This window comes from Cnephaeus nilssonii (assembly GCF_951640355.1).
Source record: "Cnephaeus nilssonii genome assembly, chromosome: X".
Taxonomy (NCBI): Eukaryota; Metazoa; Chordata; class Mammalia; order Chiroptera; family Vespertilionidae; genus Cnephaeus; species Cnephaeus nilssonii.
This window is the reverse complement of record NC_137071.1, coordinates 62,865,277-62,937,365: the sequence shown is the minus strand read 5'-3', so window position 1 is coordinate 62,937,365 and position 72,089 is coordinate 62,865,277. Positions and strand designations below refer to the sequence as shown.

The 72,089-nt window shown below is 38.4% G+C and overlaps 1 pseudogene across 1 annotated transcript; it reads left to right on the top strand.

Annotated features, from left to right (window-relative positions):
* Positions 1 to 44,925: 44,925 nt before the first annotated feature.
* Positions 44,926 to 45,270, top strand: LOC307095860 (large ribosomal subunit protein P1-like; annotated as a pseudogene). Its single transcript has one exon. The product of its transcript is annotated as a large ribosomal subunit protein P1-like (transcript).
* The last annotated feature ends 26,819 nt before the right edge of the window (positions 45,271 to 72,089 follow it).

Genomic DNA, 72,089 nt, shown 5'->3' with positions numbered 1-72,089 from the left:
AGAAACATCGATCAGTTGCCTCTTGCACACCCCCTACTGGGGATGTCCCCGCAACCAAGGTACATGCCCTTGACCTGAATAGAACCTGGGACCTTTCAGTCCGCAGGCCAACGCTCTATCCACTGAGTCAAACCGGTTTCAGCCCAACACCCTTTCTTGATAAAAACTCTCAACAAGGTGGGAATAGAAGGATCATACCTCAACATAATAAAAGCTATATATGATAAACCCACAGCAAACATCATACTCAATGGGCAAAAACTAAAACCATTTCCCCTAAGAACAGGAAAAAGACAGGGATGCCCACTCTCACCACTCCTGTTTGACATAGTACTGGAAGTATTAGCTATCGCAATTAGGCAAGAAGAAGAAATAAGAGGCTTCCAAATTGGAAAAGAAGAAGTGAAGCTGTCATTATTTGCAGATGACATGATATTGTACATAAAAAACCCAAAAGATTCCATCAAAAAACTAATAGACTTAATAAATGAATTCGGCAATGTAGTGGGATACAAAATTAATACCAAGAAATCTATGGCATTTCTATACACCAATAGTGAACTTACAGAAAGAGAGACTAAAAAAGCAATCCCATTTACCATCGCACCAAAAACATTAATATACCTAGGAATAAACTTAACTAAGGAGGTAAAAGACCTATACACGGAAAACTACAGGACACTGAAAAAAGAGATAGAGGAAGACGTAAACAGATGGAAGAACATACCATGTTCATGGATTGGTAGAATCAACATCATTAAAATGTCCATACTACCCAAAGCAATCTACAGATTCAATGCACTCCCCATTAAAATACCAACGGCATATTTCACAGACCTTGAAAGAACTCTCCAAAAATTCATCTGGAATAAAAAAAGACCCCGAATAGCCACAGCAATCCTGAGAAAGAAGAATAAAGTAGGAGGGATCTCAATACCAGATTTCAAGCTGTATTACAAAGCCACTGTTCTCAAAACAGCCTGGTACTGGCACAAGAACAGACATATAGATCAATGGAACAGAATAGAGAATCCAGATATCGACCCAAACCACTATGCTCAATTAATATTTGACAAAGGAGGCATGAACATACAATGGAGTCAAGACATTGTCTTCAATAAATGGTGTTGGGAAAATGTGACAGATACATGCAAAAAAATGAAACTAGATCACCAACTTACACCATACACAAAAATAAACTCAAAATGGATACAGGACATAAATAAACATAAGACGGGAAACCATAAAAATACTAGAGGAATCCACAGGCAACAAAATCTCAGACATATGCCAAAAGAACTTCTTCACTGACACTGCCCCTAGGGCAATGGAAGCTAAAGAGAAAATTAACAAATGGGACTACATCATAATAAAAAGCTTTTTTACAGCAAAAGAAACCATCAACAAAACAAAAAGAAAGCCCACTGCATGGGAGAACATATTTGCAAATGCTATCACTGATAAAGGTTTAATATACAACATCTACAGGCAGCTTATGCAACTCAATAAAAGGAAGATAAATGATCCAATAAAAAAATGGGCAAGGGACCTAAACAGAATGTTTTCAAAAGAAGACAGAAGGAAGGCCAAGAGACACATGAAAACATGCTCAAAGTCACTTATTATCTGAGAGATGCAAATCAAAACAACAATGAGGTACCATCTCACACCTGTCAGAATGGCTATCATCAACAAATCAACAAACGACAAGTGTTGGCGAGGATGCGGAGAAAATGAACCCTCGTGCACTGCTGGTGGGAATGTAGACTGGTGCAGCCACTGTGGAGAACAGTATGGAGTTTCCTCAAAAAGCTGAAAATGGAACTCCCATTTGACCCAGTAATCCCACTCCTGGGAATATATCCAAAGAAACTAGAAACACCAATCAGAAAGGATATATGCACCACTATGTTCATAGCAGCACAGTTTACAATAGCTAAGATTTGGAAACAGCCTAGGTGCCCGTCAGCAGATGACTGGATCAGAAAACTGTGGTACATCTACACAATGGAATACTATGCTGCCATAAAAAAGAAGGAATTCTCATCATTTGCAGCAACCTGGATGGAATTGGAGAACATTATGCTAAGTGAAATAAGCCAGTCAATGAAAGAAAAATACCACATGATCTCACTCACTTATGGATAATAAAGAACATTATAAACTGATGAACAAAATTATAGATACAGAGACAGTAAAGCAACAAACAGACTTTCAAATTACAGGGGGAAAGTTAGGGAGAGGTGGGGGAGATAAGAAATCAAACGAAGGACTTGTATGCATGCATATAAGCATAAACAATGGGCGCAAAACTCTGGGGGGTGAGGGCATGTATGGTTGTGGGTTGGGTAATGGTAAGATATGTACACATATAATACCTCAATAAAAAAAAAAGTGAGCCAAAATATACCCAAAAGGATATTTATTGCAGCATTATCTGCAGTAATAAAAAACTGAAAAACTTAAGTTCCCATCAATAGGGAATTGGTTAAATAGATTATGGTATGTTAATATAAATGCAAAAGAAAATGAATTGGATCTGCTTTTGCAGATATGGGATGATATATTATAAAATGAAAACAGTAAGTCACAGCACAGTGGGATCCTATTTGGGTAGTGGCTGGCCCAAGAGTGCCCCACCCACGCAGCTCTTTTGGGCTGGTGGGCTACCTGAGACCACTTTTAATCAGACTACAAGGGCAATTCCACAATGAAAATTCCTACTGGACTAAGAGCTACTCACTAACATGAGGGTTTGAGCCTTCCCATGGGTTTCAAGCCCTCCAGGTGTTGGGTATCTGGTGTGTGTTTCCCAGCACTTCTTAAACAGTTGGCATTCATGCACTTCAGTGATGAAACTCATATATATATATATTTGTCCTCTCTGGTAAGGCCTTTTTTTTTTTTTTTTTTTTTTTTGCTTATCCTCTAAAAAATTGGGAGTGGCAGTGGACATAAATAGGGAGTTGCAGTGGACATGGTCCCTCTTCTGGGGCACAGCTGTGATATTTCCAACAGACCCTGGGCTTCTCTGTTGGATGCCAATGGAAGAGAAACCTCATGAGTTCTCTTGCTGAAACTTACTTACTTCCCCACGAAAACCTTTTTCTTAATTTACCCCACATCACATTGTTAAATTTGCCCTCACTCACCATGTCACAATATATATTTGCAGTTATGAACAAAAATGTTTTTTGAAGAATGCAGAAGGCATTACATTCATGGGTGGAAGACAAGAGTGATTTTTATGGGCAAGGAGACTTTTATATTCTACTCATTTCATCAGAGTGTTGATTTTTTTAATTCTTTCACTTTATTCCTAACTTTATTTTTATTAGATTAGAAGTACAAAAATAATACATGCTTATACATAAGTATATAAAGTGAAAAACATTAATAACCTCTTCCTGCTCTGATTATTTCTCTGTTCCCATTCTAGATAACCAATGTGAAGAGTTTAGTGTGTACATTTCACATCTTCTTATATATTCATGCAAACATATATATGCATAAATGGAAAATGGGTTTTACTATTCAGATTACTTTGAAAATTGTTATTTTCACTTTTATACCTGATTGATCCTTACATATAATTTTAACACCTAGCTTTTCATAGCTGCATAATATTCCACAGTATAGTTTCTTTTACCACTCCCCAAATATGGATATTCCATACAATAAACAGGATAGCCAACCATGGGATTGCTGGATCAAAGGTTATACAAATAACCTTTTTTTTGTTGTTGTTAATCCTCACGTGAGAATAGTTTTTACATTTATTTTTAGAGTTTTAGAGAGAGTGGTAGGGAGGGAGGGAGAAAGGGGGGGAGAGAGAGAGAGAGAGAGAGAGAGAGAGAGAGAGAGAGAGAGACATCAATGTGAGACAAACACATCAATTAGTTGCCACCTGTGTGCCCCGACTGGGGTGGGAATCAAACCTGCAACCCAGGTATGTGCCCTTGAGCCTTAACCTGAAATTGAACTTTGACCCTTCAGTGCAAGGGCCAACACTCTAACCACTGAACCACTCTGGCCAGGCACACGTAACATTTTAAACAGATCTGGCCAGAGTATTTTCTACAATGTTTAGCAATTCCTTCTCCCACTCATAGAAAGGTATGAGTTCCTATTTCTCTACTTTAACTTCACTGAAAATTATTAATCTTTATAATGTTTCTCAATAAGGTGCATGGTGGGAATGGTATATCATTGTTTTGATTTGCACTTTTTGAATGAGTGAAGTTGAGCAGTTTTACATATGTTAATTGACCAATTTGATCAATTTGAATTTCTCTTCAAAAGGCAACAGGTCCACATGGTTTTTATGAGTAATTCCAAAAGGTAGAAATTTTCATTTTACAACTAATCTCTGTTACTTCAGAAGGTAAAATTTCTCCACCTCATTTTATGCAGGTAACATAACCATACCATCAAAACTGATAAACACAGAAGAAGAAAAGTATGTCAGTGGTTTTTAGTCCTGGATGCACAATATACTGTATTTTTCTGTATATGAGATGCCCCCTTGTATAAGACGCCCCCCACTTATGCAACCCAAAATTAAGAAATCAATATTTTAAACATAAATAAAACAGAACACATTTTTATTTAGTAATTACCGCAGGTAATGTTTACATACCAGTACTATGATATTATGCAGCATATCACTTTATTCAGCCTCTGTTGCATCACTGCTCTCTTCTTCATCACTATTAATTCCAGACATATCAATTTCTTCAACTTCTGTTGTATCACTGCTGTCTTCTGAGTCACTGTCTATATATGTAAGATCATCCTCATAAACTGGTGGCATTTTCTGAGCTAACTTTGTTTGTGTTCTCATGGCCAACCCTTCTCTCCTCATGAAAATGAAGCACCATTTTGCTTTTCCTGTAAAATCAATAATGTTCATTTTGCTTGCAAACATTCTTGCCTGACATTGAATAAGCTTGGTTGACACACATAAGCCACTCTGGCGCTGCTCCATAACCCAAGTCTTAAGCCTCTGCTCCAAGTTTGCCCATTTTGCTGGATTTCCTCTTAAGGCCTTCTTCTTTATTGGCATCTTAAGGAGTTGTTCTTCCTGCTTTCTCCACTGTCTGATCATACACTCAGTGGGAGGAGGTCCAAATTGTCTCTCTGCAGTTCTATTTCCATGCTCTTTTGCATAGCTGATTACATTCAGTTTGAATTTTGCAGAGTAAGACAATTGCTTACCAGTATTTATCTTTTTATTTTTTGACATCTTTATGGGCTCAGAACACACTGGTCCCTGTTGCACCTGCACATTCTCTACCTCCACCTCCAATTATGGCATCAGCTGATGTCAGTAACAATAAGGCTTGTGATTGGATGAAGCCTGTTTGACAAGGTATGGGCAGCTATGCACCCACATGGCTCCCTCCTCGGCTGACTTCCGTGTATAAGATGCCCCTCGATTTTCAGTCTAATGATTTTAGAAAAAAGATAGCATCTTATACACGGACAAATATGGTAATCATTTTGGGAGCTTTTGAAAAATACTCATGACTAGGCCCCATGCAAGAGTTTCTGATTTTTTTTTTTGAGGTATGGCTTAGAGTTTACATTTCTAATATACTACAGAACAATGCTTCTTATTCATATAATGCCAGATTATAAATGAAATACTAACAAGTTGAAGCAAGTAGTTCTTCAAAGAATAATACCCCATAATTGGATAAAGTTTATTCTAGGAATATAGCAATGCTTCAATGTGAGCAAATCTACCAATGTAATTTATTACTCTGAAAAATTGAAGGAGAAAGGCCATATGAATAGATGGATAAATGTTATTTACTAAAATTTAGCCAGCAGTTCTAGGAACATCTCTGAGTATATTTGGACTAGAAATACATTATCATGATAAAACTACTTATCACAAACTATAGAAACATTATTGTAAAGTGAGATATATGAAACTTATTAAATTCTAATTAAAGTCAGGATCAAGACGGGGATGATCATTTTAATCAATAATATATATTATTTTGGAGATCTGGCTATTGCAGTGTGACAGCAAAGAACTGATGGAAGTTTTTGGGGAAAAGGCATACACAATCATGTCACGCAATTGTATTACCTAAAATCCAAGAAACTATAAAAAAAATAGAAGTGTTTACAAGATAATTTCCTATCTAATAAAAGAGTAATATGAAAATTAACCATCACTCCACTATGCCCACAAGCCACGCCCACCAGCCAATCAGGAGTGAGTATGCAAATTAACCCAACCAAGATGGCTGCTGCCACAGAGCGAGCAGGAGGCTTGGGTTTCTCTGGCAATGGAGGAAGCCAAGCTTTCCACACACCCTGGCCGGCCCAGGCCTCCACTCAAGGCTACAAAGTTTCAATTATAGAAGATAAATAAATCCCAACAAAAATGGGGGCAGCCACAGAGCTGGAGAGAGCAGGAGGCTTGAGTTGCCCCTAGCGATGGAGGAAGCCAAGCTTCTGCAGCCCTGGCCTGCCTTGGCCTCCACTCAAGGCTACAGAGTTTCAATTATAGAAGATAAATAAATCCCAACAAAAATGGCTGCAGCCACAGAGCAAGCATGAGGCTTGGCTCCACTCAAGGCTACAAAGCTTCAATTATACAAGATAAGTAAATCCCAGATACCAGGGCCTATGCTTGGGTTGCTGGGGGGCGTGGCTGGCCTGAAAACCACCACAGGCCCTTGGCCTAGGCCGCCCCATGCCCCAAGGGAACCTCCACCCTGATCCGGGACACCCTTCACGGCAAACCAGCCGGCCCCCACCCATGCACCAGGCCTCTATCATATCTAATAGAAGAGTAATATGCAAATTGACCATCACTCCAACACACAAGATGGCTTCCCCAATGTGGTCAAAGATGGCTGCCCCCATGTGGACACAAGATGGCCGCCATGAGATGGCCCGCAGGGGAGGGCAGTTGGGACGGACCAGGCCTGCAAGGGAGGGCAGTTGTGGGCGATCAGGTCAGCAGGGGAGGGTAGTTGGGAGGGACCAGGCCTGCAAGGAAGGGCAGTTGAGGGCAATAAAGCCTGCAGGGGAGGGCAGTTACAGGTGACCAGGCCTGCAGGGGAGGGCAGTTAGGGGCAAACAGGCTGGCAGGGGAGCAGTTAGCCATCAATCAGGCTGGCAGGGGAGTGGTTAGGGGGTGATCAGGCTAGCAGGCAGAAGCGGTTAGGGGCAATCAGGAATGCAGGCAGGCGAGCAGTTGGGAGCCAGCATTCCTGGATTACGAGCAGTTGGGAGCCAGCAGTCCTGGCCATTGTCAAGTCCAGAAGCACACCTGAGTGTGCCAGATTGGGCTTAAACACACCTGGTAGGATTGGGCCTAAATGGCAGTCGGACATCCCTTGAGGGGTCCCAGATTGGAGAGGGTGCAGGCTGGGCTGAGGGACACCCCCACCCCCCATGCATGAATTTTGTGCACCAGGCCTCTAGTTATAAAATAAGAGCATAAAATGTAACTGTAAAAAATGAATAGTTCTTTACACTAAGAATAAACAGTTAGAAAACCAAATGGAAAATGTATCATATCCATAAGTACAAAAAATTTGAATTACCTAAAATTAAATCTAATAATGAAAATATAGGAGTTATGTAAAGATAGCTGTAACATTTTCTTGAAGATTTAAAGTTAGTCTCTCAAAATGAAGACCTGTACTATGTTTCTGTATAAAAAGAGTATTAAAAACTGTCAATTCAATCCAATTTCCCATACAAATGCAATACAACTAAAACACAAACACACTTTTACAGAAACCAGAGGAAACTGTTTGAGTTCAAATGGAAGAATTAATGCCTGATAATATTTAAGAAACCTATGAAAATAAAAAATGCCTCATGGGGATTAGTTTTGGCAGATATTAAGACTGGACTTATAAACCCATCAGAAGATAAGGACAGATGATAGATATTATCTGTCTATCTAGATCAGGCGTCCTCAAACTACGGCCCACGGGTAATTTTCCACCCACTACTGCCCCCACCCCCAACCTGCTCCTTCACTGTAAATCTCCACTAGTCATTGGTATATTAGCAACTGAGCCAAGTTCTCTGAGGGTTCTATTCTCTTATTGCAATTGTCCTGAATAAAATCTATTTTTACTGCTTTAACCACTGTCAGGCTCTGGTTTTCTTTAACAGTATAAACCTGAGGCCATTGTCAAGTCCAGAAACACACCTGAGTGTATATATGTTGGAACTTCATATTTGACAAATATTATCTTTTAACTACAGGCCCGATGCACAAAAGAGTAGGCCTTCCTTCCCCCGGCTGCTGGCACCAGCTTCCCTCTGGCACCCGGGACCCAGGCATCTCTCCTGCAGCCGCCGGCAGGCACCTGGGACCTGGGCTGCTTCCCTCTTCCCTCAGGCCACCCACAGGCATGGGACCCAGGCTGGCTTCCCTCTGCCCCGGCTTCATCAGGAAGGACTTCCAGTCTAATTAGCATATTACCCTTTTATTATTATAGATTATTAGAAAAAAGTTTAGTGTTTTTTAATCTTTAAGCAGGAGAGAAACTACAGATGTCATAAATGAAATTTTCACAATTTTTTCTAGGTAAACAATTAAAACTTATATCCTCTCAAAATAAAGTAAAATAAAAACCATGGATGACATTAACCAAAGAACTTACATGCATATATGAATAACCCATGGACTCAGACAATAGTGTAGTGAAGGCTTGGGGGTGAGGAGAGAGAAGGGTGGTGTGGGTCATGGGGGAAAAAAGGGGACATCTGTAACTTTCAACAATAAAGATAATTTTTAAAAAAACATGAATGATGTTGAAAGACAACAAACTGAGAAAAGATTTGGAATACTTTTAGCATATCACTATCCCTAATGAACACAGACCTTAATTTTTTTTAAAAAAGTAAAACTCAAAAAATCCAAGAGAAAAATGGGCAAATTATATGAAGAAATAATCCATAGAACAGAAAATGATATAATTATTTGCATTTTTGAAGCCATGTATGTCTATGACTTATGATATGTAAAAACCACAGTACATTGTTGATTTTTTTATCAAATTATTCATGGAAAAATATGTATATTTCAGAGAATATGGCTTATATCAGATTGGATTCTTCATTTAAATCTGATTTTATGACAGGTATAGAAGGAATCCAGGAACCCTGATCAACTAAGGCGAAGTTTGGCAGTTTTAATTTTGATCTTTGAATTCATGACAATATGCCCACTGTTTTTCGACATATGAAAGTTTCTCAGAGATGTTTTAATGCCTTCCTAATGATGCTAACTCTTTACTTAGCACTTATTACATATGTGGCCTATAGGGCTCTATATACTTTATCTCATTTAACCCTCTGAGTAATTTATGACATAGGTGCATTTATTATTTGCATATTGAGTGTAGGAAGCCGAGGCTCATAAAGATAAAGTAACTTGCCCAGTATCACATAGTAGTGAAGCAGAGCTTTGTACTAGGTCCTTCTGACTCTATAGCACATGCTCCTAACTTCTTAAATACATACATTCTAAAATGACAACCACATGGAAACCATACAATTTTCTAAGCCTGGGTCTCTGAACTGTTTATAAGTCAGTACCTTGTATTTTTTTGGGAGTTTGATGAAATATATGAATCTGCTATTGAGAAACAGCAAATATGTGTGCACAACACATGTGTGTGCATGCGCACACACATACAACGTGACATATAGTTTCCATGAAATGATGGACCCTCTGAAGCCTACCCTGGATCTCCCATATTGTGGTCCTCACTGCTACCTGAGGAAGATCAGGAGATATCCTATATAATAAAACCCTAGTATGCAAATTGACCGAATGGTGGAACTACCTGTCACTATGATGCGCACTGACCACAAGGGGTAGATGCTCAACGCAGGAGCTGCCCCTTGGTGGTCAGTGCGCTCCCACAGGGGGAGCACTGCTCAGCCAGAAGCCGGGCTCAAGGCTGGCGAGCACAGCAGTGGTGGCGGGAGCTTCTCCAGCCTCTGCAGCAGTGCTAAGGAAAGAGCAGCGAGCAGGTGGGCTATAAGGAGCAAGGGGTCCCAGGCTGGGAGAGGGTGCAGGCCAGGCTGAGGGACCTCCTCCTCCCAGTGCATGAAATTCTAGTAAAAGTATAATTTTAGAGTAACTGCATTGATCTATTTTATAGAATTCATATCTTTGTTTTTACGCAAATATGGAATAAAATGGAGGTTTGGGGTTTATTATTAAAAGAGATTAGGGAGGAATGGCATGCTAAAGAAGAAATAAAAATAATTCCTGTGTGCTAGATCTCCATCTACCTAGAAAATATGTGGAACAATTCACATCTTTGTATTTGAAGGCATTACTTGTTAATAGCAATGTTAGGAACACAAAATATTTTTGTTATAACTATGTCACTACACACACAGTTCTACACCAAGTAGCCCTGTTAAAGAGAATGACTTTTCCTACCTTTCTTATGTCCAGTTTACATAAGAATTTACTTGCCAGTCCTTTATACAGGTCTTAAAAACTCTAAGGGTTCTTATACAAGCCCAATGCTAAAACAATGTGTTTGCTGTATGCATCAGATTCTTGTTAAATCTAGTGGACAGCTACTTTGAAGATTGTTTGCCATTTAAGAAGAAAAACACACCTTGTAACATCATCAGTTATAATGGTTCCATTACTGTGAGATGGGACATACGGCCATTAAATGGGTAACATATATGAAGATATTTGATTAACCAAAGTGTCTTCTACACTGAAATATAATAACCCAGTTTGTGGCTAGTCATATAAAAGGTGAGAAAATCCAGGACAATGTGATACTTTGATTGAGACTGAGTAATGGTAAAAGCTCCTCAAAGCAGTGACAGAAATGTGAGTTACTGAACGTGATGGGGTTTTAAGAAGTGTGCAGAGGTAATGGATCCTGTTAGGTTAACTGAGAAATGATGAAAACAAAAGCTTGATGAATAGGCATCAATGATATAGTCTGTTAGTTTTGTTTTTGCTTTTTTCCCCCCCTTCACCCCTGTGTATCTTGCCAACAAAATCAGCCAAAACATTTATTCAGCAATGCTGTAATGTATCAATGAGTTTCCTTTGACTTTGTAATTTTACAATAATATCAAAGCATACGAAAAGTAGTGGTAACCCTAGAGTGAAGTATTCACAGTAAAACAATTAACTGCATCTTCTGTGGCTTGCTGGTGCATGTGGTTTGTTTGGGTCTTGGTTCGGATGGCTAGAAACATGGTCATCTATTGAAATGTTAAAGAAGAAAGTGCCTTATTTCTCTGTACTTACGGTGGCTTACATCTATGCACATCAGAGGATTTTTCTTTTGAAAAATTTACTTGTTTGCCAGAATTTCCCTTTCATAGCTTCTATTTTACCTTTACGTATGCCCTCATGATACTTTCACTGGTGAAATACTTGTTAGATTTTTGAATTGCCCAATTAATTTTACATTTATTTTGGACCTAGAAAAAAGTCTCATCACATTGAGGAAACCTTAGTATAAAAATTCACACTCAGTCTTGTTCCACTAAATCATTATTTAAATTTTAGTGATTGGTTGAATGATTGATTAATTGGTTTTAGAGAGAGAGGATAGGGGAGAGAGAGAGAGAGAGAGAGAGAGAGAGAGAGAGAGAGAGAGAGAAACATCAATTGGTTATTCCACTTAATTCATGCATTTCTTGGTTGACTCTTATATGTTCCCGGAGTGAGGATCGAACCAATCAACTGAGCTACCCAGCCAGGGCCATTAAATCATTATTTAGTTTTAGCCATTAAAACACCTTTTGCCTTTCTATGCTGATGCCACTCATATTCCTATTTTGTTAAAAAACTAAGCTGTACGTTTTCTCTCTAGAGAATCTTTTTTTTTAAAGTCTTGGTTTTCTACATTAGGCATGAGCCTGGATCCCATAGGCTGCATGCAGGGGGCTGCTGTTTTGATCACTGAGCCTTATTTGGTTTTCCCTAATCAAAAGTTTCTGCATGAAATAATTGCATGAGTATGTATTTCATCTCATCTCAGTGCCAGACAAAGCAACCCAGGCTCTGATGCACTGATGTTAAGGGGCAACCATTACTTTTCCTCTCCAGCTTTTATTTTAGGCAAATGCCATTGCGGTGAAGATCCCATTCACCCTTATCACCTCTTTTGGGTATAATACTTGCCCCCTTGCATGGTAATACACTTATCCCAGGAAGTAAAATCTGGTAAAAAGCTGCTTTATAGTAGCATGACTATTTAGCTATATCTCCCTGATCCTTACCAGCATAAGGTCAGACAATTGATAGGAAAAATGTGTATGTGTATGCATGTGTGTGTTTCCAGACTTGAGAAGAATAAAAGGCCTTTTATATTCTTAAATTAGATTTGGTACAATAAGGGAATAATAAGCAGATAGTTCAAATGAACCATGGAGGGGACATATGTGATACTTTCAGCAATAAAAAATAAAAAATTAATTAATTAAAATAAAATGATAAAGGAGGGGACACTATATCTGCCATTCAGTGCCTGAATTTATACCTGAAGACAGAAATGAACAAAACCAGTGGTAACATCAGCCTGATGTGAACTAGGGTTAAATCACAGGGGCACATTTTCAAAACACAGATTCCCAGGTTCTGGTTCAGTAGATGTGCAGAGGTCCCAGAATCTGTGCAAGTAATTCTAAGGAGCTGTCCGGCTGGGATCCAGTAGAACACTCAGGGTTCTTGCTCTGGAACATGATGAATACCTTATACATTAAAATAATTTGAAAGTGCCAAAAAAAGAAGAACCATAGGTTATACTTCTAAATGAAATGAGTCAAAATTCCCATTCTTCTGGGAAGTCTCAATGAACTTTTTCCCTGATGAAAGGCCAGTGAACCTGCCCAGGTTCGTGTCCAATACTCTGGGAGCTAACTGGTTACAGTAGTTTACGCTGATGCTCAGACTGCTTTGTGTGCTGCATCATATTGAAGCTAAACATACTAGTATGCACTTCAGTGTTCTACTTCCTACAGAACATACTTGCTGCTTTCCTCTTTGCTCCCTGAATTTTCAAAATAATAATGAATGGTTGTAAGTATGAATAAGATGTTTGTGAACAGTGCACTAAACCAGGGATCGGGATACTAGTACTCAGATCCTGGCTTTGCCACTAACTAGATGAATGGTTTAAGGCCGTGGTCGGCAAACTGCGGCTCGCGAGCCACATGCGGCTCTTTGACCCCTTGAGTGTGGCTCTTCCACAAAATACCACGGCCTGGGTGAGTATATTTTGAAGAAGTGGCATTAGAAGAAGTTTAAGTTTTAAAAAAATTGGCTCTCAAAAGAAATTTCAATCGTTGTACTGTTGATATTTGGCTCTGTTGACTAATGAGTTTGCCGACCACTGGTAAGGCAAGCCACTTTCCTTCACTGGGCCCCATATTATCTTTGGAAGAGATTTAGATTCTTTATGTTCCCTTTTATCTCTGAATATCCGTGATGTATTGTTTTAAGACTCCCTTTACCAGACAATAACATTTATTATGAGGTACTATTTTTCAACCTCTTCAGAAAAATGTTTTCGATTTATTTACAGAATTATAGCAGCCATTTTGAAGTCCCCTGTTCTTTTTTGTCATCTTGAGAAACAAATCAACATTGAAGTATGATAATATCTATATTTTCTTTTAACTGTCAGCTGTTTAGCAGTGCAGTAATAAAAATAAACTGACAGAATTTATTGACAAAAGAGAAGTTCATTGTTTGCATGAGTTAATCTTCTTACCAGTGATGCATTAATGTCCTCCAATAAAGATCATCCAGTTTTGTTCCCCCTCTTCGGGAGACAAGTTTAGAATGTGTTCCAGACAATAGTTCTTATGTTTAATGAGTTAGAATTAGAGGAATCTATAAAACAACCCAGAAGGAATTTTTTTAAAAAAAGAAAATCCCTGTTCTAAAGGAAGGGAGCTGTGACAGAGATGCCAGTAACCGTTACTCAATGTACAAATTCAAATAATTCATTTTTCTTTCTTACTTTTGTTTCCAGATTCCCTAAATTAGAGTGCTTCCAAAAGATACTGTTTATGCAAGCTGGCATTGGGAGGACCTAAAGTTAAGGATCTTTATGGTGATGAAGGTAAGACAAAAGGGAGAAGTTCTATTTATATGGCTGAGTTTTATAGGTTCATTCATTCATTCATTCATTCAATCAGTCAGTCAGTCATTTTTCAAATATATCAAGTACATCTAAGTGTCAAGCACCATGGTTTGACCTACATACTGTTCCTATTAATCATGTAGTATGTTTTCCTCTCTTTATAAAAATTCTGATATATATATATATCAAGTTGTTAGAGAGGAATAGGTAATAACTAAACAAACATTTTTGTACTTATCACTAAGTTTTACTGTTTTTCAATATTTGATTCAGATATTTTAAAAAATATTAGCGATACCTTTCCTGTTTCTGTTACCTTCACTTACCCCTTAAGGTGATAAACAACTTTCATTTGCTATATTTTCATACATATGCATGTATCTATGCTAATTTATGAGATTGATTTGCATGTTTTAAAATTGTACATAAATTGCATATAAATAGTTATAAAGTGTCATTCTGACTATATCATTCTGCAACCTAATTTTTTTCTCAATCGTATGTTTTTTAGCTTAAATCCATATTGGTACAAGTAGCTCTATTTCTTGAATTTTAATTGCTATGTACTATTGCATTGTTTGAATACACCACAGTTTGTCTTTTCTCTTGTTGATGCCCTTTTACATTTGATTTTTTATGTTTTTTGGGTGTTACAGCTCTACAAGATAAAGAAAAAAATATTGTAGGGGTATTCTCGCACAAATGTGTGAGTTTCTCTATAGTTGGAACGAAGGATATCTTCAAATTCACTAGATATTACCAAATTACTGTCCAAATAATGTGCATACAGTTATTTCATTCCCATCAGTAGTGTATAAGTGCTCCATTGCTACCCAAGTTTACCAATAAGTGGTGGCTTAGGCTTTTCTTTGCTTTTCTGTTCTCTAAACATAAAATAGGGATTCTTATTTCCTTGAATTTTTGATAAAAGTCACCTGTTAAAATCATCAGAGTATGGTTTAAATTTTTTGAGGGGAGATTTTTTTATTACTGATTTAATTTATTTAATGGTTATTGATTTACTCAGGCTTTCTATTTTTCATCAATCAATTTTGGTAAATGATGTTTTCTAGGCAATTTTTCATTTCATTGAAGGTTTTAAATGTATTAATCTTATTGTTTATCATATTTTCTTATGATTGTTTAACTCTATTTTCTCTGTAGTTGTTTTTCCTTTTTGATTTCTAATATTATTTATGAATGAATTTTGTCCTCCTTGATTAGTCTTATTAAACTCTTTTATCAGTCTTTCTTTATTTTAAGAACCAGATTTTGGTTTTCTGAATTCTCTGTATTTTTTGTTTTCTATTCCACTAGCTATACAAACTACTTTCATATCTCAAACTTCATTAGGATGAGCAGTTAGAAAACAGGGAGTAGTCAGTGTTTATACTCAAGACTGTACAGTGTGCTGATTAAAAGGAAGGGGGACACTAGCCAGTTTGGCTCAGTGGACAGAACATCGACCTGGGGACTGAAGGGTCCTGGGTTTGATTCCAGTCAAGGGCACTTACCTAGGTTGTAGGCTCAATCCCTGGCCTTGGTCAGGATGCATGTGGGAGGCAACCAATCGATGTGTCTCTCTCACAGAAATGTTTCTCTCTCTCTGTCTCTCCCCCTCCCTTCCACTATCTCTAAAAATCAATGGAAAAGTATCCTTAGGTAAGGATTAATAACAACAAAAGGAGTAGTTGATCCAATTATGTAGATAATTGGTCTAAACATTGACAAATGCAAGAAAGAATAAAATATCATTTATTCTGTCAAAATAGATAAGAGTTCCACATCTCCACTTCCCAACAGGAGTTAATATAAAGTCAGTTTAGATTGAGATAATGTCCTAACCTTGCATAGGAGGTAATTTTGAACAGTCCCTTAGCTAGACATAAGGAGGAAAGTAATAACCTGTAGAAAGACAGTCCTAATCTACAGCTAGGGAAACACCTGCACAATTATAACTCAAAATATACAGCTGATGTGTGATTGAAACATAGGCTTCCATTTTCCCCCAGTGATTTGATTTTTTTCCCTTTGAAAAAGGATTTGTCTCTTTTAGGATCTTCCTCCCCTTAAAATGGCCTGCTCACTAGATTACTTTGATTAGTATTTTTATCTTAAAAATAAGTCTTCCAAACCATGAATATGGGTTGTATTGCTTTTTATTTAGATATTTTTAAATTTCTTTCAGCAATGTTTTATAGTTTTCAGTGTACAACTCTTTCACACCCTTGATTAATTTTATTTTTAAATATTTTATTCATTTTGATTCTATTGTAAATGATAAAAATATTATTTCTCAGATTTTTTATTGTTAGTGTAAGAAATGCAATTGATATTTGTGTTTTGATTTTGTAACTTGGCTGAATTTTTAAATTAGTTCTAACAGGTGTATGTGTGTGTGTAATCTTTAGGGATTTTTTACATGTAAGACCATGTCATCTACATGTCATTCCAATTTGAATGTCTTTCATTTCTTTTCTTGCCTAATTGCTATGGCTAGACCATTCATCACTATGTTGAACAGAAATGGCAAAAGTGGTCATCTTTGTCTTATTCCTGATTTTAGAGGAAAATATTTCTGTCTTTCAACTTTGAGTATTATCATAGTGGTGAATTCTTAATAAGTGGCCTTTTTCATGTTGAGGAAGTGATATTTCTAGTTTATTGGCTTTTTTAAAAATCAGAAATGGGTATTGCATTCTGTTAAATAATTTCTCTGCATCAATTGAGATAATCATATGATTCCTTTTTAATTTAAATTCTTTATTATTTAAAATATTACACATGTCTCCTTTTCCCCCAATTGACCTCTACCCAGCCACTCCCACCCTCATCAAATGCCTTCAGCCTCCTAGTGTCTGTGTCCTTTGGTTATGCTTATATGCTTGCATACAAGTCCTTTGGTTGATCTCTTACACCCCACCCTCCCCTGTCTTCCATCTGAGGTTTGGCAGTCTGTCCGATACTTCTGTGTCTCTGGATCTATTTCGTTTCATTATATTCCACAAATGAGTAAGATCATGTTATATTTATCTTTCTCCAACTGGCTTATTTCACTTAGCATAACACTCTCCAGGTCCATCCATGCTGTTTCAAATGGTAAGAGTTCTTTCTTTTTTACAGCAGCGTAGTATTCCATTGTATAGATGTACCACAGTTTCTAATCCACTCATCTGCTGATGGGCACTTAGGCTGTTTCCAAATCTTAGCTATTGTAAATTGTGCTGCTATGAACATAGGGATGCATGTATCCTTTCTGGTTGGTGTTTCTGATTTATTGGGATATAGTCCCAGAAGTGGGATTACTGGGTCAAATGGGAGTTTCATTTTTAATTTTTTGAAGAAACACCATACTGTTTTCCACAGTGGCTGCACCAGTCTGCATTCCCACTAACAGTGCATGAGGGTTCTTTTTTCTCCACATTCTCACCAGGACTTTTTGTTTGTTGATTTGTTGATGATAGTCATTCTGACAGGTGTGAAATGGTACCACATTGTCATTTTGATTTGCATCTCTTGGATAATTAGTGACTTTGAGCATGTTTTCATATCTCTTGGCCTTCTGTATGTCCACTTTCAAAAAGTGTCTATTTAGGTCCTTTGCCCATTTTTTTCATTGGATTGTTTATCTTCCTTTTGTTAAGTTGTATGAGTTCCCTATAAATTTTGGAGATTCAACCCTTATTGGAGATAACATTGGCAAATATGTTCTCCCATGCAGTGGGCTTTCTTGTTGTTTTGTTGATGGTTTATTTTGCTCTGCAGAAGCTTTTTATTTTTATATAGTCCCATTTTTTTTTATCTTCTCCTTAGTTTCCATTGTCCTATAAGATGTATCAGTAAAGATATTGCTACGACATATGTCTGCTATTTTGCTGCCTATGGCTTCTTCTAAGTTTTTTATGGTTTCTCGTCTTACATTTAAGTCCTTTATCCATTTTGAATTTATTTTTGTTTATGGTGCAAGTTGGTGGTCTAGTTTCATTTTTTGCATGTATCTGACCAATTTTCCTAACACCATTTATTGAAGAGACTGTCATGACTCCATTGTATGTTCTTGCCTCCTTTGTCAAATATTAATTGAGCATAATGGCTTGTGTCGATTTCTGAGTTTCATTGGTCTATATGTTTGTTCTTGTGCCAGTACCAGGCAGTTTTGAGAACTGTGGCTTTGTAATATAGCTTGATATCTGGTATTGTGATCCCTCCAACTTTGGTCTTTCTCAGGATTGTTGTGGCTATTCAGATTCTTTTTTAAAATTTCATATGAATTTTTGGAGAGTTTGTTCTAGGTCTGTGAAATATGCCATTGGTATTTTAATGGGGAGTGCATTGAATCTATAGATTGCTTTGGGTAGTATGGACATTTTAATGATGTTGATTCTACCAATCCATGAACACAGTATGTACTTCCATCTGTTTATGTCTTCCTCTATCTCTTTTTTTAGTGTTCTGTAGTTATCTGAGTAGAGGTCTATTACCTCCTTATTTAAGTTTACTTCTAGGTACCTTAATTTTTTGTTGTTGTTGTTGAAATGGTAAATGGGATTTTTGTTTGTTTGTTTCTCTTTCTGTGGGTTCATTATTGGTGTATAAAAAAAGCCATAGAGTTCTGGGTGTTAATTTTGTATTTTGCTACATTGCCAAATTCATTTATTAAGTCGAATCATATTTTTGATGGTGTCTTTAGGGTTTTCTATGTACAATATAATGTCATCTGCGAATAAGGACAGTTTTACTTCTTTTCCAATTTGGAGGCCTTTTATTTCTTCTTCTTGTCTGATCACAATGGCTAGTACCTCCAGTACTATGTTGATCAGGAGTTGTGAGAGTGGGCCTCCTTGTCTTATTCATGTTCCTAGGGGAAATGGCTTTAGTTTTTGCCAATTGAGTATGATGTTGACTGTAGGTTTGTCATATAAGGCTTTTATTATGTTGAAGTATGATCCCTCTATTCCCACTTTGCTGAGAGTTTTTTTCAAGAAATGGTGTTGGACCTGAGGAGATCCAACCTGGAGAGAAATATCCTCATCTTGGGGCCTGGAAGAGACTGTGGTGTTTTGCATTTTCACACTACAGGCATAAAAGAAGAAAAGACCCTCTGTCACTTGTCCTGTAAGCAAAATGAACTTGAAACAAGGGCAAAACTCCCCCATGCTTACTCTACTAACCCCTGAGAAACATACTACTCACGCCATTTTATAGAAAGACAATTAAGAAGAGGTGATTGGCGTAGATGGTTACTAAATCTTTTCTAGCTCTCTTGCCTTTGTTATTGTTTCTCCAGCACACTGCAGTTAAAAGTTCTTTGGCAACCTAGAGCTCCTTGTTGTGCAAGAAATCAAATTTATTAAATGAGTTGATATTTGTAAACTTCTCAGAACACTACTGGGTGCTACTGGGTGTATTAAATAAATAAAATACAAATTTATTAAATGAGTTGATATTTGTAAACTTCTCAGAACACTACTGGGTGCTACTGGGTGTATTAAATAAATAAAATACACCTGGCTGGCGTGGCTCAGTAGCTGAGCATCGACCTATGAACCAGGAGGTCATGGTTCGATTCCAGGTCAGGGCACATGCCTAGGTTGCAGGCTTGATCCCCAGTGAGAGGCATGCAGAGGGCAGCAGATCAATGATTCTATGTCATAATTGATGTTTTTATCTCTCTATTTCTCTCCCTTCCTCTCTGAAATCAATAGAAATATATATATTTGAAATAAATAAAATGCAATGTAAAAAAAAGAAATGGCATTGGATTTTGTCAAATTATTTTTCTGCATCAATTGATATGATTATGTGATTTTTGTCTCTCAATTTGTTTATGTGATATGTCACATTTATTGATTTGCAGATATTGTACCGGCCTTGCATCCCTGGAATAAATCCCTCTTGGTCATGGTGTATGATCTTTCTCTAATGTAATGCTGGATCTGATTTGCTAGAATTTTGTTGAGGATTTTAGCATCTATGTTAATCAGGGATATTGGCCTGTAATTCTCTTTATTTGTAGTGTTTTTATCTGGTTTTGGGATTAGGGTAATGCTGGCTCCATAGAAAGAGCTTGGAAGTATGCCTTCCCCTTGAGTTTTTTGTAATAGTCTGAGGAGGATAGAGTTTAGTTCTTCCTTGAATGTTTGGTAGAACTCCCCTGTAAATCCATCTGGACCAGGGTTTTTGTTTGCTGGAAGTTTTTTGATTACTGCTTCATTTTATTGGTAGTTATTGGCCTATTCAGGTTTTTTCCTTCTTCTTCTTCCTGATTGAGTTTTGGAAAATTGTATTTTTCTAGAAATGCATCCATTTCATCTAGGTTGTCCAATTTGTTGGAGTAGAGTTGTTCATAGTTTTTTTTTTTTAATGATCCTTTGTATGTTTGTGGGGTCGGTTGTTACTTCTCCTCTTTCATTTCTGATTTTGTTTATTGGGTCCTCTCTCTGTTTCTTAGTGAGCCTGGGCTAGAGGCTTATCAATCTTGTTTATCCTTTCAAAGAACCAGCTCTTGGTTTTATTGATCTTTTGTATTTTGTTTTTTGTCTCTTTATCTCTGCTCTGATCTTTATTATTTTCTTCCTTCTGCTTACTCTGGGCTTTTCTTGTTGCTGTCTTTCTAATTCTTTAAGTTGTAGGGTTAGATCATTTATTACCATTTTTTCTTGTTTTGTTTTTTGTTTTTAGGAAGACCTGTAGAGCTATGAACATCCCTCTTAGGACTGCTTTCACTGTGTCCCATAGATTTTGGATTGTTGTGTTTTCATTGTCATTTGTTTCCAGGATGCTTTTTATTTCTTCCTTGATCTCTTTGGTAATTCAATCATTGTTTAATAGCATGCTATTTTAGCTTCCAAGTGTTTGATTTTTTTCATTGTTTTTATTGTAGTTGATTTCTAATTTTATGCCATTGTGATCTGAGAATATGCTTGATATGATTTCTATCTTCTTGAACTTAAAGAGACTTTGCCTGTGTCCCAATATGTGGCCTATCTTTGAAAATGTCTTATGTGCACTTGAGAAGAATGTAGTCTGTAGTTTTGGGGTGAAATGTTCTGAAGGTGTCAATTAATTCCATCTGATCAAGTGAGTCTTTTAGGATTGCTGTTTCTTTGCTGATTTTTTGTTTAGAGGATTTATCCAGTGGTGTCAATAGGGTATTAAAGTCCCCTACTATGATTGTATTGCTGTTTATCTCTCCCTTGATATCTTCCAGAAGTTTTTTATGTATTTGGGTGCTCCTGTATTGGGTGCATATGTTTACCAGAGTTATAGCCTCTAGAGATAATCATGTAATTATTTTCCTTAATTCTCTCAATGTAGTATACTAGAATGATTTATTTTTGTGTGTTTTATCATCTTTGTTTTTAAAGAATCATTTTCCCTTGGTCATGATATATAATCTTTTTAATGTTCTGCTTCATTAATTTGCTAATATTTAATTGAGAAGTTTTATATCAATATGCACATGGAATATTGGTCTGTGGTTTTCTTGTAGTTTTTGTGTCTGATTTTTGGTATTAGGATAGTGCTGGCCTCATAAAATGAATTAGATATTGTTTTGCCTCCTCGATTTTTTGAAAGTGTTTGAAAAAAATGGTGTTAATTTGTTTTTAAAGGTTTCAGAGAATTCACCAGTGAAGCCACCTGGTGTGAGGCTATTTTGTGTTTGAGGTTTTGGATTATGGGTGCCATCTTATTTGTTATAAGTCTACTCAGAGTTCTATTGGTTCATGAGTTTGTTTTGGTAGTTTGTGTGTTTGTAGGAATTTGTTATCTAATTTTTGGTGTACAATTATTTGTAGTATTCTCTTATAACATTTTATTGTTGTAAACTTATTAGTAATATCCTCACTTTTATTTCTGATTTTAGTAATTTGAGGGTTTTTCTTTTTTCTTAGTAAAATTAATGAATGTTTTGCCAATTTTGTTGATTTTTTCAAAGAATCCTTAGGTTTTGTTGCATTTCTTTATTGTTTTTTCTATTCTCTATTCCATTTATCCCCACTATAAATTTTATTATGTTTCCCCTTCTTCTAGCTTTGGATTTAGTTTACTTTTTTTTCTAGTCATTTGGGTTATGTATAGTTAGGTTGTTAATTTGAGCTCTTTCTTCTTTTTAAATGTATGCATTTAAAGCTATAGATTTCTCTCTTGACACTGCTTTCACAGAACTCTTATATTTTTATATGTTGTGTTTTTATTTTTGTCTCAAGGCATTTTCTAATTTCCTTTAAGATTTCCTCTTTGACCCATTGGTTGTTTCTGAGTATGTTCTTTAATTTCCACATATTTGTGGATTTTCAAGTTTCTCTTCTGTTGTTGATTTCTAGTTTTATTCCATTATGATCAGAAAATATACTTTGTATGATTTCAAACAATTAACATTTACAGAGTCTGTGTTGTGGCCTAATATATTGTCTACCCTGGAGAATTTCCCTTGCCTACTTAATAAGAATGTTCTCTGTCTGTTAGTTCTAATGCTGTTCAAGTTCTCTATATCATTATTGATCTTCTGCCTGGTTGTTTTATTCAATATTGAAAATAGGGTATTAAAATTTCAAATTATTATTGCAGAGTTGTCTGTTTTCCCCTTCAATTCTGTCTATTTTTGCTTCCTATATTTTGGGGCTTCGTTGTTAGGTTGTGCATATTTATAATTTTTAGATATCTTGTTGTACATATACAATGTCTTTCTTTTGTCTTTTAATCTTTTATGACTTAATGTTTATTTTGTCTGACTAATTGTCTTTTGGTTACTATTTGAATGGAATACCCTTTTCTATCCTTTTACTTTCAATCTCTTTGTTTCCTTATATCTGAAATGAGTCTCTGGTAGATAGAATATAGATGGATCCTATTTATTAATCCATTCTGCCAGTCTCTGTATTTTAATAGGAGAGTTTAATGCATTTAGATTTAATTTGATTAATGATAAAGTAGTATTTATTTCTGCAATTTAGTGAGGTGTTTTTGTTTTTTTTTTTTTTACTTGTCTTATATGTTTTTGTTCTTCAGTTTCTCCATTACTGACTTTTTTGGTATTTAGTTTATTTTTAATGGTGTACCATTTTGATTTCCCTTTTCCCCTTTTTTTGTATATTTTTAATTATTTTCCCAGTGATTACCTTTGGGATTAAATTAGCAACTTAAACTTATAACAAACTAGTTTGAATAATACCACCCTGATTTAAATACTATAAGGACACTGTCCCTATACATCTCATTTTGTTCAGACATCGTTTTCCTGATTTCCTTTAGTTCTTTTAATAGTTTTCTTTAGTTCACAAAACATATTTAAGACAGTTGATTTAACATCTTTGACTAATATTTCCAATATATCTAATATTTCCAATGTCTGGATATCCGTGGCGGCGATGGTTTCTGTCAATTTATTTTTTCCCTGTGAATGGGCCATTCTTTTATGTTTCTTTGTGTGCTTTGTGAATTTTTGTTGCGACCAGGACATTCTGTGTATTATCTTGTGGTAACTCTGGAAATTCTCTCATTCTAATTTTCTTACTTCTAATGGATTGCTGGGGTTTTTGTTTGTTGAGGGCTAGAAACATCCTTTAATTATTTTTGAATTATTTTTGCAAAGTGTGTATCTTGGCTGTATGTGGTCACTGAAGTTTCTCTTTCATTGTCTTTGCAGTGACCTGACAAAGATTTCCTCAAATGTCTGGCTTCTAACGGGGTCGAAAAAGGGTTCTTGTGTCTTTAAATTCCTTTGTAGCTAGAAGGTGCATTAGCCCTTTGGTATTGAAATAATGGTTAACTTCTATACCAGAGCCTCCATGATTAAAGCAGCAATCAGCAATCAAATTACAAAATTCATATCTCTGGAGGGCAATTTTTTCATTGCTCATCCTGACTCTAGCAGGTTGTATCAAGAACATGGGCTGCAATTGCACAACTTCCTGCAGTGGTGTTGATTGGGAAGGGAAGAGAGGATGGTAGCTGGTACCGGTAAAGGCTAAAATTGCCTGAAATTTACCATCCTCTTCATCAAGCTCTTCCCTGGATGTTGCACGTGTTATAATAGATTCAAAGTTCCAAAATAATTGCTTTAGACAGTTCCTTCCAGTTCATTTGTTGTTTCTGTGACAGGATGGATTCCTGGAATATCCTACTTTACCATCTTCCCTCACATCACTCGAATTATTTTTTGTGTCAATTTCCTATTTGAATGTTAGTAAGTTTGTTATGAATTTTTAAAATCTCAATACATAAAGGGTATTGAGCCTTTGTCTGAACTATTTTTCTATTTTCTGTTTGCCCTTTAATTTTGTTGTTAATAATATACATTTTATGTATGTTTTGAAATACTTTGATTTTTTTCTTTGAGAATTAAAAAGTCCTTCCCCCTTTTCAAGATCAGTTACTTAATAACCTACATTTTCTTCTAAATGTTATGATTTCATATTTCATATTGTATTTTGTAAACCATGTGGAAAATATTTGGATATATGATGTATGGTAAGAATCTAACCTGATTTCTTTTTAAATTGTGAGCTAAAGTTCCCAACACCTTTTGTTTAGTAGCCTTCATTTTACTAAATAGTTGTGAATAATTCCTTTTATCATATATTAAATTGGTATTCTAGTGTCTTAGTCTGGCCTATAAATTATATTCTAATAGTATGCCAGCCAATTCCTTCACCTATACACCTTCATTTTAAAACTTTATATTTGTGATAGATTTTATTGTTCTAAATCTTTATCCCATCTCCAGCAATAAGGTTATATATTCACATCTTTTGCTATGAAATTTGAAGTACCCTCCCACTCTGATTCTTGGTTTGGCCATGTGACTTGATTCGCCCATTGTGATTTTAGGAAATCTGAGAGACACTTGAAAAGTGTTTCCAGAATTTGGCTTGTTTTCTTTCAGTTCTGGGACTACCATGAAGAACATACCTTGGTTATCCTGCCAGACCAAGGAGGAGGATGAAAGACATATAGAGAGGAGCTGCCTCAGCCTAGGTTAGCTAGCCCTTAGTCAACCTCCATATGTTGAAAAAATCCTAGTTGATATCTATAAAGCTAAATAGCCTGGACTATACTAGATCAGCCAGTCACAGATTCACAAACACCTGAGTTAAATAAATGCCATTAAGATTTTTGTGTGGTTGTTTACTATTTAGCAATAACTAACCAATTCAATAATACATTTTAATGTATGATAAGATGTCAACCCATTTTATTTATTCACTAATTTGCAAAAGTATTTTGTAGCTATTCTTGGCTGTTTATCCTGGTTTACTTAAGAATGTAACTATTTGTGTTCATGTCTTATCTTTCACTTTGACCCAGTCTAACTCTAAGATATTTTTTAAAGCAGAGACTATAGTTGGTTCATTTTTAGTAGTATCCATCACAATACTAGCTCAGAGCTTCTATGCTCATAATGATACTCGCAACCTAGTCATTTGCTGAATTAAACCAAATAACTGCAAATCAAGTTCTAGAAGAACATAGTGAATCCCTACATTACTATTTACTTCATTACCTATAATGATATTTAGAATGTTTGGTGACATATAGATGCAGCCTATATTTAGCTGAGTTTCATTTTATTCTGTAGTCTCTTCTCCATCATAGCAGTGGCTATTATAATTTACTAGAGGCCCAGTGCACAAAATTCATGCATGGGGGGGTGTCCCTCAGCCCAGCCTACACCCTCTCTAATCTGGGACCCCTCAAGGGATGTCCGACTGCCCATTTACACAAGGATTGGGCCTAAACGGGCAGTCAATATCCCTCTCACAATCCAGGACTGCTGACTCCCAACCGCTCACCTGCCTGCCTGCCTGATTACCCCTAACCGCTGCTGCCTGACAGCCTGATCACCCCCTAACCACTCCCCTGCCAGCCTGATTGATGCCTAACTGTTCTCCTGCCAGCCCAATTGCCCCTAACTGCCCTCTCCTGCCAGCATGGTCCCCCCCAACTGCCCTCTCCTGCAGGCCTGGGTCCCCCCCAACTGTCCTCCTCTGCAGGCCTGATCGCCCACAACTGCCCTCCCCTGCCAACCATCTTGTGGTGGCCATCTTGTGTCCACATGGGGGCAGCCATCTTTGACCACATGGGGGCGGCCATCTTGTGTTGGAGTGATGGTCAATTTGCATATTACTATTTTATTATATAAGATATCAAATAGCATATGCTGCATTGGGTTATATAGTATTCATAATATAAGAGCTATGTAACTAGTTTTCATCTCTCTGTTTTTCAATTTTACTTTAGCTTACTTCTCTAAATTACTCTGGCATCACCCTTAATTTTCTTATTTTTATTTCAAGAAACTAAGTAATACTTGGATATATATGAAGATATTTGAAGCAAGTGGACAACACTGATTCAGCTCAGTAAGTAAGAATGTTTGCAGATTTTTCATGGGATTTTAATGGCCTCATATGTAATGCTTTTGTATAATAATAAAGTAGATTCATTATCCATAACATATGAATTGAATTTCAAAATTGCTTGGCTTTTGATTTTTGCTGGAAGAAAAGAAAAAGTAGGCCAGAATATCAGGGTCTGATGCATATATGATCAATGTAATGCAAATAATTTTGTTATTTATTCACCCTTTCTTTCTCTCTTTCTCTCTCTCTCCTCTCTCTCTCTCTCTCTCTCTCTCTCTCTCTCTCTCTTTTGAGGGAGAGAGAATCATTGATTTATTTTTTCCATTTATTTACACATTCCTTGGTTGATTCTTGTATGTGCCCTGACTGGGGGTCAAACCCACAACCTTGGGGTATCTGGAGGACACTAACCAATTGAACTATCCGGTCAAGGTACAATTAATTTTCTTGAGTGGGAATATATTTTTAACCTTTTGCACTCGGATGTCGAGTGTGACTCGACACAGTTAGCATCGGTAGCAGCTCGTTTGTCGAGCCACACTCGACACGTAGTTTCACTAAATTATAGAGATTAAAATTAATCTTTGAATGTATCAATAATTTGAAATATAAAAAAATCCAAATAAATAAGTTTGTATGAAAAGAAACCAGTTTTTTATTCTACTGCCGCACTTTGTAAAATCTGGGGTATTTAAAAAATTAAATCCCAAGTAGAATAAAGGAATCGAGAAAAAAGCAAGCGAGTGCAAAGGGTTAATATTTATATCAGGATTTGTTGGATCCATCTTCCACTTAATATTTATCCCACTGGAGGTCTAATCACTGGCACTTATCTTTTGGTGCACCTTTCCCTCCTTCCATCTGTTTGTGGGGCATTTTAATTGCCTCTACAGATCTCCACTACAGCTAAATATTTTCCGATGCAGCCCATGATAAATGGTTCTGCTATTGTGTTTAATCATTTCCATTAAATATTATAGTAAAACTGAATTATGATTTTAAATTAAATTAAAAAATAATATATTACATTGGTTTTCATTTAGAAAATCTCATTAATTTATGTTTGCACTTAAGAAAACTAACCTCTTAAATCATTTGTCCAAAGTTTAAAAAACATGTTTCTCAGAAAACAAAGTAGTTAGAAAAAGATAACTAAATTGCTATTGTGATGACAGCACTTTCAAGACCTTCTAGACATGTTTTAGGATGTGTGAGAAGCATGTAACTTCCCTAATTTTCATTCTGTCAAGTTTTTCTCATGACCTTGTGCAGGTCATATGATCTTGTCCAAGTCTCAACATCTGTGAACATCTGCTTTTTAAAGTCTTTATTTTACAAACTCATTGTCTTATTCTGTACACAGTAAAGCAAGGTATCTGTAGTACTTTAATAATGATTCTCCTGGGATATTTGCAATATAATTGTTATAAAAGTATATATTATCATAGAATCAATATGCCACTCTGCTTCCATCTTTTGAGCCATACAAATATAGCCGGCTCTGTATTATGAATGTAAGTGGTGTCTCAAAATTACCTACATCCAACTGGTGTATGTGGTGAAATGAAGGTGCCTATAGCACAAGGCCTATTATACAAATAGTCAGTAAATTCTTATTGTATTAAAATGCTCTCCAATGAGAAAGCATATATCTATTGTTTGTTATTCATATAAATCTCCCGAGGCAAAGACATCTCTAGGTAGAAAAGATCTTGTATTTTCACTTTGAGCTAAAAAGATTGTCTGTGAAGACAACTGCACACAAGCAAATCCAATGATGATGACTGAAATAGTTGAAGGAAAATCCTCTTATTAAGGCTCCTATAAATTTGGTCATGACATTTATTTTCTTTCTTTATTGATTAAGGTATTACATATGTATCCTTATTCCCCCATTGCTCAAACCTCAGGGGGAAGGTAGGGGAGGGTGGGGGTAGGGGGAGAGATCAATCAAAGGACTTGTATGCATGCATATAAGCATACCCAATGGACACAGACACCGGGGAGGGGGGTGTGGTGAGAGCATGAGTGGGGGGGGGGGCAATGGGGAGATAAGAACATTAATTTTTAAAAGACAGGATTTTCCTTTTCTTTCTCTTTCCAAAAATGGTTGCATGCCGAGAGCACAAACAGTTGCAAAAATTTTCCTTGACTCCCTTCATCTGCCCCACATCTACCCATATCCTCCAACCACTCACTTTAGTTCTCTCTTCATTCTTAATGCCGAATAATATACTCTACCCACTTTTAAAATTTTTTTGGTGGAAGGATAAAATCTAACACACAGGCCAGGTCCTAATGTTTTGATAGAAAAGAATGGGTCCGAGTCAAGAGCTGGCCAATAGGAGACACTGACCAAATACCCAGACTGGGGAATGAGGAAGTAGAGTTTTAATCCAAAAGAAAAGTAACAAGTCAAATTGAGGGACAAAATAGTGTTCACCATGGATGTCAGACTAGAGAGAAATTCCATTGAATGGGCACTTTCCCTCTGTTTCCATGCTCTTAAGCCTTTTGCCTCCTTTTATGAGCATTGAGGGCCAGTGACCCCACTTCTGAGTTGATGTTCAGTAAAAAGCAGATGTGGTGCTCTACATAAGGGCTGCAACTGGATGGCCTCTGGTATCAGGTGACAATCTTGGAGGCCTGGAGACAAGTACAGAGGCCAACAGACTGTTAGAATGACCTATTCTGACTTCATGCTTCTTGGGCTTCTACTACTTCACCTTTTTTCAAGAACACATTTTATATGAAGAATGTACCGTATAGAAGATTTTCAATGGTGGAGAAAGTTAAGGTTGTTTTTTCTATATTTGGGCAGATAGTCTGCATATGGGATACTCCATAATGACTAAAGCCTAACTTGGTGAAAAATTACCTTCAGATGTTCATGAAGACAATGCTGCTGAGTAGTCCTTATAAGAGTGAATGTCAGTCATCACAGACACCACAGCAATGTTACACAGCTTTTCTGGGAATGTGCTCTAAAAATAGCAACATGTTCTGCCAGTGATAATTGTTGAATTCAGCATAATCTTCAGAAATTTAGATAAGGTGTACATGGCAAAAGAAAGAACAAAAGGAAAGAGTGGTAATGAGAAGAACCCTTTCTCTTATGGCCAGTGATAAAGACAATTCCTACTTTATTCATTAACTAGTGGCCCAGTGCACAAAATTCGTGCACATTAAAAGGAAATTAATTACAGGAAATATTTTAATATTGCTATTTGCACTTTCTTTATAATAGAAGTGTCAGAAATGAAAGAAAATTAGTAAAATGTATATGAAAACCTACCTCCTGTCAGAGTCTGGGGCACACCACGGGAACTAGAGTCAAATCCCTGCCCACCCACATGCACCTCGAAATTGCGTGAGACCCAGACCCAGCCGGCCCCACCCCCATTGAGCTAGATACAGACCCGGCCGACCTCACCTCCATCAAGCCCCGCCAGGTGGGGAGCATGGCCTCATGTCGCTTGGCCTGGGCCAGGGGGCATGCCTTGAGATCCCCTGGCCCAGGCCAAGGGGCACAACTTGAGGTCCCCCATCAAGCTCCGCCAGGTGGAGGGCACAGCCTCAGGTCCCCCGGCCCTGCACTGGGGCAGAGTGTGTGGCCTGAGTTCCCCCCGGCCCAGACCATGGCAGGGGCATGCCTTGAGGTCTGACAGTTCCCCTGTCAAGCCCTGTGGGTGGGGGGCACAACCTTAGGTCCCCCGTCAAGCCCCACATGGCAGGGGCCACAGCCTCAGGTCCAATGGCCCGGCATCAGGGCGTGGGGCGTGGCCTGAGGTCCTCCATTAAGCCCTACTGGGCAGGGGGCATGGCCTCTGGTTCTCAGGCCCAGTGCCTGGGTGGGGGCATGGCCTGAGGTCCCCGGCCTGGTGTTGGGGTGCGGAGTGTGGCCTGAGTTCCCCTGTCAAGCCCTTTCAGGTGGGGGGCGTGGCCTGAGGTCCCCTTTCAAGCCCTGCCAGGTGGGGGGTGCAGCCTGAGGTCCCCCGTCAAGCCCCACCAGTCAGGGGGCACAGCCTCAGGTCCCCTGCCATGGCCCAGTGCCACGCAGCCTCAGGTTCCTGCTGATTGCTCATTAAGGCTTGTTATGGGAACTTGGCCTCTGCTGTGGGTGCAGCCATCTTGTTATGGCGTGATGGTCAATTTGTATATTCCCTCTTTATTAGATAGGATATGAACATTCCTGAGATAATACCTTTTCCCTTTCAAAAAAATAGATTTTTCCCCCTTGCACATCAATTTGTCCAGTGTAGGGACACATCCGTGTGATACTAAATTACATGCATAAGAAGTTAAAATTCTTGTCCATTACCCAGTGTTTGGTCCATGTAACACCAAAATCCTTCTATTTGATCATACCAGGGTCATGCTCCACTGCCTTCCATACCCTGTTCCTCCCGGCCTCTGAGGCTGCTGCAACACTGGGGTACCGGTTGCCCTTATTGACATCACTTTCATTTCCTACCTTAGCAAAGGAGCAAAGAGCTGAAGATGCTTGTCACAAGAAATTTTGGCATCCCTCGGGTGCGCACTTCTTCCAAACACTGTATGAGTCTACTTGGGGCAATGAGGAAAGAAAACATTATGTCATCTCTGAATCCTGCTCGGTCAGAATTGGGTTAATTTAAATGAATGAGAATATTCGAGAAGGTGGATGCATCTGCACAGATGGGAAAACAATAGGGGAATTCAAGTGGTGGGTTAAAGTCCATTTGTATAGATGGTATAGTCATGGTTTGAATCTAGGCTCGGCTTGTCATATGATCTTGGGTTATATGACTTAACCTCTTTGAGTCTTATCTATGTAAAATGAGGATTTTACCTAACTCACAGGTTTCTGTCAGAAAGAAATTACATTAATGGAATATAGTAAGCATTACAATAAATGGCACTTCAGCTTATCTTAGAACACAGGATCTGTAGGTTATGAAAGATGCCAGTGCAGGCAGCAGTCATGTCCGGGTTTATAAGCAGCCTTGACAGGCTGAATGGACTAAGTGGTGGAGAGAGGGGAAGCCTTGCAAGTGGAAGGAAGAACACAAGCAGAGGAATGATGGTGCAATAAAAGGGAGCCTATTAGAACAGATTTAGAAAAGAAAACAACAACAACAACAAAAAACAAACAAGAGTTGCAAACAATCTCTATTTCATGCAGGCAAATTCCAAGAAAAAGGAAAAGGCTCTTTTAAAATCAGCTTCTGGACATTGCTTTTTATGTTTACCATTCCTATTGCCAGAAGCCTGATTAAGTTGGAAGTACACTCGGTTTTGTCAGGAAATGGGATGGGTGTTAATTAGAGTGGTGTGAAACTAGCAGGTTTCAAGTCTCAGTGGTGTCAATGGAAATTTCAGTCACTGCAACTTTCAGAGCCTCCCTTCAACCATGAAGTTTTCAATTTTTTTTTGCATATACCATAAAAGGAAGCCTATTAACTACAGAACCGGCTATAAACAGGATTACCATTAGCAATACTTCCAGAAGGAGGCAGGGGAGAGAATTGGGAAACAGAACCACTTAACCATGACTACTGCTATCCACAAAGGAGAAGGGGAAGGAACATACGACATATTTCATTAATTGAATGAAAACACCTATACAGTATTAATCTAATTTTTTTTATTACATCCTAAGATAAGTGTTCAATGTTAGAAGGGGCCCCTGGAATATACTGATGTTCCTGGTATAGATAGAGGGAACTTGAAATGGTGCTCCTTACAATAACAGAATTACACCCCCAAATCACTTCCTCCTGGTGCCTGCAGTAATCAGTAATCACTCATTTGACTTGAGGTTTTCATGGTCCCTGTTAGATTGCTAATAGCTTTAGGAGGGATAATATATTAAGTTATGAAGTGCTGTTAAACCTTAAGTGAGAATTAATTGATCAGATCTTTTCCAAGAAAATAATCTATTGAAGAGAGGTTTTCCAAGAAGGAATATAGGAAATTATCTGCTGGGAATGAATTTGATTAGAGAGTGATGGGGCATACAGCATAAAGATACCTGGATGACGGTGCAAAATTATCTGGGTGTAGGAAAAAATCTGAAAGAACAGGACCAAAGGTTCAGTATGTGCCTGGCATTAGGTGAGACACACTCACACTTCGTTTTTTCCTTATGTACTGAAGTTAAGCACTGCTTACTTCACAATTTTGCCTGGGGCCAGCTTTGCATATATTATATCTGTTTACCTATATCTGTGAGGTTTTTTTAAAATATATTTTATTGATTTTTCACAGAGAGGAAAGGAGAGGGACAGAGAGCTAGAAACATCGATGAGAGAGAAACATCGACCAGCTGCCTCCTGCACACCCCCCACCGGGGGATGTGCCTGCAACCAATGTACATGCCCTTGACCGGAATCGAACCTGGGACCTTCCAGTCCGCAGACTGACGCTCTATCCACTGAGCCAAACCGGTTTCGGCTATCTGTGAGTTTTGATTCAATTTCTATTCATAGTTCTTGTATTTGACTTTTCAAGTGTAAGGACCAGTAAAAAGTAAAAGAAAATTCCCTAATGGACACCAGTAGCTTTCCATCAGGAAAGGAATTAAACAATATTTGATCAGTGGTAGCGTGATGAAAGGGAAGTATTGCACTGTAATTTTTTCTAGCTATTTTATTTTTTTATTTATATTTACATGCTTTTATTGAATTTTAGAGAGAGATAAAGGAAGGGAGAGGGAGAGAGAAAGAGAAACATCAGTCGGCTACCTCAAGCCCACAACCAGGGCATGTGCCCTGACAAGGAATCAAACCAGTGACCTTGGTGCATGGGACGATGCTCAATCCACTGGGCACACCGGCTGGGCTTTTTCTGGCTATTTTGAAAGGGTCTTTCAAACTCTTTACACTCTCCTGCCTTATCTGCAAAGTTATCGAGATAATTTTGGATGTTGCATTCCAGCCTAGGCATATATTTTAGTGAAAATTCAGGTTCAGTAATGAGTCCTTATAGCAGAAATACCACTCCTGCTCTTTCAAGCTGTGCTTGTGCATTTGGTGTTAGGAACACAGAGAGGAATGCTCGATCATGTAAATTGGACAACTGGCAAACCTCCTTGTGGGTCAAGATTTCTTTTAACCTTAGTGCTTTAATGGTAGACACTGCACTAAGAACAAGTGATTTCCATATTATTTCATTTTTCTCTAGAGCATAACACCCCAGTAAATAAAAATAACTAAGGAGAAGAATTTAGTTTTAAATTCATGCAAGTGGGACTTAAGCTTCAGAATTTCAGCCTTCTGGGCTGTGTTGTCACCTGTGCCTCTTCTGTGATGTGTGGTGCTGGTTTACTATCAGCTCATATAGCCACACCTCTATATTCATTAGGGTCTGCACATATGAGCTGATAGAAAGTCTATCCAGCAAATACAGTAAGGTGTACACTTATACAGAACATATTAGCTGTGTACATTCATAACTGTGACACCAGTTTGACACTTGAAAAAACACACAAATCTGTGTCCATCAGCAAAGAACTTTCTGTTTTGTTGTTCAATGAACATTATGTTGTTCTTAAATGAATAGGGGGTTAGGGAAGTAAGTACGCTGATGTCAAGAATTGTATATGCCATCAAATTTATTTCAATAAAATACAATTATGACAGACATAGCACCATTTGGAAAAGATTTTAATAATTTGTTTTCAAATAAATTAGCTTAATGGAGTTAGTTGATCATAAGTAGTGTGAAATTCATAATTTTAATTGGAAATCATTGTTGAAATTGTACTCTTGTACAATTAAAATCTCTAACTGAACAAATAGAACATTATTAGCCAGACTGTGAAGTGAAAAGGAAGAGGAAAGAAGGAAGTGAAAGGGAAAAAAAAGTACCTCACAGTTTTGTGTAATAGGTTTCATCTTTGAAGTAAGTACATGCTTTGACAAAAGAGCAAATGACCCCAAAGGGATAAAAATGTATCATTCTGATCAAAACACGTTGGGGAATTTAATGTATGAACAGCCCCTTACTATCCTGTCTTACTATGCTGAAATTTGGGGACATGATGCTTTGGAGGTCAAAATAACAGGAAAATACTGATCACCAGGAGAGAACTTTGATCCTAAACCTGTAGAAACATTATCACCCTCATTGTCATGAAAGGTTAACAGGGAGACAAGAATCCAAGATTTTGATACAAGTCTCAAAAGCTAATGAGTTACCATGTTTTCTGCACTGCATAGGCTCTCAGTGGGAGACAGGAGTACTGAAGTTGCTGGTGGCACAGCTGGAATTAGGGGTCTCTTGCTAGTTAGTGAGCTCTCCAAACAGAAGCACCTACACGAAAACTTAACTATTAGTGTCATCAGAAATGAATGAGCATGCTTCTCTTTATCAGGATTTAAACTGAATTTAACTAAACCACTATATTGTAAAATAACTTTTTAAAACGAATATTTGGGAAACTAAAGACAGCAAAAGGAGATGAATGAATTCTATTGAATGTTGCCAGAAGGTGATTTCTGTTCCAAGATAAAAATCTGTAATTCGGAGATTAATGGAAGTTCTACACTATTTCTTAATGGTCTAATTTATAGTTCTCCACTCTCAAAGACATAATATTATTTATAATAAAATAAAATTCCTTTGAGCTAATGAAAGTGCTTTATAACAATAAAAATTAAATGTAAGAGTCCACTCCCTGAAAAATATGCAACTTGCTTATTGTTTCTGCCTTAAGGAAAAATATTTTTAAAAGCCTGGGAGAAATCAGAATTTATACAGCATAAAATATCATAAAATATACATCTTTCTCTTTCTTTTTGTAAACAATATTAGAATAAAGACCAGTAGGGATATGAAATTATTTTGCTGCCATAAAAAGTGAACATATGATCTTTATAATTAAACTTTAACCTGTCTATTTACTTGACTGAGCACATATCTTTGGGAGAGATACATATAGTGAAGTGAGGAGGGAGGTAGACACCTCTCTAACCAGCAAGATGTCCAGAATCAGCCCTAGTGATCAATGCGGTGAAGGTTAGATTCCATTTGATCCCATCTGATTATAAAATAAGACAGTGTTATTAGGTGAATGTTATTCACACACAAAATTGCATGTGTTATGCATAATGATGTTATGTGCATCTGAGAATGTTTTCCTAAAATGATGGCAGTGTGCATGTTTTATATACATATATTCACACTGCAGAAAGATCTAAAGTCACCAAAATAGAACAAAGATATCATCATCTCTACTGAATAACACATTTTAATATTAATATGGAGAAATTGTGTTTTTGACAAGTTAAAGCACATTTATCTTGGTGGCTCTCAAATCTATATTTCCAGCCTAGACCTCTCCATGGAATTTCAATTTTGTATAGGCAACTGTCTACCTGCATATCCCATTGGTCCCTCACATCAACATGTCTAACATGGAAATCATGTGTTTCTCTGTCCTAACTTGCTTTTCCTTTGCTAGTTCCACCTGTGGTAGAAATATAGACTTTTACATTCAAGTTGAAACCACATGCTAATAATACTACCTTTTTAGCATTTATCTTATACATATCTTTTCTTGTCTCCTCACTGAGCTCAGTCTCTATTCAGCTCTTCTGATGGTTTCCCGTCTTGGCTTCCTCAAAACTCTTCTGTCTACACTATTGCCTGGGTTATTTTATGGAATGTATATCTGATCATGCTACTGCCCTAACTAAAGTGCTTCAGTGGGACTTCTAGATAAACATATGTGATGACTTGACCACTTCTTGAAGCCTATAAACCATTGATAGTAAAAGCAACTGAGAAGGTATAAAACCACAGGACAAAGAGGATGGGAGAGGAAACCCTGAAGACTAGACAGATTGACACATTTTGGAAGCTAGAAAGCCAATGTATGAGTAGTAATTTATGTAACAGAGTACAAAGAGATAAAACTTAAATATCTGCAGAAGGAAGAAGTAAACTTATATAACACACCAGAAAGGCTCGGGAACTAAAGGCAGCAGGTAACTCTAGAGGCAGATTGACTGGTTTTGGTTTTTAAGTAGAAACAGGAAGATTGGTTGAAAGTCTGGATAAGCAGTAAGATCCCAGATTCCTTTAAGAAACTCACTTTCCTTCCTTTTTAGGCAACAGTTCTGGAGTAGAACATAAATATTTTTCAAAAAGTATTTAATACCTTAAAATACACGTGAATATCCTATCTAATAATAGAGTAATATGCAAATTAGATGTCACTCCATGACAAAATGGCAGCCCCCATACCCACAAAATGGCCGCGCCCAGTCCCCTCAGTCCCGCTGCTGGAGTGTCTGGCCTGTCCCACCAGCAAACAGAGCACTGAGAGCAGGGCATGGTTGCTTCCTTAGTGCTGCAGCAGCGGGAAGCTGCCAGGCCCTGCACACATGGAGCCCGCGGAGGAGCAGGGCCTGGAGTCTTCCCGATGGTTGCCGCGGCGATTGGGAAGACACTAGGCCCTGCACACACGGAGCCAGCAGAGGAGGAGGGCATGGCGTCTTCCCGATGGTCGCCTAGGTGATTGGGAAGACTCCAGTGCCAGCAGAGCAGGGCATGGCGGCTTCCTGATCTCGGCAGCTGGGAAGCCACCAGGCCCTGCAAAGCCGGGCCTGGCGGCTTCCTTAGTGGGGCAGTGGCAGGGAAGTCCCAAGACATGGCAGACAGAGCCCAGACAGCAGGGCTTGGGGGTTTTCTTAGTGGGCAGTGGTGGTGGGAACACCCCCAGACCTGGCAGACAGAGCACACTGCAGGGCATTGGGGATTCCTTCACATGGCACATGGCGGCAGCAGGCAGAGAGCGACAGCAGAGCATGGGGGCTTCATCTCCATGGCTGCAGGGAAACCTCCAGGCCCCGCAGAGAGCAGAGAACCATGGGGGGTGGGCCTAAGCCATCAGTAGGATATCCTCTGAGAGCTCCTGGATTGTAGAGGGTGCAGGTTGGGCTGAGGGACCCCCGTGCACAAATTTTGTGCACCGGGCCTCTAGTATAAATATAATTTTATTACAATGCATATGAAACTTATAAGCATTCATTAGCCTGGGCAGTTGTGACTATCACTTATTCTCTTGCAAAAGCTTTATGTGTGCCTTTCAGGCAACACAGTGTTCAGAAAGTAGATGTTTAATAAATACATAATTGACTTTCAATGAACAAGGTTGCAGATAGGCTTCTTAACTGAAACGGGGTTTATGAAATAGCGGATTTCTAGACCCTGAAACATGAAAAATCTTAGATCTTTGTTGATGGAGCTTTGAGGTCCTATTGTATTGTAGCAAAGTTTAAGAAGGAGCAGCAGGTGGAAACCATACATACAAGGTGAAGTTGAAGAGACCTGGGAGAGGTCACAAATTGTAGGTACCATACAGTGTGGAATTACAGAAGGAATTTACAACCTGCCTTTTATTTGGGTAGGCAGAATGACCAGTGTAGCATGGAGATAGGATATAGAATATCTAGTCTTTGGGGGAAGGAAGGATAATAAGGCTGAGATGAAAGGTAGGTAGGTTATAAAATAGGAGGAAATTATGTTTCATGTGAGCAGGGTATGTGTTGTGATTTGGAGTCCTTTTCAATTTTCATCTCTCTCTAGTGCCAACTTGGGAGACATATTATCATGACTGAATTGGAGAGTCGACAGCATACCAGAAAATGTCATTGGATAGTTTGGGACTAGTGAAGATGGAAATCATAATACTATTTTTTTTTGCACAAGCACCCCAGGAAATTAACCTCCAAATACCACTGAGGAATAGGCACTGTTATGGCTTCTTTATGGATCAGAAGACTGATGAAATATGGTGAAGCTATATAAGTAGACCAAAGATGTACAAGAAGACATGCATTGAGCAGAAAATAAATTGGAGCCCTGCTTCTCAACTCTTGATTTAACCAGAGACAGTTCTATCCCAAAACAGGAGATTCAATATAGAAGCAGGATGGAATTCGGAAGTAAAATCTGATGAGTATTTTTCCTGAAATATTACAGCTGTCACTCCCAGGGCCCTAGTCCTGAGATAGTGGCAGGTTAAGATATTAAATTTATATTTTTCTGGGAGCTCTTCATGGACTGTTGCCATGTCAATGACAGTGCAGACAAGATTTTAAAGAGCATGCTGCTTAGTGTGCCTTCTGCATAGTGCAGCTACACTCTAGAACAGCTAGTGTTCATCTGAATTCTTTAATATTTCTCCAAAGGATTCCTGTTTTCTGACATAATCTTTCTTTCCTAAGAAGAAATATCAGTGGTGCATATTGTAACTATGCTTTAGCATCTGAACTTCTATCCTAAAGAACAAAACATCAAGATGACCCCAAAAGGAAATGCTGTTATGGTCCTGAAGCAAGTGTTTAAAAAATTTAAAAATCTGTTATTCTCTCTCTCTCTCTCTCTCTCTCTCTCTCTCTCTCTCTCTCTCTCTCTCTCTCTCTCCTTTTAAAGCATTGAGCATCATGTTATACAGCCATGAACATAAACCGTGACCAGTTTACTGAGTAAGGCTATAATCAAAAGAACACATAATGATATATTTGTCTTTCTTTTCTTGTCTTTGCATTTCATTTTCATATATATCCATGTTTGTGCAGTGACTTTGAATGTGTTTCCTGGAGGCAGATGCCCGTGCAAGTTTAACAGCGAAGACAGGAGAGGGGAACACGATGGCCAGGGGAGGAGATGCTGTACATTGAGGGCAGGGCCAGAATATATTGCAGGAGGGAAGCAGGATTTTGATAACAAAGGGAACCAGAGTATGTGCCTTTGCTTGCTGAAGAGACTACAGATAAGGAACTCTGACTTTTAATTATCTCCTCTTTATACCTAAAGGATATGCTTTCCAATGGATTCCTTGACAGTCTTTTCATTATAATTTTATAACAGTCATGCCAACACACTGGCTTTTAATTATAGGAAAGGGACTAGTTTGGGAGACTGTGCCCAGTACACAAGTCTACCTCTACCATGGTCGGGGTGGTTGGTGAGGGGAATGAAATGCTTTGAAGGTGATACTGGAGGTAAATAATGTCCCTAACACTATTATTTTTGCACAGCAATGTGATTACAAGGTCTTTTAGTCTGTTACATAAATTAGATGAATGTGTATCTTGATGAAATCAATAATTAGAAAAAATAGATACCAAGGATAAATGCAATGAGATTTCAAAAGTTTCTTGGTAATGACAATAGCAACACAACTATTAACATATATACTAGTAACACTTTCTATGTTCCAGGAACTCTTATAATTACTTTACATTTCTCATGTCATGTAACACTCAGAAAACCCCGTGACATAGGTACTGATGTCCTCATTTTAAGAGGCAGATTTGAGATTGAATCCCAAGCAGGGTGGTTCTAGGGCCTGCACCCTTTATTGCTATGCAGTACTGCCTTTCATGAGATAACCTTCTGTATTTTTTGACTTGGCTTTATGACAGGACCAGAGCTTAGGCCTATTTGTGAGCAGGTGAAGTTTTTGTGTGGCTTAACACACTCTTCCCTTTTGTACCTTGCACAGCTACCCTGCCTCCCAACCCCCCATGTCCCATGCTGCACTGCTTCCTTGCACTTTTGTTCTAATAGGAAAGCACATGATAAAAAGTATCCTCTAAATTTTATGTTATCCCTCTCAGAAATATATTCTTTCAGTTATAAAAAAGGTTAACTTTCCCAGAAATATTTGCATTTTCAAAGAGGATGTGTGGAGAGGAGACTGGGAGAATACTGTGTAGGTAAGATCTCTAAAAGCTCCTTGAATTGCAAAAAGGTAGATAATGACATACTTCCCTACCTTTATGGGCAGTCTAGCTTTATGGTGCTATCAGTACTTCATTGTCAGATGCAAAGGTCATGAGATATTGGATAGTTTTCACATCACTTCAGAGTCTCTTGTCTCCTCTACTCACCCTTAAGTCATTACTACATCTGGATTTCTGTGGAGAGGAAAGATCCTTACCATTTGTGGTGCAATAGGGATGAATTCCCGGCTCATTGATTTGCCAGGTTTAGCAAATATAAATACATGATTTCAGTGCAAATTTGAATTTCATATAATGAGCAATTTTTAGTACAAATACATCCCATGCAGTAGTTGGGACATTCTTATACAAGAATTATTTTATGTTTATCTGAAATTTAAATTTAACTGGACAACTTGTATTTTATCAGGTAATCATACTCAGGGTGGACTTTAACTGTCTGTAGACAGGAAAACTTCTACTTATGGATATCTTACGCTAATCTAAGTATGAGGTGCTGAGAGCATGAAGGGGAGTGGTGACTGTGGAGAAAGGGCCACATCCATCCCCACTGTGGAAGAGATTCAAAATGTGGTGATTGCTTACCTGGGAGGGATTGATGGAGATATCCCAGGTGTCTTGCATAGAGGTTGTAAGTAACAAAGCAAAAGTCATTATAAAAGACTAAGGCCAGAAACTCAGGGATTTGGGTTCGATTTTGGGGAGAAAACAGGTTGCATATGTTCATCAGAGCAGAGACAATATTGAGTCCAGGAAGTTGAATAAGGCTTAATGAGATTAGCAAAACTTAAACATTATTCCAGGCAATAATCCAGAAAACTAAAGGTCAGTAGTTAGTTTGCTATTGAATACCTAACAACCAGATATTATATACTCATACTCCCATGTGAATTAAGATCATACCTTATATTTAACAGTTTAGTTAATATGATCAGGTCAGGTGCAATTGTTTACAACCCAAACTAAAATTGCAAAATGCCACACATGTAGTCTTCTGGAAAAATTCTAAACATCGAATAGCTATTTTCTGATGTCACACAATACTTCAAACATAAAAGAGAATCCACTTTCATTGGATTATGAGTTTTCTCCCCCCTCAGGATAAGCATGGAATAGACTGTGGAATCTCAGAGGGAAGGAGGGGGTGGGTGGTGGGAAGAGATCAACCAAAGAACTTGTATGCATATATGCATAACCAATGGACACAGACAATAGGGTGGTAAAGGCCTGGGGTGTGGTGGGAGGGGGGTGTGGGGGCAGGCTAGAAGAGGTCAATAGGGGAGAAAGGGTATATAGGTAATACTTTCAACAATAGATTTTTAAAAAAGTAGATGACAACTAGTGGATAAATTAGGAAATACAAGTTTTATTTATGGAATTGCTCATAACATGAAGCTTATTTTCTGTTCTAGCTAGAATGCCCATTAGCTATTTTGATTTATTTAATTATAGTTTGATTTCAGAAGTTAAAAATCATTGTTCATATGGTAAGATGAATGAATAATACCTAATTAGACAGCTTTTGCAAGATGCTAATAAGAGAGGTGGAATACAGTGTAAGGAAAGTATTTTAAATACAAAGATGGTGTTGTAGGGCATACACAGTAGGGGAAGAGCAGGGTTACCGTGGGAACTGTAATCCTGAATTTCATGACTTGTCTTGTGTGATTACAAGTTTAATGCTGTAGCAAGACTGTGACTTTTCCCTTTAGTTTGAGAATGATTTATTCGTGAATAATCAGGAAAGGACAAGGCTTAGATGTGACCTGAATCTGCCTAATCTAGGAGGACCCTACATCTTTTAGGAAGATAGAAGGGGGAAACGGTATGAAAATATGATCTCCTCAAAAGTACATGAGCACACTGTAGAAAACTATTTTGCACTTTCACTTTGAAGTCCTTTGCAGCTATAGATTTCCAAATGTTTAGAAATGGGCATAGAAGCTCTATGATGTTTCTTGAAACTCCATAGGTCTAGTCATGACCATGAATGAATTTCAGAGAATAGCTCACAGCTGAAGCTGGCAACAGAAAACAAGAGAGGCTACAGGAGTATGGATTTACTGAAGTACAACTTGCAACAGTGAAGTATGACTATCATTGTCTGAGAAAGAGCAGCAGCAGACAGGTGAAGTGTGCAGCAGTCAACATATGAGTTGTCTTACTCTTAGAAGAGGGCTGGAGTCAAACATGGGTATCAGATTGCGTATGCACACAAAGGAGTGTCACGCTGACTATACATTAGCCTGCTACATGTGTCTTCACATGATGCATTTTGATGGAAAGAGAAGTTGTTGGTCAATTAATAGGGTCTTTTCACCACAGTTCTGAGCATGTTGATGTCTCCAAAGAGTTGGGTATTTGATACATTTTATATTGATTAGCTTATTTTTCTTTGGATATTGCTGGATTCCATAGGTTTTGAGGCTATGCCAGTTTACACAATAGATATTCCAAATAATAACCTCCACTGTGTACAGTTTGTATGAAACAATTTTAATAAGGCACAAAAGGCCCACGTATACACTCACACATTGGTGGATATCATATAAAGGTTAGGTTCCTTCTGGTTCCTTTTGGAGATTTACTATAAGTGCTGCTGCCTAGACAAATTTAACTGAAATTAACATGCTGATTAGTAATGCTAATACTAATACATACTAGTACTTTCTGGCTTCATCTATTTTCTGTTCAAGATGTGTCATTCCTAAAGTCAATCAATGTAAGTTCCTGAAGCCTGCAAATGAAGTATGTACTCTACAGAAAATAAAATTAAAATTATTGCTATTGATAAAACATAAGGAAGCAAATGGTGAATGGAATATAATTCTAGAGTAACAAAGATATAAAAAAATAAAAGAAATTAAATGAACTATGCCCTTCAAGTCATGGAGTACCAAGCGTATCATCAGCAAAAAAAATTTGATTAGCCTTAGCCAGGTTGGCTCAGTGGACAGAGTGTCGGCCTGCAGACCAAAGGGTACTTGGTTTGATTCTGGTCAACGGTATGTACCTCGGTTGCAGGTTCCTCCCTAGCCCAGGCTCTGGTCGGGGCACTTGCAGGAGGCAACCAATCAATGTGTTTCTCTCATATCAATATTTCTCTCTGTCTTTTCCTCTCTCTTCCACTCTCTCTAAAAATCAATGGAAAAATATCTTCAGGTGAAGATTTTTTTTAAAAAAAGAATTTGCTTAATGGAAGAAAACCCTATTAAAAGTTTGAAACAGTGGTTAGCATCAGTATAAAAACAAACAATGATGAATGAATTAAAATGTAGAATATCAGTCAAAAGCAAGCATTCCAATATTTTAAATTGTTTTTATTTTTCAGTTACAATTGACATAAAATTTTATATTAGTTTCAGGTGTACAACATAGTGATTAGGCATTTATGAAGTAATCACCCCAATAAATCAAATACCCATCTGACACACTATACATAGTTATTACAGTATTACTGATTATATTTCCTATGCTGTACTTTACATCCCCATGACTGTTTTTATAACTGGAAATTTCTACTTTTTTTGGAGTGAGATACAGGATGGGAGAGGAAGAGAGAGAGAGAGAGAGAGAGAGAGAGAGAGAGAGAGAGAGAGAGAGAGAGAGAGAAACATTTATGTAAGAAAAAAAACATTGATCGAATGCCTCCCCAGCCCGTCCCAACCAGGGATTGAACCTGCAACCCAGGCATGTGAGCTGAGCAGGAATGGAACCACAGACACCTCAGTGCACAGGAGGATGCTCCAACCAACTGAGCCACACTGGCCAGGATACCAATTTGTACTTACTAATTTCTGCCCCTTTTTCACTCAGCCCCCAACTGCTCTTCAATCCAATCTTTTATAAGGTCAGAAAAATGGCAGAAAAGTGATCATCCTCATTTTGGTCAACTTATAATGAAAGTGGGTTATTCTAAGAAGAAATAGAAAGGGAGAGACAAACAGAAGGTAGCCAAGTTTTAGATTTTCACTCAGTGCATGTAGATTGCAATGAATAAGAAATAAAAGAAACAATTAAAGGAATGTAAGGCTGCCCTTTCCCCAGATGCCGGTAAGGTGCTCGTTTCTTCCGAGGAAGCTAAGGCAGCGTTAGGGTGAAGCCTTCACTTCATCCAGTGACTAGCACCGCTCCTGGTGTTATATTGTCAATCAGTGAGCTAAATACAAGAAGCCTTAATGAGCCAATTAATTAGGAGTCTTTATTACACGTGGGCTCAGAGCAGAATATTTTCGTCAAATTCTGAGCAAAAACATGGAGGAAGATTTCTCTATTTATATGCTTCCAGTTCTTTGTCTCCCAAATATGGTTTTTCCAGACCTTCTTCAGACTTTACAAAGAGTTTTGTGTAAGTTTATTTTTTCAGACAGCTTGTAACCTTGAGTATATATCATATCTCTTAAATACCTGGCTTGAGAGTATGGGAATATTATCAGTATTAGCTTCTTATGTTAGATGGCTAGCTTGTAAGGTCAGACAGCTAAGTTTTTATATTTTTCTATTATTTAAAGTAAAAAACAAAGTCATATTACAGAATAAGAGACTGTCTAATAATGACAGTTTACAATGACAGAGTTTACAGAACAAGGGACTATATAACAATAGCAGAGAAGTTCAAACAGCAGTTTTTATACAAGATGGAGGTTACTATGCTTCATTGGCAGCACAAACCCATCACTCTCCCTCACCATGGCCTCAGTCTCAGAGCTCGCCTGCATCTACTAGGCTCTTATCCTACTAGAGGATGAAGTGAAGGTGACAGAAGATAAGATCAATGCCCTCATTAAAGCAGCTGGTGTAAATGCTGAACCTTTCTGGCCAGGCTTGTTTGCAAAGGCTCTGGCCAATATCAATATTTGGAGTCTCATCTGCAATGTAGGGGCTGGTGAACCTGCCCCAGCAGCTAGTGCTGCACCAGTAGGAGGTACTGACCCCTCCACAGCTGCTGCCCCAGCTGAAGAGAAGAAAGTGAAAACAAAGAAAGAAGAATCTGAGAAGTCTGATGATGACATGGCCTTTGGTCTTTTTGACTAAACTAGCTCTTTTGTAACACATTCAATAAAAGTTGAACTCTGTTGCTAAAAAATAAAAATAAAAATGTAAGGCTGAAGCAAAAATCCAAAAACAACATATTTGAGTGTAATATATGTTGCATGAACAGACTTTACTACCAACAAAATGCTAAAAGCACTTGCATGTAAAAAATAGAATGTCAAAGGACCAAAATTTGATAAAAATTTGACATAATAGAGTGGTTACTTTGCCTGAGTTCTTGTTCTCTTTATCACCATTTTCTCATGAAATGTCTTCCTTGTAGTGGAGAAGCAGTGTTTTAATAAGATAGTCATGAGAACTTTTATAATTTAAACAAAAGATTGAGCTCTATTTCATTAGATTGATATAAACCAGAAGCTCTTTAAAATGAAAAAGTAAAGGGAAAAGATTTCTCAGAATAAAAATAACTTAGAAATAAGTGCAATATCAAAATGGATAAAAGGGGCAGAATTGCTTAAATGTCAGTTAGGATGAAAATGGTACAGACAAAAGTGAAAGGAGGAAGACAGTGAAACTGAGTCATCCACATATGAAGCAAATGAAAGGAATATGTATTCACAATGTGCATTGATGCCCAGATAGTTCAAGTTGTGTCAGCAAATATCGTGATTTGCAATGGGTTTTAGAACATAAGTATAATGCATAGACTCTGTCTGCACAAAGGGAATGTTTATAGTTTGCTCACAATTTAGGAAAAAATAATCAATTTGGTCCCTTGGGCTCTTTAAACTACAGTTTCTACAGAAGCTGTAGTATATTTTATATATTGTTTTTCCCACTTGTTAAAAGACACACACAAAACATGATAAAGGTCATTTGTGAAAAACCCACAGATAACATTGTAATCACTTATGAAAGCCTGAAAGCTTTCCCCTGAAGATCGGGAATAAGACATGGGTACCCATGCTTGCACCACTGCTATGCAGCATGGGATTGGAAGTCCTACCTAAAGCGATTAGGCAATGAAAAGAAACAAAAGGGTCCAAAATTGGAAAAGAAGTAAAAACTATTTCTATGGGCCGGTAACATAATCTTATGTTTAGAAAATCCCAAGGACTCTACAAAAAGAAAATCCAACCCACATTTATTATGTTTTGAATTTTGTACACCAAAGAGATAAGTATAAGTTTGAGGTACCCCCAGTACCACAGGATGTGACGTTATTTGTGGGAAATAAGGCTACTGCAAATGTAATGATTAAGATGAGGCCATAGCCCTAACCAGTTTGGCTCAGTGGATAGAGCGTCAGCCTGCAAACTCAAGGGTCCCAAATTTGATTCCGGTCAAGGGCATGTACCTTGGTTGCAAGCACATCCCCAGTAAGGGGTGTGCAGGAGGTAGCTGATCAATGTTTCTCTCTCATGGATGTTTCTAACTCTCTCTCCCTCTCCCTTCCTCTCTGTAAAAAATCAATAAAATATATATATATAAAAAAAAAGATCAGCCGAGACCGGTTTGCCTCAGTGGATAGAGCGTTGGCCTGCAGACTCAAGGGTCCCAGGATCGATTCCGGTCAAGGGCATGTACCTTGGTTGCGGGCACAGCCCCAGTGGGGGGTGTGCAGGAGGCAGCTGATCGATGTTTCTCTCTCATCGATGTTTCTAACTCTCTATCCCTCTCTCTTCCTCTCTGTAAAAAATCAATAAAATATATTAAAAAAATAAAAAATTATAAAAAAAAAAGATGAGGTCATCCCAAGGTAGGGTTGCCCTTTAATCCAATATTACTGGTGTCCTTTAAGAAGAGGTGAAGTGACAGACACACAAAAGGGGAATGCCATGTGATGATGAACATATACACTGAGTGGCCAGATTATTATGATCTCTGAACGCATAATAATCTGGCCACTCAGTGTACATTGGACATACATGTACAAGCCAAGGAATGCCAAAGATTGTCAGGACTACAGAAATCTGGAAGAGACAAGGATGGACTCTCCCATAGAGCCTTTTGAGAGAGCATAGTCCAGCCAACACCCTTGTTTCAGATTTCTAGACTCCTGAAGTATGAGAGAATACATTTCTGTTGTTCTGAGCCATCTAGTTAGTGGTAATTTGTTATTGCAGATCTAAGAATCTAATACAGATCGTAGTATCAGGGAGTGAGGTGTTGCTGTAACATATGTGTAAAAATGTGGAGTTGGCTTTGATTGAGTAATGTGCAAAAACTGAAGGAAATTTGAGGTCCTTGATAGAAAAATCACTGATTGCCTTGATGGTTGGTAGAAATATGAACATTAAATGTACTTATGGTGAGTCCTTAGATGGAAATGATAAACGTGTTTTTGGGCACCAGAGGAGACATGATTCTGGTTATAAAGTGGTAGATTTTTGGCTGAATTATGTTCTATCTTTGGGAGGAAAGTGGAATTTGTAAGCAATGAGCTTAGCTATTTAAGCAACGAAGCAACGTGTGGAAGGTTCGGCCTGGTTTCTCCTTGCTACCTAAGATAAAACAGAGATGAAAGATAAAATGAGGACTAAACTTAAACACAATGGCACCAGCACCTGAAGGTTTGGAAGGCTCTCTGCCTACCCAGAGAGTGTGCTCTGGAAGTCCGGCCAAGCGTGTGGCTGGATAACAACTTGCTGAGAGATTAGGCATGTGACTTATGTTCAGTCAACCATCTCAGCAGAAGCCAGGGACAGAGATGGGGATATCCAGGGAGTATTTGTGGGGAACCCTCTTGTCTAATGGCTTGGATCTCTATAAATTGGGTGGAACACCAACACATTTTTTGAAAAAATTTTATCAGCAAAAATGCTGCCAGCCTGGATTGAAAGGGACAGAGGAAGAAAATGAAAGAAAAATCACTCTGAGGGCAGAGCCATGAGTGCAAAGGACAGAGCTTCTCAGCCCCTGAAATCTAACGGATTTTTTCCTGCTGGGTTTGGACTTACTTGGAACCTGTGGCCCATTTTTCCCTTCCTATTTTTCCTTTTTGGAATGGGAGTGTCTATCCTATGCTTGTCTCACCACTGCTTTTTGGAAGTAAATAAATTGCTTCACAGGTTTACAGATGGAGAAGAATTTTGCCTCAGGATGGACCATACCCAGAAGTTCACCCATGATTGATTTATATATATAGATGAGAATTTGGACTTCATAAAAATTAAAAACTTTTGTGAAAAGGGATATTATCATGAAAGTTAAAAGACAAATTACAAAATAAGAAAAAATGTTCATAAATCATATATGTGATAAGTATCTAGGAGAGAGAGAGAGAGAGAGAGAGAGAGAGAGAGAGAGAGAGAAGACTCTTACAACCCTAGAACAAACAAACCAGTTTAAAAATGGGCAAAGGATTGAATATGCTAGAAACCACTGAATTGCACACTTTAAATTGTGAATTTAGGGTATGTGAATTATATCAATGAAGCCATTGTATTTAAAAACAGGTTTAATTAGGAGAAATGAATTGCTGTGATATGGGATTATGATATTTAAGCATAAGCAATAGAATAAAAATAGATAAATTGATCATAATCTAAAATTAAAATGTTCATTAAAAAAAGACACCATCAAGAAAATGAAAAGAAAACCCACAGAATGGGAAAAGTGTTTGTAAATCATGTACTTGAAAAAACTCTAGAATATATAAAGAAATCTTACAAATAAATGATAAAAAGACAAATAACCCAATTGAAAAAAAATGGACAAAGGATCTGAATAGACATGTCTCTAAAGATATACAAATGGACAATAAGCACAAGAAAAGATGTTGGACACAATTAGTAATCAGGAAATGTAATCAGTTGGAAATCCAAATCACAATGAGACCATACCACACCCACTAGGATGTTTATAATAAAAAAGAAAGAAAGCAACAAATGTTGATGAGGATGTGGAAAAATTGAAACCCTCAGACATTGCTGGTAGGAATGTGAAATGGTACAACCACTGTGGAAAACAGTTTGTCAGTTCCTCAAAAAAGTAACATAGAAACATCATTTGATCCAGCAATTTCTTTTCTAGGTATGTGAATTGAAAGAGAAATGAAAACATATGTCCACACAAAAATGTGCACATAAATGTTCATCGCAATATTATTCAAATAGTCCTAAAGTGTAAACAATCCAAATAACCTTCAACTGATAAACAGATAAACAAAATATGGTTAACTCTTTAATGAAATGTTATCGAGCAATAAAAAGGAATGAAGTAATAATACATGAAACAACATTGAAGATCCCAGGAAACATTATGCTAAGTGAAAGAAGCCAGTCACGAAGGAGCACATATTGAATGATTCCATTTATATGAAATGTCCAGAGTAGGCAACCTAGAAGCAAATACTAGGTTGTTGACTGGGTGGTGTGAGGGAGTGGAGAGAGTCTGCTAAAAGGTATAGGGTTTCTTTTGGGGTGATGAAAATATTCTCAAATTAGATTGTGGTGATAATTGCACAACTCTGTGAGTATACTAAAAACCACTGAATTAAAAGCATTCAAATTATATCTAAACAAAACTTCTAAAAAACTGGACTGTGTTGATTTCAGAGGATGTTTATCAATAATGAAGTCAAATTTGTCAATAAAAGATTCCAACTGAAGGCTAATAATTAGTGACAAAAACATTTGTTCACTAAAATTAAAAATATAAAGCTAATAAAACCTGGAAAATACAGGGCGTCCCCAAAATGAATACATACTTTAACAGCTGATAGCTCAATTTTGAAAATGAAATGTATTTTTTTAAATTTATCTTCATTGTTGAACGTATTACACATGTCCCCCTTTTTCCCCATTGACCCACTCCACCCTGCACCTGCCTGCCCCAGGCCTTCACCACCCTATTGTCTGTGTCCATGAGCTATGCATATATGCATACAAGTTCCCTAGTTAACCTCTTCCCCCACCCCCACCCCCACTTTCCCTCTGAAATTTATCAGTCTGTTCCATGCTTCTATATCTCTGGATCTATTTTGTTCATCAGTTAATTTTGTTCATTAGATTCCACATATGATATTTATCTTTCTCTGACTGACTTATTTCACTTAGCATAATACTCAACATGTCCCTCCATGCTGCTTCAAAGGGACCTGGAGAGCTGCATAGTATTCCATGGTGTAAATGTACTACATATTTTTAATCCACTCATCTGCTGATGGGCACTTAGGCTGTTTCCAAATCTTAACTATTGTAAATTGCACTGCTATGAACATAGGGGTGCATATATTCTTTCTGATTGTTGTTTCTGATTTCTTGGTATATGTTCCTAGAAGTGGGATTGAGAAGGCTAAAAGGCTAATTCCAATGTAACCCTGGTATTTGTGTGTGTGGGGGGGCAGCTAGCAATCTGAATCTGTGCCAGCAAACCCAGTGTACATTTTTTTTAGTCTAACCAAACTTTATTTATTTATTTATTTAATAAATCTTTATTGTTCAGATTATTACAATTGTTCTTCTTTCTTCCCCCCATAGCTCCCCTCCACACGGTTCCCACCCCACCCTCTGCCCTTACCCCCCCTCACTGTTCTCATCCATAGGTGTACGATTTTTGTCCAGTCTCTTCCTGCACCCCTCACCCCTTTCCCCCCCAGAATTGTCAATCCAATCCCTTTCCATACCCTTGATTCTATTTTATTCACCAGTTTATTCTGTTCATCAGATTTTTAATTAACTTGATTTTTAGATTCACTTGTTGATAGATATGTATTTGTTGTTCATAATTTTTATCTTTACCTTTTTCTTCTTCTTTCTCTTCTTAAAGAGTACCTTTCAGCATTTAATATAATACTGGTTTGGTGTTGATGAACTCCTTTAGCTTTTTCTTATCTGTGAAGCTCTTTATCTGACCTTCAATTCTGAATGATAGCTTTGCTGGGTAGAGTAATCTTGATTGTAGGTTCTTGCTATTCATCACTTTGAATATTTCTTGCCACTCCCGTCTGGCCTGCATAGTTTCTGTTGAGAAATCAGCTGACAATCGTATGGGTGCTCCCTTGTAGGTAATTAACTGTTTTTCTCTTGCTGTTTTTAATATTCTCTCTTTGTCTTTTGCTCCTGGCATTTTAATTATGATGTGTCTTGGTGTGGTCCTCTTTGGATTCCTCTTGTTTGGGGTTCTGTGTGCTTCCTGAACTTGTAAGTCTATTTCTTTCACCAGTGTACATTCTTGATAACCTATAATTAAGTCACTGCCTCTTTCCCAGAAACTGGTCTTGCAGAACCTGTTCTCTAAATGCTCACATTTCACAGAGGCCATAAACTATGAACAGTGCACAGGGGTGGGGGGTTATTAGCGCTGGCGCCAGGCCAGACCATTAGATATGGTCTCAAGACCCCCAACACCTGGGGCCTTTTTTGCAAAGCCTGCGAAAGGACTGGAAGCATAATCCATATTTGAGGAACAAAGACACCAGAAAGAGATAAAACAGAAGCTCCCTGCATGTTACTTTGCTCAGTCTTGGGAAGTTATTCTGCTGAGTCTGCTGGTGTAATAAACTGTGTAACTCCATTTCTCTAAAGCGTTGCTTGGTTTTTCTCTGGTCTTCTGCAACAGAATTATTGGGTCAAATGGAAGTTCCATTTTTAATTTTTTGAGGAAACTCCATACTATTTTCCACAGTGGCTGCAACAGTCTGCATTCCCTTCAGCAGTGTATGAAATGTATTTTAATAAACACTGCCTTTATAATTCTTCAAAGTGTGTGTATACATTTTTGGGACACCCTATATATAGTTTAAGAATAGAAGATAGTCCTATGCCATTTCTGGCATGTTTCTAAGATATTTACTCACCAGGAATCATGGATCTAGTATAGCAGCACCAATATTCCAGTGCTAATATGTACACATACACACTCGCAGGGACCTGTGCATTTTTCATGCATGAGGATGGATATCTGAAATGCATCTGAATAACTTCTCTGCAGGATAGATTTCGTTTAGGTTATTTTCAATACAAATAGTATAGAGGGCTAAAAGGTCATTTTTAAAATTCATATAATGACACTCTTCTAAAATCTGTGGTACTGTCACAGGTTGTTAGGCCTGATGCCAGCTGCCCCATATACATGTGAGGACTGTCTTAAACCCCTTTGTCCCACTGGCTACAATTCAGAATTTGAATTCTCACCTGTAATTGGACTTACTCTTTCAGGCTCCTGGGGGAGCACTGGTGCCCTACCTCTGCATAGTATATTACCATTTCAAAGTGCTTTTACATACATATATCATCTCATCAGATCTTCACAACAACTCTAGGTTGAAGGTACTGTTATACAGCTTTTGTAGCTAGAGAAAGCCAATTCTCAGTGAGGTTAATTTACTCATCTAAGGGCATGTGAGTCTCAAAAAGGCTGAAAGTTGAACAGTGCACTTTCCATGGCATCCAAGCTTCTTTAAAAATTGAGCACATCCAGAAGCATCTATTCAAATGGGACTGCAACTGGGGAACAGAGAGCAGGGGAGAAGTAACATAGTATCCCATTAGCACCAGGGAACCAGAGAAAGAATTGCTTTCTCAGACTCACGAGCTGTCATCCAGGGCAGAGCAGGCCCTGAGTTATGGAAATTTTTATGTGAGAGGAAGGAAACGGGGCTTGAAGAGCAGATTCAAGTTTTAAAAATCAACAAACAATTGTTAACTCAGAATGGAAAAGGAACATTAGGAAATATATGCTCATTAAATATAGCCAGTATTCCTACGATATTTCACTCACACAGAAAATAACTTTTAATTAGAAAAAGACACTTCATTTCTTTTCTTTTGCTCTGTTTCCGTCATTTAGATGAGCATTGGCTATACATAAACATCTTAGAAAGATGTACTCTGTGAGTGTGTGTTTGGATCTTGGGATTGTGTGTTTTGTTTTTGGAATTATATTTAGAACATTAGAGGGGGTTATAGTAAAATTTACATGTGCTGTTTTCTTGGAAAGAGCTCTAAATTTCTCTGTCTGGCCTATCCTTACCACAAAGAGTTTACGCCTTTGAATTCTTTACTTCTGATTTTCTTTTGATAAAACATTGTTTTTCATTGCATTTCCTTTTTTATTTCTTCTACAAAATAACCCTGCAGTGTGGCTCTGTAACATCTTCTTTATCCATTTTTGCAAATGAAATTTGTTTCCCGTAGGTCCTGTGAGAATAAACAAGTCATATTTTCTGTCAAATAACAGTTTAGATAGCCGCCAATTTGGACGGCGTGACTTGGCAGCTGCTATGTTGGCCGCATGGCTTGCAGCTCCCCTGGGGTCCACCATCTTGAAACAGCAAAGGCCAATCCCTCCTTTTGAATTAACCAATTGCGAAAGACTGTATGCCTGAGCTCCAATCAAGAGCAAAGGACAGGTCATGTGCGTAAGGGATTATAAACCCAAGCAGCCCGCCTGCTAGGTGTGCGCGCTTCCAGACCATGTGTGCTCACCCTTCTATGTAGAAGTAAAGATGTTGGCCTTGCTGCCTGGCTCCCAAGTGTGTTTTGTGTTCTATAAGGACCCCTGACTTGGGCGGCTTGCCTTATTTCTAACAGTCCCATATAAATAAGTCAAATGTAATTGTTTAATTATGAATTGTAACTTCTCCTTATCCCAGGTGCTTATTTAGCCCATTGCTTTGGAATAAGTTTCTTTCCTCTTATTCTTTTTCAATGTATTGTTCAGGGGACACTTCAGTGTTGAAAGACTGACACTCACCCAGTTAATTTCCCACTGAAGAAGCACAATGCCTCTTGCTTATCTTGACCTTATTTCTTTTCTTTGGAGATATATGTTAGAAAACAACCTGCTGTATTTTTCACAGTTGCAGATAAACTAACCCTGATTTCAATATATTTCATGTTGTCATTTTATTTCTCTTCTGGAAAGAAATGAGATTTTGTACTCTTGTTAAAAGAACAGAAGATCAGTCTGTGCCTGAGTTCTGATTCTAATTCTGTTTCTAATTCCATCTGGTCATTTCTATGAAATACTTCAGAGTGGGTGACTTGATTTTTTTTAACCTTCTCCACTTCTCAACTTGCAAAGTAGGTAGAATAATGTTACCCTATTTGCATCTCAGTGGTATACGAAAAATAGTGAGAATTGCTATTAGTTAGCATAACTAAAATTTCCTAAGTGTTAGAGGAGGTCTATTGTTTATATTACTTACTAGAGGCCCTCAGCCTGGCCTATGCCCTCTCGCAATCTGGGATACCTCAGAGGATGTTGGACTGCCAGTTTTGGCCCGATCCCCACAGACCAGCCTGAGGGACCCCACCAGTGCATGCCTCTAGTATGCATATAAGATCTTTGGTTAATCTCTTCCTGCCCTCCCCATTCCCCACTTCCCTCTGAGATTCATCAGTCTGTTCCATGTTTCCATGCCTGTGCGTTGAGCATTTTCCCCCTGGTGGTCAGTGTGCATCATAGCTCCCAGTCCAACAGTCCAACAGTCCAACGGTCCAAAGGTTGTTTAGGCTTTTATATATATAGACTAGAGGCCTGATGCACGAACATTCGTGCAAGAGTGGGCCACCTTTCCCCCAGCTGTCGGCACCAGCTTCCCTCTGGCACCCAGGACCTGGACTAGCTTCCCTCCTCTGGCCACCCGCAGGCACCCAGGACCTGGCTGGCTTCTCTCGGGCCCTGGCTTTGTCAGGAAGGACTTCCAGAATGACATCCAGAAGACATCTGGTCTAATTAGCATATTACCCTTTTATTATTATAGATAATTGAAGTCAAAATTTTCATCTACATGTGCAAACTCAAGTGAATTAATAAGTCGAATTAAATACCTCATAAAGTTCAATGTAGCATTTTATAGTTAAGAAATCACTTTCACATTTATTATATGTTTAAAATAATTTCATTAACTTAGGCATTTCACATGAACACATATCCTTGCTCTCCAAACATATTCATGTACAACTCACAGATTTGTACAACTCAGAGATTTTTTTTCATAATAGGCTCAGGTAATTAAAGCAAACATGAGTTGTTTGGATAATATCTTCATTTTCCATTTCAGATTGCATGAGTGCACACAGACTTAAAGTACTGTTTTTCTTTTCATTTAAGCTATACTTTTGTCAAATGCAGTCAATTTAAATTCAGTCCACTTTGCGTCTTTATAGTAGTTTACCTTCCATTCTAAATTTGATGTGAATCATTTTTTTTGTTAATCCTCACCCAGATATATTGTTTCCATTGATTTTAGAGAGAGTAGAAAGGAGGAGGGAAGGAGAGATAGAGATAGAGATAGATGGGAGAGAGAGAGAGAGAGAGAGAAACATCGCTGTGAGAGAGACATCAATTGGTTGCCTCCCATACAGGCACCCTGACCAGAGCCGGGGATCAAACCTAAAACCCAGGTACATACCCTTGACTGGGAATCAGATCTAAGACCCTTTGGTACATGGGCGGACACTCTAACCATTGAGCAACATGGACCAGGACAGAGTTCTTTGTTGTATGGAAATTTTCCAGTCACTGAGTTCCCTAATGCTGCAATAGCAGTGCAATGATCAGTTAAAATGCATTCAGCTTTAAGTAACAGATAACCTAGACAAAAGTGGGATAAGCAATGAGGACATTTATTCTCCTATTGAAAAAAGTTCAGAGTATACATATCCTCTATAGGTCATTACATTGACTCAGTGACATCATCAAGGACTCAGGATCTTTCCATTACTTTGTTCTAGCTTAGTCTTCAGGCTATTTTTCCTCATGGTCACAAGATGGTTATCCCAGAACACTCAATGTCCAGTGGAATATGAGGCAGGTTAATTTTTTTTCCTTATAACTCTTTTTAAGAAGAAAAACTTCTTTATCATAAGCCTCCAACAGATCTGTGTTTATGTATCATTAGGCAAAAGTGAATCACATGACCACCTATAAATCAAACATTGGCCAGTTAGATCACTGCACAGCTGACTCTTGAACAACACAGGTTCAAACTGCGCAGGTCCATCCACTTAATACAAGGATTTTTAAAAATAAGTACTGTAAGTGTATTTTCTCTTCCTTATGATTTTTTAAAAATATATTTTTATTGATTTCAGAGAGGAAAGGAGAGGTAGAGAGAGATAGAAATATCAATGATGACAGAGAATTGCCTGTCACATCGATTGCCTCCTGCACACCCCACACTGGGGATCAAGCCTGCAACCCAGGCATGTGCCCTGACTGGGAATCGAATCATGACCTCCTGGTTCATAGGCTGGCGCTCAACCACTGAGCCATGCTGGCCGGGCCCTTATGATTTCCTTAATAACGTTTTCTGTTCTGTAGGTTACTTTGTTGTAAGAATACAATGCACAATACATATAACAAACAAAATGTGTGTTAATCGACTGTTAATTGTTAAGGCTTCCAGTCAACAGCAGGCTATTAGTAGTTAAGCTTTGAAGAGTCAAAAGTTATATGTGGATTTTTGACTGTGCAGGGGTCAACACCTCTATTCCCCAATTGTTCAAGAGTCAATAATAATTGGAAAAAACACCCAGTACTTAGCTCTGACTCACATGGTGTAGGGGTAGGATTCCTGTATCATATTGTGGTTCTAGCAGCAAGTAAGGAGGGAAGACTGCTAGGGAGACTATTAACAGTGTCTGATATACCTGGGAACTGTAACCTCCCTCTAAGCTTCTTCCTGAGAAACTTCCATGAGGATATTCCTGGCAGCCTGTTCACTTATTCTTTGACAATGGAGTTTTCTTTGAGAATTTCCTATATTGCTTTTGAAAGTAGGCCTAAAACAGGGCCCTGAAACTTTGTCTTTATGTCATCCATATTACTTGACTTGTATTGCTCATATGCATCTAATAAAAAAAAACCTTTGAGATATAATTTACATGAAATAATGTACACCCATTTTAACTGCCAGTTTAATGAGTTTTGACATATGTGTATGCTTGCGTACTGATCACAATAATTAAAATATACATTTCAGTAATTCAAACAAAAAATTCTCTTAAGCTTCTTTTATAGTCAGTTCTCTCCAAATCTGGTCACAGGCATCTGATCTCCTTCTTTCTGTAACTATAGGTTAATAATTTTTCCTAGAATTTCATATAAACGAAATCATACAGTATTTATTATTTTGTATCTGACTTATTTTACTAAGCATATTTTTAGATTCATCCATGTTGTTTACATCAGTAGTTTGCTCTTTTTTATTATGACTTGTATTCCAATTTACAGCTATAAGACATTTTGTTTATCCATTTACCTGTTGATGAATATTTGAATTGTTTCCAGGTCTTAACTATTAGGAATGACTCTACTAGGAACATTAACTTGTAAATCTTTGTGTTGCCATGATGTTTCCTGTAACTTATCTAATATTTAGGAGTGGGATTGCTGTGTTTTATGCTGTTTAACGTTATGTAAACATGTCAGATTGTTATCCGAAATTATACCATTTTACATTCCCAACAGCAATCTACAAGCATTCCAATTGTTCCACATTCTCAACACCTGGTACTGTCAATCTTTTAAAAATCCTAGAGCTGCAAACATGGCACTAGGCGGAGCATCTGGGCCTGAGGGTGGGCGCTGTGGGGACACTGGACACAGGCCCCAGTCTGCTGTCAGTGGGTAAATTCACAGAGAAACATGAATGGATAACAACAGAAAATGGTATTAGAACAGTGGGAATCAGCAATTTTGTACAGGAAGCTTTGGGAGTTATTGTTTATTGTAGTTTGCCTGAAGTTGGGACAAAATTGAACAAACAAGGTGAGTTTGGTGCTTTGGGAAGCATGAAAGCTGTTAGTGAACTCTGTTCTCCTGTCAAGAGAAGTAACTGAAACTAATGAGGCTCTTACAGAAAATCCAGGATATGGCAACAAGGCTTGATATGAAGATGGTTGGCTGATCAAGGTGACACTGAGTAACCCCTCAAAACTAGATGAATGAATGAGGGAAGAAGCATACGAGAAATACATAAAATCATTAAGGAGTGAAAATGGAACTCTCCCTCTCCCCTAAATAAAGTAGTATGAAACAAATTTTAGCCATTACAAATGTCATCATTATATGTTTTAATTTTCATATCCTGGATGACTAATGATTGTTTTCATGAGCTTATTGTTCATGTACATATCTTCTATTATGAAGTATCTTCTCAGAACTCTTCCCAACTTATTTATTGTGCCATTGATTGAATTTTTATTATTAAGTTGTAAAAAGTACTTATATCCCTGACCGGTTTGGCTCAGTGGATGGAGTGTCATTCTGTGGACTGAAGGGTCTCAGGTTCTATTCCAGTCAAGATCATGTACCTTGGTTGCAGGCACATCCCCAGTAGGGGGTGTGCATGAGGCAGCTGATCGATGTTGCTCTCTCATCGATTTTTCTAACTCTCTATCCATCTCCCTTCCTCTTGGTAAAAAATCAATCCTACCTAATAATAGACAAATATGCAAATTGACCGCGCCTCCGCCATGCACAAGCCACGCCCACCAGCCAAAGCCACGCCCATCAACCAATCAGGACAAGTATGCAAATTACCCCAAACAAGATGGCAGCTAATTTGCATATCAAGACAGCATAGAAAGAAGCCAAGAGCTGCAGAAGGTAGCAAAGCTGTGGAGAAGCAAACAAGCCGGGGGGAGGAGAAGGGAGGAGCGGAGGCGGGGCCGGGGGAGAGGGAAGAAGAGCAGGTGGGCTGGTGGAGAAGGCGGGGCAGGGGAGAAGGGAGGAGCCCAGGCCGGGGCGGGGTAGAGTGCAGCAGGAAACCCTATTGCAGGATTTTTCCTGCAACGGGAACGCTAGTAAAATATATTTGGAAAAAAAAAAGTATTTATATATTCCAGATATAAATCTGTCACAGATAATGTGAATTGTGAATCTTTTCTTCCAATCTCTGGCATGCTTTCTAATTTTCTTAACAGTATTTCAAAGAGTTGAAATTTTAAATTTTTATGAAGTACAATTTATTTGAGTTTTCTTTTATGATATGTGTTTTTTATGTACTGTACTAGTGGCCTGGAGCACAAAATTCATGCATAGGGGTTTGGGGGGGTTCCCTCAGCCCAGGCTTCACCCTCTCCAATCGGGGACTCCTTGGGGAATGGGGACTAAACTGGCAGTCAGACATCCCTCTCGCAATCTGGGACTGATGGCTCCTAACCGCTCACCTGCCTGCCTGCCTGATTGCCCCTAACCCCTCTGCCTGTCTGCCTGATCGCCCCTAACCTCTCTGCCTGCCTGCCTGATCACCCCTACCTGCCTCTGCCTGTCTGCCTGGTTGCCCCCAACTGCCCTCCCCTGCTGGCTTGATCTCGCCCCCAACTGCCCTCCCATGCAGGCCTGATCTCGCCCCCAACTGCCCCCCACCAGCCTGATATTGCCCGCAATGGCCCTCGCCTGACAGCCTGATCTTGCCCCCAACTGCCCTCCCATGCAGGCCTGATCTTGCCCCCAACTACCCCTCCCTGCCAGCCTGATATCGCCCCCAATGACCCTCCCCTGCTGGCCTGATCTTGCCCCCAACTGCCCTCCCCTGCCAGCCTGATTTCCCCTAACGGCCTCTGCCTTGGCTCCCACCACCATGGCTTTGTCCGGAAGGAAGTTAGATGCCCGGAAGATGGCCGGTCGACCTGGTCTAATTAGCATATTACCCTTTTAGTAGTATAGATAGATTATATAGGATAGGATTGCTTAAATGGGGGTGGGGAGCCTTTTTCAGCAGGGAGAGATGCTCTTGGCAGACAAAAATACATAATCCCTATATCCGGACTGATAGCCAGCCATATGCACTATACTTCCAAACCGGTCATTAAAAAATTGAACTGCTTTCTTACACTGTACACCAATAGCTGTTGCCCTTAAAACCCCTCCTCAGCCCCCACCTTAGGTTCTGCCTTCGCAGATTAGGTTCTGATTGGTCGGTTTCTATGCCAGTCAGCGTCTCCGGGCCTATCAACAGGCCTGATCAGAGAGGTGGAGCTGATCAGTAGCCCCAGCAGAGGACCGAGAGAAAGAGAGGTGCGGCTGCTGGCCAGGCCCAGAGCTAAAGAGAGAGGCAAGTGCTGATCAACAGCTGCCACGGAGGCTATGGATCAGACCCTGCTTCTGTCTCCAGGCCTCTCTTTGGGCCTGATCCTTAGCCCCCTCGGCAGTCAGTGCTGGGTCACCATGGCAACCCAGCAATGACTTCCGGTCGGTCAAGCCTTCTGTCCTTTTGGATGTTACAGACCCTGGGTTTTTATATATTAGGAGTTTTTGTCTGCCAAGAACATCTCCTCCTGATGAAAAATGCTCCCCCCCCCCATTTAAGCAATCCTATCCTATATAATCTATCTATACTACTAAAAGGGTAATATTCTAATTAGACCAGTTCAACCAGCCATCTTCCAGACATCCGACTTCCTTCCGGACAAAGCCATGGTGGTGAGGGCCGAGGCAGAGGCCTTTAGGGGCAATCAGGCCAGCAGTGGGGGGCATTGGGGGCAAGATCAGGCAGGAAGGGGAGGGAAGTTGGAGGTGAGATCAGACCAGCAGGGGAGGGCTGTTGGGGGTGAGGTCAAGCTGGCAGGGGAGAGCAGTTGGGGGTGAGATCAGGCCAGCAAGGGAGGGCAGTTAGTGGTGATCAGGCAGGCAGAGGCAGTTGAGGGTGAGATCACATCAGCAGGGGAGGGCAGTTAGGGGCAATCAGGCAGGCAGGCAGAGGCAGTTAGGGGATATAAGGCAGGCAGGCAGTTGAGTGGTTAGGAGCCAGCAGTCCCAGATTGTGAGAGGGATATCCGACCACTGGTTTAGTCCCAATCCCACAGGGGTCCCCGATTGGAGTGGGTGCAGGCTTGGCTGAGGTACCCCCACCCCCCATGCATGAATTTCATGCACTAGGCCACTAGTATTAGGATAAGAGCCCTTTGCCTAGTTCTAAGTTGCAAAGAAGTCCTCCTTTTTTGCCTTCTATAATGTAGTCTGAAAATGTTTTACTAAGAGGGTCAGATAGCAGATATTTTAGGCTCTGAGATCTACATGTGGTCAGTGTTGCATATATTTTCCTCCTCCTTCCCTCTTCTCCTGTGAAAATGTAAAAAATTATCCTTGACTTGAGTGAAATGCCAAAACAGACTGTATATCACACATAGTCCATGGTCATGGTTTGTTTTACTTCTATTCTCAAAGATTTATACCTTTAGCTTTAATATTATGACCCACAATCCATTTCAAAATTAACTGTTATATTTGGTGTTAGATAACAATTGATATTCATGTCTTTTCTTTTTCAAATTTATTTTTCAATTACAGTTGACATGCAATATTAAATTCGTTTTAGGCATACAACATAGTGATTACACATTTGTATACCTTAGGAACTGATCACCCCGAAAGTCCAATACCAACCTGATACAATACATAGCTATTACAATATTATTGATTATATTCCCTATGCTGCATTTTACATGTCCATGACCATTTTAATAACTGCCAATTTGTACTTTTTAATTCTTTTCACCTTTCGTATGCATCCCCCTAATTCTAATTCCCTTCCCACCTGGTGACTACCAATTTGTTCTCTTTATGAATTTGTGTTTTTTGTTTGCTTGTTTCTTTGTTTTGCTTTTTAGATTCCAAATATAAGTGAAATCATACAGTATTTGTCCTTCTCTGTCTGACTTATTTCACTTAGCATAATACCCCCTAGGCCCATACATGTTGTTGCAAGTGGTAATATTCTTTCTTATCCTTATATGTATATCAAAATTATTTCAGCACCTGTAGTTTGAAAAGTCTAAGATTTACTTAGTGAATTACCTTGGCACCTATGGCAAAAATATGCTGACCTTATTAATGTGGATCTATTTCTGGATTCTCAGAGCTGTTTCATTGATCTTTATGTCTAGTCTTTGTTGTATAGCATACTGTGCTGATTGGCCTCTTAGCAATACCAAATCTTTCACCTCTATAAATAGCACCTCTTTATCTCAATTGCATTATCTCTGTTACATTCTCTCTTTTTTATTGTTTAAAGTATTACAAATAGTAGTATACATGTCTCCTTTTCTTTCCCCCCATTGACCTTCCCTGGGACTCCCCTAACTCCTGGGACATGCCCTCACCCCCCGCCAGTGTCTTGTGTCCATTGGTTATGCTTATATGCATGTATACAAGTCCTTCGGTTGATCTCTTACCCCAACCCCAACACTCCCAGCCTTCCCACTGTAATTTGACAGTCTGTTCGATGCTTCTCTGCCTCTATATCTATCGTTTTGTTCATCAGGTTATAATGCTCTTTATTATCCGTAAATGAGTGAGATCATGTGGTATTTTTCTTTCACTGCCTGGCTTATTTCACTTAGTATAATGCTCTCTAGTTCTATCCATGCTACTGCAAATGGGAAGAATTCCTTCTTTGTTATAGCAGCGTAGTATTCCATTGTGTAGATGTACCATAGTTTTCTAATCCAATCATCTGCTGCTGGGCACTTAGTCTGTTTCCAAATCTTAGCTATTGTAAATTGTGCTGCTATAGGGGTGCATGTATCCTTTCTGATTGGTGTTTCTGATTTCTTGGGATATATTCCTAGAAGTGGTATTACTGGGTCAAATGGCAGTGCCATTTTAAAATTTTTGAGGAAAGGCCATACTGTTTTCCACAATGACTGCACCAGTCTGCATTCCCACCAGCAGTGAAGAAGGGTTCCTTTTTCTCCACATCCTCTCCAGAACTTGTCATTTGTTGATTTGTTGATGATAGCCATTCTTACAGGTGTGAGGTGGTACCTCATTGTTGTTTTGATTTGCATCTCTCTGATGGTTAATGACTTTAAGCATTTTTTCATGTGTCTCTTGGCTTTCTGAATGTCCTCTTTCGAAAAGTGTCTATTTAGGTCCTTTGCCCATTTATTGATTGGGTTGTTAATCTTTCTTTTGTTAAGTTGTATGAGTTCCCTGTAAATTTTGGAGATTCAAGCCTTATTGGAGATAACATTGGCAAATATGTTCTCCCACGCAGTGGTCTTTCTTGTTGTTTTGTTGATGGTTTTTCTTGCTGTGCAGAAGCTTTTTATTTTGATGTAGTCCCATTTGTTTATTTTCTCCTTAGTCTTTCTTGCCCTAGGATCTGTGTCTGTAAAGATATTGCTATGACACATGTCTGCAATTTTGCTGCCTATGTAGTCTTGTAGGATTTTTATGGTGCCCGGTCTTATGTTCAAGTCCTTTAGCCATTTTGAGTTTGTTTTTGTGTATGGTGTAAGTTGGTGATCTAGTTTCATTTTTTAGCATGTATCTGACCAGATTTCCCAGCACCATTTATTAAATAGGCTGTTTTGACTCCATTGTATGCTCTTGCCTCCTTTGTCAAATATTAATTGAGTATAATGGCTTGATTCCATTTCTGGGTCCTCTATTCTGTTCCATTTGTCTATATGTCTGTTCTTGTGCCAGTACCATGCAGTTTTGAGAACCGTGGCTAGGTAATATAGTTTGATGTTTGTTAATGTGATCCCTCCTACTTTGTTCTTGTTTCTCAGGATAGCTGTGCTATTCGGGGTATTTTTGTGTTCCAGATGAATTTTTGGAGAGTTTGTTTTAGACCTTTGAAATATGCCATTGGTATTTTAATAGGTATTGCATTGAATATATAGATTGCTTTAGGTAGTATGGACATTTTAATGATGTTGATTTTACCAACCCATGAACATGTTATGTTCTTCCATTTGTTTATGTCTTCCTCTATCTTTTTTTTCAATGTCCTGTAGTTTTTTGAGTACAGGTATTTTATGTCCTTGGTTAAGTTTATTCCTAAGTACCTTAAATTTTTTGTGCAATGGTAAATGGGATTGTTTTTTCATTTCTCTTTCTGTGTGTTCATTATTGGTGTATAAAAATGCCATAGATTTCTGGGAGTTAATTTTTATCCTGCTACATTGCCAAATTCATTTATTAGGTCTAGTAGTTTTTTGATGGAGTCTTTGGGGTTTTCTATGTATAGTATCATGTCATCTGCGAATAAGGACAGTTTTACTTCTTCTTTTCCAATTTGGATGCCTTTTATTTCTTCTTTTTGTCTGATAGCTATTGCTAGTACTTCTAATACTATGTCAAACAGGAGTAGAGAAAGTGGGCATCCTTATCTTCTTCCTGTTGTTAGTGGAAATGAGTTTAGTTTTTGCCCATTGAGTATGATGTTGGCTGTAGGTTTGTCATATAAAGCTTTTATTATGTTGAGGTATGATCCCTCTAGTTCCACTTTGGTGAGAGTTTTTATCAAGAAACGGTGTTGGATTTTGTCATGCTTTTTCTGCATCAATTGATATGATTATGTGATTTTTGTCTCTCAGTTTGTTTATGTGATGAATCACATTTATTGATTTGGGGATATTGTAACATCCTTGCATCTCCGGTTTAAATCCCACTTGGTCATGGTGTATGATCTTTCTAATGTATTGCTGAATCCAATTTGATATAATTTTAGCATCTATGTTCATCAAGGATATTGGCCTGTAGTTCTCTTTTTTTGTGGTGTCTTTATCTGGTTTTGGGATTAGTGTAATGCTGGCATCATAGAAAGAGCTTGGGAGTGTGCCTTTCTCATGAATTTTTTGGAATAGTCTGAGAAGGATAGGTTTTATTTCTTTGATGCTTGGTAGAATTCCCCTGTAAAGCTGTCTGGCCCCGGGCTTTTGTTTCCTGGAAGATTTTTGATCGCTGTTTCAATTTCTTTGGTAGTTATCGGCCTATAAGGTTTTTTTATTCTTCTTGGTTGAGATATGGTAGCTTGTATTTTTCTAGGAATATGTCCATTTCATCTATGTTGTCCATTTTGTTGGAATAGAGTTGTCAATAGTATCTTTTCATAATCATTTTTATTTTTGTGGGATCGGTTGTTATTTCACCTCTTTCATTTCTGATTTTGTTCATTTGGGTCCTCTCTCTTTGCTTCTTGGTGAGCCTGGCTAGAGGTTCATCAATCTTGTTTATCCTTTCAAAGAACCAGTTCTTGGTTTTGTTGATTTTATGTATTGTTTTTTTTTGTTTGTTTTTTGTTTTTGGTCTCTATTTCATTTATCTCCGCTCTGAACTTTATTATTTCCTTCCTTTTGCTTACACTGGGCTCTTCTTGTTGCTCTCTTTCTAACTCTTTGAGTTATAGGGTTAGATAATTTATTACCATAGTTTCTTGTTTTTTGCTGTAGGCTTGTAGAGCTCTGAACTTCCCTCTCAAGACTATTTTCATTGTGTACCATAGATTTTGGATTGTTGTGCTTTCATTGTCATTTGTTGCCATGATGCTTTTTATTTCTACTTTGATCTCTCTGGTAACCCAGTCATTGTTTAATAGCATGCTATTTAGTCTCCAGGTGTTTGATTGTTTTTATTGTAGTTGATTTCTAGTTTTATGCCATTGTGATCTAAGAAGATGCTTGATATGATTTCTATCTTCTTGAATTTGAAGAGACTTTGCCTGTGACCCAATATATGGTCTATCATTGAAAATGACCTATGTGCACTTTAACCCTTTGCACTCACTTGCTTTTTTCTCGATTCCTTTATTCTAATGCTAACCGTGTCGAGTCACACTCAACATCTGAGTGCAAAAGGTTAAAAGAATGTATATTCTGTGGCTTTGGGGTGAAATGTTCTGAAGAAGTCAATTAATTCCATCTGATCTAGTGAGTCATTTAGGATTGATGTTTCTTTGCTGATTTTTTGTTTAGAGGATTTGTCCAATGATGATAGTGGGGTATAAAAGTCCCCTACTATGACTGTATTGCTGTCAATCTCTCCTTTGATCTCCTCCAGAAGTTTTTTAATGTATTTGTGTACTCCTGTATTGGGTGTGTATATGTTTACCAGTGCTATTTCTTCTTGTTGGATTTCTCCCTTTAGTATTATGAATTGACCTTCCTTCTCTTATTATGCCCTTCAGTTTGAGATCTAATTTGTCAGATATAGTATTGCTACCCCAGCTTTTTTTTTCATTTCCATTTGCCTGTAAAACCTTTTTCCATCCATTCACCATCAGTTTGTTTGAGTCCATTTTTCTGGGGTGGGTTTCCAGTATACAGCAGATATATGGTTCATGTTTTCTTATCCAATCAGCTACCCTATGTCTTTTAATTGGGACATTTAATCCATTTACATTTAAAGTTATTATTGGTAGGTTCTTGTTTGTTGCCATTTTTATCCTTTATGCCTGTTTTCCTTCTTCTCTTTCTATTTCTTCTTTTTACACAGACTCTTTAGCATTTCTTGCATTGCAGGTTTGTTGGTAATAAACTCCCTTAGTACATTTTTTCTGTAAAGCTCCTGATTTCACCTTCAATTTTGATTGATAGCCTTGCTGGGAACAGTATTCTTGGATTCAGACACTTCCTTTGCATGACTTTGTATATTTCATTCCATTTCTTTCTCGCCTGATGTGTTTCTGTTGAGAAATTAGTCGCTAGTCTGATGGGGGATCCTTTGTAGGTAACTTTCTGTCTCTCTCTGGCCACTTTTAAGATTCTTACTTTGTCGTTGGTTTTTGCCAATTTAATTATAATGTGCCTTGGCATCGGTCTTTTGGGGTTCATTTTCTTTGGGATTCTGTGAGCTTCTTGGATTTGTGTGAGTTTTTTCTTCCCTATATCAGGGAAGTTTTCTGTCATTATTTCTTCAAACAGGTTTTCTATTCCTTGCTCAGGCTCAGTTTCCTCTCCTTCTGGCACTCCTATTATGCGGATGTTGTTTCGTTTCGTGTTGTCCCAAAGTTCCCTTAGGCTCTCCTCCTGTTTTTTAAGTTTTTTTTTTACTAGATGCTGCTCTGTTATGGAGTGACCTGCAAGAGACAACCACCAGAGACAGAGATAAAAATTTATGAGCGTTTAATAAACTAGCCAGTGACTGCAGTTGCAGCACTCTACTGTGGTAAAGGCCGAACTGCAATGCTGACCACAGTTGTTATAGCAAATTTATACTTGGAAACCACAAGAGGTAGTTAGGACAGTTACAATGACAACCCAAAGGTTACCAAAGCTATTTCAGCCATTTCCAAGGAACTCAGGGCACAGGTGTAACTCCTGGGCATGCTTGACCAGCGCATGACCCACTACCTCCCTCCAAACTCTAACCGACCCATTGTTCGGTGACCTACTTTACCTCCCTCTGTCCTAAGGCATCCTGCCTCCAGGCAACGGAGGAGCTGTGCAATGTTTGCAGCCCAGAACAGCTCTGCTTGGGTATATTTTTCTATCTTGTCTTCTAGTTCACTGATGCGGTCCTCTGCTTCTTCTAGTCTACTGTTGATGCTTTCTATTGAGTTCTTTATAGCAGCAATGTCATTTTTTATTTCTTCTTGGTTCTTCATTCCCTCTTGGTTCTTACACATATTGTTGAATTTGTCATCCTTTCTTTTCAGAGACCTTACGACCATTTCTAGAATTCTTTCTCTGACATATTGATTGCCTCCATTTCATTTACTAGCTTTTCTGGTGTTGCCTCCTTTTCTTTCATATGCGGGCTGTTCTTTGTCTCCCCATGATCTCTTTCTCCAGTTATCTGGTTATGTAGTTCTCGCTCTCCTTTTCCTAGGCGAAATCTGACCTTTCTGTGAGAAGGTGCAGAGCTCCTCTGAGTCTGCGTGTTCGTGCTACTTGTGGTCCGGTGTTCCTGGGTTCGCAGCCATTCCCTGGGTGTTGTTGTACATTCCTGGGATTTTTAGGCTTCCGATTACAGTCACTCTCCCCTTCAAGATGGCGCTGTCTCCACATCAGAACCGGTTGCTCTGGGAGAGATTTCAGCAGCAGTGGAGACTGCCTGGTCAGGGGAACCTGGTCTGGCAATCCCCAACAGTCCCTTGGAGTATAGCTGTCCCTCAACTCACAAATATACACTCCCCATGCAACCACACACTCTCCTTTTGTTCTCTTACTCTTGAACTATCTTGCAGTCTGCCTTCCTGTCGGCAGCCATCTTACCAACCACCTCTGTTCCATTCTTAAAATCTCCCATAATTGCTTCTTTTATGCTCGGCCCCTACACATTCTCCCCTGTACATGGATATTTGTGTAGTTGGTTAATGATTTGGGCAATTTTAGCTTACTCTCTCTTTGATTTCCTTGCTTTTAGGATTTACTCCTAATTTCAAACTTCTCTGCTGTCCTCCAGCTGTGTCCACTAACATGAAGCCCATAAGGCTTTAGCTTTCTGCCAATGGAGCTACACATGACTGGGAATAGCTTTCTGTTAATGAACTATAATTTAATTCTATTGTGGCTAGGTAACATTGTCTTTATGTTTTCACTACTTTGTAATTGAGATTTTTGAGGCTCAATTTATGCCTATTTCATGGGAACTTAAAACCAATCTGCTCGGCTGGAGTGGCTCATTGGTTGAGTATCAACCTATGAAACAGGAGGTCATGGGTTTGATTCTCAGTCAGGGCACATGATTAGGTTGCAGGCTGGATCCACAGTAGATGTGCAGGAGGCAGCCCATCAATGATTCTCTCTCATCATTGATGTTTTTATCTCTCTCTCCCTCTCCCTTCTTTTCTGAAATCAATAAAAATATTTAAAAACAAAAAAACAACAAATCTGTGTTCTTCCCTTGTTGGGTAAGTATTCTATAAAATTGCTATGTGGACAAGGGGTTTTGTGTTGTTCAGACCTTCTTTTGTATATCATCCTGATTTTCTGTCTACTTGTTCTATTGATTACCCTACCCAATGGAATTTTTAAATTTCCAACCACAATTTGGGCTTTTTTTATTTCTTCATTTCACTCTATTGTGTATTTTAAAGCTCTATAATTAGGTGCATGCACATGTAGAATTGTTATATTCTTTGGCTGAATTGACTTATTATTAGGAAATGTTTTTTCCCTTAGCAATATTTTTTGCTTTGAAGTCTAATTTGTCTGATAAAGCCACTCCATTTATGTTATGAACTAGAGGCCCGGTGGATGAAATTCATTCACAGGGGGTGTGTCCCTCAGCCCAACCTGCACCCTCTCCAATCTGGGACCACTTGAGGGATGTCCGACTGCCCATTTAGGTGGGATTGGGCCTAAATTGGCAGTTGGACATCCCTCTCACAATCCAGGACTGCTGACTCCAATTGCTCACCTGCCTGCCTGCCTGATTGCCCCTAACCACTTCTTCCTGCTGGCCTGCTCGTCTCCAACTGCCCTGCTGGCCCGGTCACCCCTAAATGTCCTCCCCTGCTGGCCTGGTCACCCCCAACTGCCCTCCTCTACTGGCCCAATTGCCCCTAACTGCCCTCCCCTGCTGGCCTGGTCACCCCCAACTGCTCTCCCCTGCAGGTCTGGTCCCCCCCTATTGCCTACCCCTGCAGGCCTGGTCACCCCCAACTGCCCTCCTCTGCCAGCCCAGTCACCCATAACTGCCCTCCCCTGCTGGCCTGGTCCCTCCCAACTGCCCTGCCCTTCTGGCCTGATCACCCCCAACTGCCCTCCCCTGCTGGCCATCTTGTGGTGGCCATCTTGTGTTCACATGGGGGTGGCCAATTTTGACCACATGGGGGCAGCCATCTTGTGTGTTGGAGTGACTGTCAATTTTCATATTACCTCTTTATTATATAAGATAGTTTTCAGGGTGTTATCTTTCTTCATTATTTTACATTGAAATTGTCTGTTTTTATCTTTGAAGTGCATGTTGTAGGTCATACCAATTGTCCTTTTTAATCCAATCCATCTCCATCTTTTAACTGGACAATTTATCTTTAATGCAATTAGTAATATCCTTGGGTTTTAAAACTACCATTGTGGTTTTTATACATGTCCCATATATTTTGTTCTGTGATTTACAATATATACTTTTACATTTTTGGAGTATACCTTCAAATACTACTATTATACCACTTAATATATAATATGAGATCTCTATAAAAGTATGCTTCCCGCCCTGGCAGGTTGGCTCAGTTGGAGCATCAACCCATACACCAAAAGCCTGCCGGTTCCATTCCTGGGTAGGGCACATACCTGGGCTATGGGTACCTTAGCCGGGGCTCGTATGAGAGGCAACAGATTGATGTTTCTCTCCCACATCAGTTTCTCTCTCTCTCATCAATAAAGGCATATGTTCCGGTGAGGATTAAAAACAATTATAAAAGTATGTTTCCCATTTTAATGTATGTTATAAAAAGCATAATAGTTTGATATTATTTTTACTTTAAAGAATCAGTTAACCTTTAAACTAAAGAAATAAAAACATGAGAGTCTTACATTTACCCATGTATTTACAACTTCTATAGCTCTTCTTCATTTCTTACTATAAAAAACAGTTTTCTATTAGGTATCATTTTCTTTTCTTTGAAAATTTTAGTAGTGAAGATTTGGTTACTGTAGATTATATCAGTGTATTTTTGCCTGAAAAGGTACTTTGCCTTAATATTTGAAGGCTATTTTTACTGGATATAGACTTCTTCTTTGACAGGTTTCTATTTTTCAGTGCTTTGTTATCATTCACTGTCTTCTGATTGTTAAGATTCTGATCAAAAGTCTGACATTACTCTGACCTTTGTGCCGCTGGGTACATCTTAATTACAAGAATATCAAAGCAAGTATGGTGACAGGAGAAGATTTGACTTCTGGTGGTGGGCACATGGCACAATATACAGATCTTGTAACATAGAAACCCACACCTGAAACCTATATGATCATGTTGACCAATGCCACCCCAATAAATTTAATAAATAATAATTTTTAAAATATCAAAGCATGTTTTGATTACATGTTGGTTAGAGTCCTGGATATTTTTTCATGTGTCGCTAAGGCTCAGCTCTTTCTGTGCTTTCAGTGTTTTTTTCTTTCTGTCCTTCAAGTTAGAAAATTTCTGTTGCCATGTTTTCAGATTCACTGAACTTTTCTTCTACAATGTCTGATTTAAGCCCATTCAGTGTATTTTCATTTTAGAAATTGTAGTTTTAATCTCTAAAAGTCCTACTTGGTTCTTTTTCTGTCTTCCAGTTCTCCCCTAAATGTGGCTGTTTTTTATAGTAGTTATTTTTATTATGCCATCATGTATGTGATTTCAGCTTCCTTTTTTGTTGACTAGTCCTTCTCTAGCTTATGGGTTTTCTTTTTCTTCTTCTTCACCTGTTAATTTTGATGGGATGTTGGTAGCTGTAATTTTACTTTTTTGGTGGCTTTTATGTTATCTTTAAAAATGTTAGATTTTTTATGGCAGGCAATTAAGATACTTGCCTTAAAAACTTGATCCTTTAGAGTTTTTATTCTAAGCCTCTTTAGAGTACTTCTACATAGTCTTTACTGCTAGTTTAGTCATCCTACTAGAGTAGAGCATTCCTTTGGTCTCTACTGAATGTCCTGGCTATTCAATTAATACTATCCAATCTGACTGGTCAAAATTTGAAAATTTACCCAATCTGTGTGAGGCCTTCAGTTTAAAGTTTCTCAGTTGTTTTTGCCTCACCTTATGCTGCTTCAGTCTATTCATGTGTGGCTTAATAGTTAGCAAAAGACCCAAGTAGGTCCCTGATGCATAATTTTGGAGTTCTTTTCTGTGAACCTGTCACCTTTCCAGTTCAGAGCCCTATGAATTTTAGCCCCAGCAATCTTACTAACTCCTATTTCTGTCTTCTCAATTCATTGAATCCCAGCCATGAATTTCTGTCACATTGTACTTAGGGTTTCCTTTCATATACCCTGGTTTGGAAAGTGCCTCTTCGGATAGAGCCAGAATGATCATTAGGTATAATCTCTTTTGTTTCTTTTATCTCTTGGATCCTAGTCCTGTGTTGCCCTTTGACCAATTCCTAATTATTGTGGTTACATATTTATTGTCCAGTTTTCTAGTTGTTTATGTGAGGAGGGCAAGTGTGGTTCTTGTTGTTCCATCATGGCTACAACCAGATATTTCTCCTATGCTTTGGCTTGTGTTAGAGCTCCTTG